The 71,081-nt window shown below is 42.2% G+C and overlaps 6 protein-coding genes across 7 annotated transcripts in view; 3 read left to right on the top strand and 3 right to left on the bottom strand.

Annotated features, from left to right (window-relative positions):
* Positions 1-8,856, top strand: part of gtf3c1 (general transcription factor IIIC subunit 1) — a 38,515-nt gene extending 29,659 nt beyond the window's left edge. The window contains 7 exon segments of the mRNA XM_079812590.1: positions 3,395-3,630; positions 3,839-4,008; positions 4,011-4,121; positions 4,243-5,104; positions 5,178-5,211; positions 5,813-6,008; positions 8,502-8,856. Of these exon segments, the coding sequence (XP_079668716.1) occupies positions 3,395-3,630; positions 3,839-4,008; positions 4,011-4,121; positions 4,243-5,104; positions 5,178-5,211; positions 5,813-6,008; positions 8,502-8,732 (1,840 nt within the window). The 3' untranslated portion in view covers positions 8,733-8,856.
* Positions 8,857-11,926: 3,070 nt separating this feature from the next.
* Positions 11,927-34,067, bottom strand: cyp3a65 (cytochrome P450, family 3, subfamily A, polypeptide 65). Its single transcript, XM_079812614.1, is given in 15 exon segments — positions 11,927-12,324; positions 12,396-12,558; positions 18,303-18,529; positions 18,605-18,745; positions 18,747-18,766; positions 18,840-18,921; positions 18,993-18,995; positions 18,999-19,123; positions 19,283-19,431; positions 22,213-22,301; positions 22,525-22,638; positions 25,096-25,195; positions 32,555-32,607; positions 32,811-32,904; positions 33,134-34,067. Coding segments are annotated over 15 exon segments (1,629 nt in total). The 5' UTR covers positions 33,298-34,067; the 3' UTR covers positions 11,927-12,219.
* An 87-nt stretch (positions 34,068-34,154) lies between these two features.
* Positions 34,155-55,287, bottom strand: LOC307123386 (cytochrome P450 3A27-like). The gene is made up of 23 exons (XM_079811909.1): positions 55,126-55,287; positions 53,365-53,458; positions 53,063-53,115; positions 52,682-52,781; positions 50,404-50,517; positions 50,031-50,119; positions 49,681-49,829; positions 49,431-49,561; positions 49,278-49,359; positions 49,044-49,204; positions 48,742-48,968; positions 48,219-48,381; positions 48,047-48,147; positions 47,010-47,188; positions 37,708-37,952; positions 37,491-37,579; positions 37,144-37,292; positions 36,904-37,034; positions 36,751-36,832; positions 36,517-36,677; positions 36,215-36,441; positions 35,424-35,586; positions 34,155-35,352 (listed from the first exon to the last, which is right to left on the bottom strand). Exons 1-23 carry the CDS (start codon positions 55,194-55,196, stop codon positions 35,248-35,250), a joined length of 3,066 nt encoding a protein of 1,021 aa, XP_079668035.1. The 5' UTR covers positions 55,197-55,287; the 3' UTR covers positions 34,155-35,247.
* On the bottom strand, positions 38,001-42,943 carry LOC307123869 (cytochrome P450 3A27-like). Of its 2 annotated transcripts, none has more exons than XM_079812627.1 (6): positions 42,846-42,943; positions 42,516-42,609; positions 41,631-41,683; positions 41,251-41,350; positions 38,660-38,773; positions 38,001-38,205 (listed from the first exon to the last, which is right to left on the bottom strand). In XM_079812627.1, the coding sequence occupies exons 1-6, from the start codon at positions 42,914-42,916 to the stop codon at positions 38,137-38,139; spliced, it is 501 nt and encodes a 166-aa protein (XP_079668753.1). In that variant the 5' UTR covers positions 42,917-42,943; the 3' UTR covers positions 38,001-38,136. The 2 variants fall into 2 exon arrangements, with proteins under 2 accessions (XP_079668753.1, XP_079668752.1); XM_079812626.1 differs by having other exon boundaries at positions 38,001-38,208.
* An 8,266-nt stretch (positions 55,288-63,553) lies between the features above and the next one.
* LOC307123858 (uncharacterized protein) overlaps positions 63,554-71,081 on the top strand; it is a 13,271-nt gene continuing 5,743 nt past the window's right edge. Inside the window, exon 1 of the mRNA XM_079812613.1 lies at positions 63,554-63,604. The gene's annotated coding sequence lies outside the window, so the exon portion shown is untranslated. The remainder of the gene's footprint in view (positions 63,605-71,081) is intronic.
* Positions 66,629-71,081, top strand: part of LOC307123860 (uncharacterized protein) — a 5,391-nt gene continuing 938 nt past the window's right edge. Inside the window, exons 1-2 of the mRNA XM_079812615.1 lie at positions 66,629-66,708; positions 70,271-71,081. The exon at positions 70,271-71,081 is cut by the window's right edge and continues 938 nt beyond it. Coding sequence (XP_079668741.1) covers positions 70,275-71,081 — 807 coding nt within the window. The 5' untranslated portion in view covers positions 66,629-66,708; positions 70,271-70,274. The remainder of the gene's footprint in view (positions 66,709-70,270) is intronic.

Consider the following 71,081-nt stretch of genomic DNA (forward strand, 5'->3'; position numbering starts at 1 on the left):
AGGAGATCAGACTGAGGCTCTGCTCAGGTGTTATGAGTTTTCTCTGATAGTGGCCTTCAGCTCTTCTGCATATCACATCTTCCTCTTCAGATGTTCTATGGGGTTAAGGTCAGGAGAGTTTGCTGGCCAATCAGGAACAGGGATACCATGGTCCTTAAACCAGGCACTGGTTGCTTTGGCACTGTGTGCTGGTCCCAGTCCTGCTGGAGAATGAAATCTGCATCTCCATAAAGTTGGTCAGCAGCAGGAAGCATGAAGTGCTCTAAAACTTCCTGGTATACGGCTGCATTGACCTCTGACCTCAGAAAACACAGTGGACCAACACCAGCGCATGACATGGCACCCCAAACCATCACTGACTGTGGAAACTTTACACTGGAGCTCCAGCAGTGTGGATTGTGTGTCTCTCCTCTCTTCCTCCAGACTCTGGACCCTGATTGACTTCATCAGAGAACATAACTCTGGCCACTCAGCAGCTCCAGTCCTGTCTGTCTTTAGCCCAGGCGAGACGCTTCTGACGCTGTCTGTTGGTCAAGAGTGCGACAGCTGAAACCCATCTCTAGCATACGTCTGTGCCTAGTGGTTCTTGAAGCACTGACTCCAGCTCCAGTCCACTCTTTGTGAATCTCCTCCACATTTTTGAATGGGTTTTGTTTCACAATCCTCTCCAGGGTGCGGTTATCCCTATTGCTTGTACACTTTTTTCTAGCACATCTTTTCCTTCCCTTCGCCTCTCTATTAATCTGCTTGGACACAGAGCTCTGTGAACAGCCAGCCTCTTTTGCAATGACCTTTTGTGTCTTGCCCTCCTTGTGCAAGGGGTCAAAGGCGGACCAAACTCCTGCTTCAGTCATACAGGGACAGCCCTTAGCAAAGGACCCCGGACCCCATACTCCCCGAGCACCCTCCACAGGACGCCGCAAGGAACACAGTCGAATGCCTTCTCCAAATCCACAAAACACATGTGGACTGGTTGGGCAAACTCCCATGAACCCTCCAGCACCCTGTAGAGGGTATAGAGCTGGTCCAGTGTTCCACGACCGGGACGAAAACCACACTGTTCCTCCTGAATCCGAGGTTCTACTATCGGCCGAATTCTCCTCTCCAGTACCCTGGCATAGACTTTCCCGGGGAGGCTGAGAAGTGTGATCCCCCTGTAGTTGGAACACACTCTCCAGTCCCACTTCTTGAAAAGAGGGACCACCACCCCGGTCTTCCATCCCAGAGGCACTGTCCCCGACCGCCACGCGATGCTGCAGAGGCGTGTCAGCCAAGACAGCCCCACAACATCCAGAGACTTGAGGTATTCAGGGCGGATCTCATCCACCCCCGGTGCCTTGCCACAGAGGAGTTTCTTGACCACCTCAGTGACTTCAGCTCGGGTGATGGACGAGTCCACCTCTGAGTCCTCAGCCACTGCTTCCTCAACGGAAGACATGTCGGTGGGATTGAGGAGATCCTCGAAGTATTCCTTCCACCGTCCGACGATATCCCCAGTTGAGGTCAACAGGTGCCCATCTCCACTGTAAACAGTGTTGGTAGGGCACTGCTTCCCCCTCCTGAGGCGTTGAACGGTTTGCCAGAATCTCTTCGAGGCCGACCGATAGTCTTTCTCCATGGCCTCACCAAACTCCTCCCAGGCCCGAGTTTTTGCCTCCACAACCACCCGGGCTGCAGTCCGCTTAGCCTGCCGGTACCTGTCAGCTGCCTCCGGAGTTCCACAAGCCAGCCAGGCCCGATAGGACTCCTTCTTCAGCTTGACGGCATCCCTTACTTCCGGTGTCCACCACCGGGTTCGGGGATTGCCGCCTCAACAGGCACCGGAAACCTTACAGCCACAGCTCCGAGCAGCTGCTTTGACAATGGAGGTGGAGAACATGGTCCACTCGGACTCAATATCTCCAGCCTCCCTCGGGATCCGGTCGAAGCTCTGCCGGAGGCAGGAGTTGAAGATTTCTCTGACAGGAGACTCGGCCAAACGTTCCCAGCAGACCCTTACAGTACGCTTGGGTCTACCGAGTCTGTCCAGCTTCCTCCCCCGCCATCGGATCCAACTCACCACCAGGTGGTGATCAGTTGACAGCTCCGCCCCTCTCTTCACTCGAGTGTCCAAGACATATGGCCGAAGGTCTGATGACACGACCACAAAGTCGATCAGTGACCTACGACCTAGAGTGTCCTGGTGCCATGTGCACCGATGGACACTCTTATGCCTGAACATGGTGTTCGTTATGGACAAACCGTAACTAGCACAGAAGTCCAATAACTGAACACCACTCGGGTTCAGATCAGGGGGGCCGTTCCTCCCAATCACGCCCCTCCAGGTGTCTCTGTCACTGCCTACGTGGGTGTTGAAGTCCCCCAGTAGAACTACGGAGTCTCCAGTTGGAGCACTTTCCAGCACCCCTCCCAGAGACACCAAGGGGCCGGGTACTCCGCACTGCAGTTCGGCCCGTAGGCACAAACAACAGTGAGAGACCTATCCCTGAGCCGAAGCCGCAGGGAAACGACCCTCTCGTTCACCGGGGTGAACTCCAACACATGGCGGCAGAGCTGGGGGGCTATAAGCAAACCCACACCAGCCCTCTGCCTCTCACCATGGGCAACTCCAGAGTGGTGAAGAGTCCATCCTCTCTCGAGGAGTGTGGTTCCAGAGCCCTGCCGTGCGTAGAGGTGAGCCCGACTATCTCTAGTCGGAAACTCTCAACCTCACGCACAATCTCAGGCTCCTTCCCCACCAGTGAGGTGACATTCCACGTCCCAAGTGCCAGTTTCCGTGTCCAGAGATCGGGTTGTCTAGGCTCCTGCCTTCGACTGCTGCCCGATCTTCTCCGCACCGGCCCCTTACGGTCCCTCCTGTGAGTGGTGGGCCCACGGGAAGGTGTCCCCACGTCGCTCCTTTGGGCTGAGCCCGGCCGGATCCCGTGGGGGAAGGCCCGGCCACCAGGCGCTCGCATACGAGCCCCAACCCCAGGCCTGGCTCCAGGGTGGGGCCCTGGCTGCGCCGTACCGGGCGACGTCACGGTCCTCTTTTTTTTGGTCATCATAAGGGGTTTTTGAACTGTTCTTAGTCTGACCCGTCACCTAGAACCTGTTTTTCTTGGGAGACCCTACCAGGGGCATATAGCCCCGGACAACGTAGCTCCTAGGGTCATTCGGGTACTCAAACCCCTCCACCACGTTAAGGTGGCAGTTCAAGGAGGAGGTGTATTATAACATTCTGTTTATTATAAGCTCTGCAGTTTTGTCGTCTGTCTCTTTAAATGCTGGAGCTCTTTAAAGCAGGATGGGTTCTGATTGGCTGTCAGTGTTTTTATCGCTCATCAGCTGGAAAAATCTTTTTTGAACTGACCGTGTGTGTGTGTGTGTGTGTGTGTGTGTGTGTGTGTTTCAGTCTCACTAAAGCGCTGGAGGAAGAGGAGGAGGAGGACGAGAGGAAGAGGAGGCTGGAGGTCAAACCCACACAGGCGTCTCACACCAATTACCTGCTGATGAGGGGATATTACGCCCCCGGGATCCTGCGCTCGCAGACACACACCTCCAACAGCACCGACAACATCATGGTCAACACCTGCACTGTCCACCTGCAGCTGAGACGCACCGCCCAGCACACACTCTTCAGAGCCGACGGTCCGCTCACACACACACACACTCACACACTCATCGGTCATGTGTTTCTCATTCGTGTCTCTGTGTGTCTCCTGTAGCTGATGGTGTCTCAGTTCTGTCTCCGTCCACTCCTCCATCTCTCCCGCTGTCCTTCACACACACACACACACACTCACTCACACACACACGCACTCATCGGTCATGTGTTTCTCATTCGTGTCTCCTGTAGCTGATGGTGTCTCAGTTCTGTCTCCGTCCACTCCTCCGCCTCTCCCGCTGTCCTTCACGCGTGTGTATCGCTCGCCAGCTGTCGATCCGCAGATCTTCCTGGACCGGTGTGTGAGCGGCGCGGGATACGGAGCGCAGGACTTCCAGGCGGTGGCGGAGATCAGGGACGCCGCGTGGAGAAGGAGGCGGAGTTTGGCATTGACAGACAGGACCTCTTAGAGCGCTTCATACACCTGGAGCAGCCCGAGAAGGGGCGGAGCAGAACGCTCCAGCAGTACATACAGGTGAGTGTGAGTGTGAGTGTGTGTGTGTGTGTGTGTGTGTGTGTGTGTGTGTGTGTGTGTGTGTGTGTGTGTGTGTGTGTGAGAGAGAGTTCACTGCAGCTTCACGTGTGTGTGTGTGTAGGATCTGGTGGATGGAGAGCAGCTGGTGGAGGCGGGCGCTCTCTCTCAGAGGCTGGTGTGTGCGGAGGCTGCGTCTAATTGGCTGTTGAAGAGTGTGTGTGATGGTGGGCAGATGCAGCAGCCGTTCCTGAAGAGAAGCCCCTCCCAAGACTCCGCCCACGACACACCCCCACCTACCAAGAGACGGGCCATGGAATCGGATTTCCAAGAAGCCTCCACGAGCACAGCTGTCAATCAGACCGTCGCCATGGATCCCGTCTCCCCGAGCACAGCTGTCAATCAGACCGTCGCCATGGATCCCGTCTCCCCGAGCACAGCTGTCAATCAGGCCGTCGCCATGGATCCCGTCTCCACGAGCACAGCTGTCAATCAGACCGTCGCCATGGATCCCGTCTCCACGAGCACAGCTGTCAATCAGACCGTCGCCATGGATCCCGTCTCCACGAGCACAGCTGTCAATCAGACCGTCGCCATGGATCCCGTCTCCACGAGCACAGCTGTCAATCAGACCGTCGCCATGGATCCCGTCTCCCCGAGCACAGCTGTCAATCAGGCCGTCACCATGGATCCCGTCTCCACGAGCACAGCTGTCAATCAGACCGTCGCCATGGATCCCGTCCCCACGAGCACAGCTGTCAATCAGACCGTCGCCATGGATCCCGTCTCCACGAGCACAGCTGTCAATCAGACCGTCGCCATGGATCCCGTCTCCGCGAGCACAGCTGTCAATCAGACCGTCGCCATGGAGACGGTTGCTGTGGAGGAGGCATCGGTTGGTAGAGTTGATGCGAACTCAGAACAGCATGTGCCAGATGACAAGGGGGCGGGGCTTAATGAAGTCTCCTCCCCCTCTCAGATCAGAGGTGTGTGTTTGGACAGTGTTGTCTGGTTTGTTGTGGTGTGTGTGTGTGTTGACGTCTCCATCTGTGGTTTCAGATGATGCTGAAGGAGCCGCTGACCCGGAGCAACAGTGAGTGAATCACATGACTTCTGTTGTGAACTTTTCTCTTCTAAAGTGTAGGAAACTCAGAAGATGAAGACCAGGAGACTTCGGGATCAAACAGAAGTTATTCTTTTAATGAGAACTCTCTGTGCTGCAGGTCGTCCGAAAACAGTCTGATTTAACAGTACAAAACAATGCATTTTATCTACATTTCAGGGGGAGGGATTATACAGCAGGGGGAGGGGTTATACAGCAGGGGAGGAGACATTCAAAATAGGGACACACCCCAAACATTCCTGTCTCATCAGCCGTAATTCAATCAGCATAACAGTGTCATTCAAATGCAGAGATGCTAATCCAATCACTCAGGCAGTATTGCTCTAAACTTGTCATGGTAAATAGTCAGGAAGTGCATAAAGACAAAATACTTAATATCTCAACCACTCACACGGCCTGACGTAATCTCCTTAGAATTTCCTCAAGTTTACTTCAAAATGTAAAACACAGATATAGATCATGTTTTCAGTTATATTCTATTACATTGGAACCTAGATATAACAATGTATAAATTTGTAATCTTACACTTCATGACATCTGACATCATCAGTCTGGTGTGTGTGTGTCTCAGTGTGGGCCGTGAGTCGGTGCAGTTCGTCAGCCGGCCGTGGCGTGTGGTGGACGGCTCGTTGAACCGGCCGGTGTGTAAGGGCATGCTGGAGTCTCTACTGCTGCACATCATGACCAGCCCAGCCCTGCTCGAGAGTGTGCTGCTGCAGCACTACAGTCAGGTGCTCCAGCCCGTGGTGATCCTGGACCTGCTGCAGGTGACTCTCACACACACACACACACACACACACTACAGTCAGGTGCTCCAGCCCGTGGTGATCCTGGACCTGCTGCAGGTGACTCTCTCACACACACACACACACACACACACACACACTACAGTCAGGTGCTCCAGCCCGTGGTGATCCTGGACCTGCTGCAGGTGACTCTCACACACACACACACACACACACACTACAGTCAGGTGCTCCAGCCCGTGGTGATCCTGGACCTGCTGCAGGTGACTCTCACACACACACACACACACACACTACAGTCAGGTGCTCCAGCCCGTGGTGATCCTGGACCTGCTGCAGGTGACTCTCACACACACACACACACACACACACACACACACACACACACACACACACACTACAGTCAGGTGCTCCAGCCCGTGGTGATCCTGGACCTGCTGCAGGTGACTCTCACACACACACAACAGCCATTTGTAGTGGTGTCCGAAACTATAGTGGACGTTATTGAGTGCACTCATTCATAGCTCTGAATGAGTGACCTTACCGCTGTCCGATCGCCCCATGTGCCCTCATTCTCCACTACTCCACTACAACAAGCTTAAAGTTAACCCTAGAGCTCTTTACTTGTGTAGCACTGAACTTTAGGCTACTTACGTAACCCCGGTTCTCTTTCAAACATTCGCTCAGTATCTCACTATGGGATATGGACAACTCCCGTATTGCAGATATGCTGTCCGAAGCAGGCATGTCAACCAACTCAGTGATGTAGGCTTTAACATAACACAACACCCATAACTATTACACAAATAGAACAGGAATGTATGTGTACAAAATGAAAACACCTCAAAGAGTGTTATACACTTAGGACGGAATGAGCCAGCGATGTCTATAAAATCATCGGAGGCGATGCCCAACTCGCTGCTGCACAAACGTCCTGAACTGAAACGCCCTTAAACAGTGCCCATGAGGTGGCCAAACCTCTGGTAGAATGAGCCTTCAGCCCCTCCGGAGGACAAAGACCCTTGCTATTATAACTTCTTATAATAGCTTCCACTACCCAGTGGGACAGGCGCTGATGTGAAATAGGTTTACCCTTATGAGAATCAGCCCAAGAAACAAATAACTGATTACTGTTCCTTAGTGCTTTCGTTCTGTCCACGTAGAAGAAGAAGAATAGAGGGCAATGAGTGTTTCATGCGAGGCGAAGAGATCTACGGCAGCTCGGCCGAACCTCTCCCACAACTGGTTCCCTACCTGAGGGTGGAGAGTCCGTTCTCCATACAGCGGATTTCCTCTGGACAGGAGAGGAAACATTTTCACGCTCCCACATTCATTATTCCCGGAACATGTGTTGCCCGTAGTGAATGAAAATGCTTCACGCCCCACACGATCAGTTTCTGTGCCAGACTGATTTATGTGTGCCCTCGCCGTTGTGTTGTCTGATCTGATCAAAACATGGTGGATCTTTAGATACTGCACAAAATGTTGCAATGCTAGAAACACCGTTAACATGTTAATTCTGTGTAGGGCACTGGGGGTACTGGTGCCAACTTCACAACTGAACTGGTCATTATATAACTTTTTTCTGTGAACAATTCCCCTGTCCAACGTCTTCTCTTGATTGGAGGGGGAGAAATTGACCGCTCTCTTTGAGGGAGGACAACAACAGATACTCCGAGTGCTGTTGTTCATCCCTTTGTTCTGAATGTAATGAGTGTTAGGTCGCTCGTTGTTTCTTCCCTCCCTGAGGGTTTGCTGGCCTGTGTCTAGCTGCAGCTGCCGCAGAGGAAGGTTTTCCCCTCGGCTGAGCCGGGTTAGATTGTGGCCTGCTGAGGCTGAGATGGTCTAGGGCCTCTGAAGGCTGACTGACCACTCCTGTGGGAGCTTCAAACCCGGGTCGTGGTGGCTGAGAAGTACGAGCAGTGGGTCTGTGAGGAAGGCAAGTTTGGAACGCCTCACCTTCCTGTTTCCTCAGATCACACCTTTGTCGCATTGCAGTGACCGATGCCCCGAAAAGGGCTTTCCAAGAAGCGTCCAAGAAGTCCACCTTCTCTCTGTCTGAGAGCCCCAGCCAGAGAGCCAGTGTTTACGTTCTGCCAACACCATTCACACACCTTTGCTAACTGGCCAGCAGCATTAGCAGCTCATCTTCCTCTTCGTCGTATCAGTGTGTGCTCGGCAAGAGCGCCACCAAGTGGTGTTTTACTGTCACTTCAGCAGCTCCAGGTGAACTAAAGCGCTGATCTTATTGGTCGGACAGTTTTTAACACGCCGCGTCAAAACAAAAACAAACCTGAGGCGTTTTTTTTAAATGTCGCTTTTACGCCTGCCGTTTTGCGTGTCGGTGTGCATACTCACATTGGCACGCTTTGTTTAGTCATGAGGCGTTAAACGTTGGTGATAAATGTGCGCAAAAATCGTAAACCCTGTTTAAAGTGAACTGGCTCAATGAGGAACGGTGTGTGTGTGTGTGTGTGTTGTGTTGATTCTGATGTGTGTGTGTTGTGTTCTCAGGTCCTGGTGGATATCGGCTGCGTGAGGAAGCGCTACACTGTCCAGCCGCCCAAAGCCACGCTCTTCTCCAAGCCCAAGGTGCCGCAGGTCAAAGGTCAGTCCGAGGTCAGGCTGAGGGACGCAGGGACGGCGTTCTACGAGCCCACGGTGGACTGTGTGCTGAGGCTGGCGCGAGTGTTTCCTCACGAGCTCAACTGGAACAAATGGGTTCAGCTGTGTCTGCGCGCCTGAGGGTGTGTGTGTGTGTGTTTTAATGTCAGCTGGTTCTACTGCACTAAATAAAGACGTTTGGCTGTTTGAATCCTGACCTCAGTTTCTGTGTCCAAACGCTCTTCAGCTGCCCACACACACATGAGCTGTGATGAGACCGAGAAATGCCTCATTATATGGCAGTCAATCTTGACATAGTCACATATTGAGTCATAATTATGAGATTAAAAGTCGTGACCGCAGTACCAAAGCCATATTCAGAACTCCTGAGGAATCCCAGCGCTAGAGAAGGTCCAGGGTCGTGTTCTGATGGCTGACCTGATGAGCTCTCCTGGACTCACTCCAGTAATGCCCCATCAATGCAGAGGAAATCGATTGCAACTTCAACACCATCGACTCACAGAAACATCACTTCAGGAAGTTCACGAAACTGCTTCAACTGCAACGGCAATGCAAGTATCGGCCATTTGAACCAATCAGGGTCAGGATAAGCAGTAAAATAACCCGGCGATGGTTCTTTTCATGGTTCATGACTCTTTTCCATAGCTTCATTCCCGTTTTCTGGTTTCATTCTGTCTCTTTCCATCTTACCCATGTATGTGATTTGTGTGTATGAGTTTCTGTTAGATTAGCTAATAAAATGTATGCACAATACATATCTGGTTCACTTAAATGATCGATTTTGTTACAAAATCAGGGGTCTTCAACTAAAATAGCTTGAGGTCCAGTAAATAAACCCTCCTCACCGGCCGAGGTCCGGACCATTATATACCTAAAAACAATAATTTATGTTTATTGCCAGATTAAAGAAATTAGTGTAGATAATAAAATATATGTTCCCATATGGACAAAACATGTCTGTTCATTTTGTTAAAGCAAACAAAAATTGATCTCATTTTGTTGTTCTGTTATGTCCTTTAAGTTGCTTTGGGACAAAATATCTAAATTCAACCAGTAACCATGTCCGACAAAAATATGATTAACTAAAAATGCCTTCATCTCTAAATCTGCACTGAAAATACATTCATTTCAACATTACTAGCAACTAAAGTGCTTTTCCCTGCTGAACTAAGATAAATCATAACAATCAATGAACGCAAATCCCCCTGGTTAAAAAAATAATCAGAAATCTCATAACACAGTTTATGTTTATTCACATGTATACAGGTGCAGGTCATATAATTAGAATATCATCAAAAAGTTGATTTATTTCACTAATTCCATTCAAAAAGTGAAACTTGTATATTATATTCATTCATTACACACAGACTGATATATTTCAAATGCTTATTTCTTTTAATTTTTATGATTATAACTGACAACTAAGGAAAATCCCAAATTCAATATCTCAGAGAATTAGAATATTGTGAAAAGGTTGAATATTGAAGACACTCTAATCAGCTGATGAACTCAAAACACCTGCAAAGGCCTTTAATGGTCTCTCAGTCTAGTTCTGTAGGCCACACAATCATGGGGAAGAAGCTGACCTGACAGCTGTCCAAAAGACGACCTTTGACCCCTTGCACAAGGAGGGCAAGACACACAAGGTCATTGCAAAAGAGGCTGGCTGTTCACAGAGCTCTGTGTCCAAGCACATTAATAGAGAGGCGAAGGGAAGGAAAAGATGTGCTAGAAAAAAGTGTAGAAGCAATAGGGATAACCGCACCCTGGAGAGGATTGAGAAACAAAACCCATTCAGAAATGTGGGGGAGATTCACAAAGAGTGGACTGGAGCTGGAGTCAGTGCTTCAAGAACCTCTACACACAGACGTATGACAGACATGGGTTTCAGCTGTCGCACTCTTGACCAACAGACAGCGTCAGAAGCGTCTCGCCTGGGCTAAAGACAGACAGGACTGGAGCTGCTGAGGGGCCAGAGTTATGTTCTCTGATGAAGTCAATCAGGGTCCAGAGTCTGGAGGAAGAGAGGAGAGACACACAATCCACACTGCTGGAGCTCCAGTGTAAAGTTTCCACAGTCAGGGATGGTTTGGGGTGCCATGTCATGCGCTGGTGTTGGTCCACTGTGTTTTCTGAGGTCAGAGGTCAACGCAGCCGTACTCCAGGAAGCTTTAGAGCACTTCAAGCTTCCTGCTACTGACCAACTTTATGGAGATGCAGATTTCATTTTCCAGCAGGACTGGGACCAGCACACAGTACCAAAGCAACCAGTGCCTGGTTTAAGGACCATGGTATCCCTGTTCTTAACTGGCCAGCAAACTCGCCTGACCTTAACCCCATACAACATCTGAAGAGGAAGATGTGATATGCAGAAGAGCTGAAGGCCACTATCAGAGAAAACTCATAACACCTGAGCAGAGCCTCAGTCTGATCTCCTCATGCCGCATCGCTGCAGTAATTCAGGCTAAACCAGCCCCAGCTGAGCATTGAGTGCTGGACATGCTCATACTTTTCATGTTCAAACTTAACTAAATGTATCTAATATTGAACACCGCTCTCTTCTGTGTTTCAAATTGCAAATATCAAATATCATTCAGAAACACAAACAGGCAAAAATAAAGTGCCACCAGTGTTGGACAAATTAAAAAGTGCAAGAAACATTTTTATTAAATGTTTCCACTTTTGACAACCGCAACAGAATCAGAGCACATGAGACACACAGGCCTCGCACAGATGCAGGAAGAAGAAATGCCATTTTCCCCACCCATTCATCTGGGAAAACTCGGTTTTCAGCGTCAACTTTCCTAATTTTTTAAAATGCCATTGTTTTTGCGTGCCGCTTTCTGCTCTCAGTCTCTCCTTCACTGCATGCGTGACCGCGCGTCTGAACGTAGCAACAGTGAGCATAGTAACGTTAACCTGTGGCGACATAGGACCCAAACGGTTCTTCTGAGCTGCTTGATATAAATGTGATTTTTTTTTTTATGGCTTTTGGCATTTATATATTTCATTACGTCAAAAGGCTTCGCAGTCCAGATGGACGCATCTCACGGTCCGGATTGAAAAATAACCTTCTCTTAGAATGAATTAATAATCAATACTGAGCATTCACAGGATGAACTGACTAATGTTAATGTAGCTACATCAAGTTAATCTCATTAACTGATTCACATATTCATAATTAATCATAATGAATAATCATAATTATTAATATTTCCCCTTTGAGCTAACTCTCTACAGTAAGTTATGGCTTAAATAAGGTTTTATAAGTTCGTAAAAGTGTTTTTAACAGAAACGAAACACACACGTCAGATACATTTCTGCAGAATTTATTTATTTTATAAACTTGCTCATTTACATATGATTTCTTAACAGGTTAATCTCATTTCTTCTGTTAAACACGAGTCCCAGGCGACAGCTGAATCTGTCCAACATTCACTACTGAAGTAAACTAAGCTCTCAGTCCGAGTCCGAAAGGCCCAGAGAACCTCAGAGTTGAATCTTTCTCTTCACTGAAGACTAGAGACTACGTATATCCTTTTATTTTAAAAGACCCATCAAACCTTCTCCTCGGACTGAAAGAGAAGTGTGCAGCAGATGAGCTGCACTACGATGTGTTGTTGCAGACGTCTGGCACTGTCCGAGGCTTGAGTTTGAGCTTGATGGGGTCTTTGGGAGCCAGTAGACCGCTGAGACCGATCTCCAGAGGAACCTGTGAAGGGCAAGAGAAGGTCAGGGTCGAACGAACAAACACTGATACCAGAGACCAATCCGTCTGCTCACCTGTGTCTCCTCACACACAGAGACGTCGAACCTCTGCAGGATCTCCACAATGGCCAGCTTCATGGTCACCTGGGCAAATCTCATCCCGATGCAGTTCCTGGGCCCGAGGCCGAAGGGCATGTACATGTAGGGGTCAATCGTCTCCTTGTTTCCTTTAGTGAACCTGATAAAAGGGCAGGAAAGAGTCATGTTGGCTTGAAGTATGTATACAGACAGTTACTCTAAAGAACCAGCCTTGTGTTCCTAGTGCAACAGTGCCGCTTACTTTCTCAACAGCCTGGGTTCTGGAAGTATTTTTTCCATAGGGATTTTACAGATATTTTCTATAGAGAGTTATAATCTATGAACCAACCCAATCATCTGACAGAGAACGTTCTCAGAACAAGGTCTCTCAAAGTTATGATCAAATGTTCTTCCAGTAACGTTAGTAGTTCATAGTTTTCTGTGGCCTGTTGCACAAAACTTGTTTCGGTTGCTACTCATGTTAGTTCGAGATTAGTTTGAGCTCAAGAAGGTGGATTGGTTTTTAGCAGGGTTCATCACCATGGTAATTTACACTACAAGGCTAACCTGCTCTGGTACATAAAATGTACACAAATTATAGTACCAGATGAAATTTCAATTGAATTTAGTTAATATGTCACTTAGCGTAGAAATGTCCTTTACTGTAATATGTCTGTATCGCCCACCCTTGGCAAAAGTAGATTTTTATACTGAAGACCCTTTTAACACATTGTGACATAAACAAGGAAGTTATTCTTCTAGGAGATTTCAATGTAAATTGGGACAACAAAAGTGATAGAAAAAAGCTTAAAGAGATGACAGATCCTTTTGGTTTTACACAAATCATTGATGACCCTACTAGAATAACAAGTCATTCTAAAACACGAATAGATTTGGTGTTCTCAAACAAACCAGAAAGAATAACTAAATCACATAATTTTTTTAACTGGCCTGTCTGACCATAATGCAATCTTTATATCCAGGATACTTACCAAGAAACGACTTAATCTCAAGAGCCATAACACCAAACAAAACTTTATACCAAAGAATCTAGAATAATATTTATTTACAGCCTTGAATATCCTTGACTGGTCAGAAATGACTTTGTGTAATGACCTTGATAAATGCTGTGATCTAGGTTAAAGATGTTTGTACACACTTTCAAAAAAGGGGAAATTACAAAAAGCTAGTTTACTCTTTGCCTTGGATTGATAGCGAATGCAAACAACTCATGGTACACAGAGATAAACCACTTAAAAAAAGCTCTAAAATCAGGCCTAACTACTGATAGATTAACATTTGCCTCAGCGAGAAACAAGGTTATTCGAGCTCTACGAACAGCAAAAGCAAACCTTTTTATGGCTGTGATAGAGGGTGCAAAAGGAAACTAAATTAGTTTGGGAAAATATCAATAAATTGATTGGCAAACAAGCAAAACACAGTGGAAAAGGCCTTGAACTCAAATTCAATAATGAACTGGTATCGGAGCCGGTTGTCCTTGCAACTAGATTAAATGAATATTTTCTAAATACTATAAATGAAATTACACAACTTTTTCCTTCTAACACTCAAACTTTACGTAATGATGGACCTCTAACTAATGACTTAGATGGTAACGTCCTACTTCAGTCTGTAGCAAAGCTTGATATTAAAGGAATCGAACAAAAAGAAGTGTTGAATATAATCTCCACACTAAGAAACTCTGAGGCAAGGGATGAATTTGGATTTGATACTAACTTTCTGAAACGTTTTAAAACCTGTTTTTTTATGCCCTGTCACTCATTTAATTAATTTATCAATTTCACAGGCAGTTGTTCCTCTGAAATGGAAGGTGGCAAAAGTAACTCCCATCTATAAATCTGGCGACAAAGTAGATCCCTCTAATTATAGGCCTATTTCAAAAATGCAGAAAAATGGGTGGCCAAATTAATTATAGAACACCTCAATAGTGACGGTCCACCCTTACACCCAATACAATTTGGCTTCTGATCTCGCCATTCAACTGAAACCGTTGTCTGTGTTTTTATTGAAAAGGTTACATTTTATCTGGATAGAAATAGTTGTGTTGCCGCTGTTTTTATAGATTTTAAACGGGCATTTGACACAGTGAACCACCTTAAACTTCCTATCAGACTTTCTGCATTTAACTTTACCGATCACACAGTTAAATGGATACAGTCTTACTTAACAGATAGAAAGCAGTGTGTGCAGGTGTGTAATAGTACGTCGCCATACCTGGATTATTCAGTAGGTGTCCCCCAAGGGTCAATTTTGGGCCCACTACTGTTCTCGCTTTATGTCAATGAATTATCTAATGTATGCAAAAATGTAGACACTAAGTAGACCACGCTGATGATACAGTAATTTTTACATATGCAAAAAATCCATGTGAAGCATCCAAACGACCCTCAAAAGCTCTAGATGATCAACAGAACTGGTTAATTGATTCTTGTCTCTGCTTGACTGTTAAAAAGACTGTATCCATGTTCTTCTCTAAACCAACAACACCATTAGCTGGACAAGAGGACAAGAACTACAAAATGTTGAAGTATTTAAACACCTTGGGGTCTATTTGGATTAAAAACTGTCCTCAAAACATTGTAAAAATAACTAACTTTAATATAATGAATTTTAAACATATTAGAGCATCTTTGACACTTTCCTGCACTCGATGGTTCTGTCTCATATTGAGTACTGCATTACCAGCTGGTCATACGCTGGTTCTTCTGTTATTAGACCTATTGAATCATGCCACAAAAGCCTTTTTCTTACCATCACTGTAACATTCTTGATAAATATAGTTTTTTAAGTCTCTCAAATTTTAAAATATTTAAATCTGCTTGTCTGATTTATAAAGTTATTCACAATTTGGCTCCTCCCCCATTGAATGAGTTTATCAAACAGAAATCTCTTAATGGCTCTGGTTTATGAGTAACGCGAGCCACCGTTAGAGGTGACTGTGAGCCCCCATTTAGACGTACATCCTTTTCTCAAAACGTCCTGTCATTTCAGGGCTCAAGGTTTTGGAACAGCATCCCACTTTCAGTGAGGGAATGTACAACTTTTCTTACTTTTAAAACACAATTGAAACTCTCTTGAGAGAGACCCAAACATGCGATCATATGTGAACTGTATTCTAATTTGTTAAGTTTGTAAGATGGGCCTGTGCAATATCCATATTTTATTATTACTTTTCTTTCTCTCTTAGACTCGGTGCAATACAGATGAACTGTAAATTATTTTCTTTCTTTTCCTCTAACTTTTCGCTGTTCTATTGTGTATTTTAATATTTACTGTTGTATTAGTGTGTCTGTCTTTGCCTTATTGTGTTATATATAGTTTTTCCTTTCTTTCTTTTTATGTGTAACATCTACCTGCCAGGGGGTCTGCAGATCGAAATTAGCCTAAGGCTATAATCTGACATATTTACATTTGTCTTAATGTTCATTAATATGCATTGTTCCCTCTTTCTTAAATAAATAACGTTCAGAGAACACTCAAGAGTAACGCTCAGAGAACACTCAAGAGTAACGCTCAGAGAACACTCAAGAGTAACGCTCAGAGAACACTCAAGAGTAACGCTCAGAGAACATTCAAGAGTAACACTCAGAGAACACTCAAGAGTAACGCTCAGAGAACACTCAAGAGTAACACTCAGAGAACATTCAAGAGTAACGCTCAGAGAACACTCAAGAGTAACACTCAGAGAACATTCAAGAGTAACACTCAGAGAATACTCAAGAGTAACACTCAGAGAACACTCAAGAGTAACACTCAGAGAACATTCAAGAGTAACACTCAGAGAATACTCAAGAGTAACGCTCAGAGAACACTCAAGAGTAACGCTCAGAGAACACTCAAGAGTAACGCTCAGAGAACACTCAAGAGTAACGCTCAGAGAACACTCAAGAGTAACGCTCAGAGAACATTCAAGAGTAACGCTCAGAGAATATTCAAGAGTAACACTCAGAGAACGTTCAAGAGTAACGCTCAGAGAACATTCAAGAGTAACACTCAGAGAACACTCAAGAGTAACACTCAGAGAACACTCAAGAGTAACACTCAGAGAACACTCAAGAGTAACGCTCAGAGAACATTCAAGAGTAACGCTCAGAGAACATTCAAGAGTAACGCTCAGAGAACACTCAAGAGTAACGCTCAGAGAACACTCAAGAGTAACGCTCAGAGAACACTCAAGAGTAACGCTCAGAGAACATTCAAGAGTAACGCTCAGAGAACATTCAAGAGTAACGCTCAGAGAACACTCAAGAGTAACGCTCAGAGAACACTCAAGAGTAACGCTCAGAGAACGTTCAAGAGTAACGCTCAGAGAACATTCAAGAATAACACTCAGAGAACACTCAAGAGTAACACTCAGAGATCACTCAAGAGTAACGCTCAGAGAACACTCAAGAGTAACACTCAGAGAACACTCAAGAGTAACGCTCAGAGAACACTCAAGAGTAACGCTCAGAGAACACTCAAGAGTAACGCTCAGAGAACATTCAAGAGTAACGCTCAGAGAACATTCAAGAGTAACGCTCAGAGAACACTCAAGAGTAACGCTCAGAGAACACTCAAGAGTAACGCTCAGAGAACACTCAAGAGTAACGCTCAGAGAACACTCAAGAGTAACACTCAGAGAACACTCAAGAGTAACACTCAGAGAACACTCAAGAGTAACGCTCAGAGAACATTCAAGAGTAACGCTCAGAGAACACTCAAGAGTAACACTCAAGAGCAACACTCAGAGAACACTCAAGAGCAACGCTCAGAGAACACTCAAGAGTAACGCTTAGAGAACATTCAAGAGTAACACTCAGAGAACACTCAAGAGTAACGCTCAGAGAACACTCAAGAGTAACGCTCAGAGAACATTCAAGAGTAACGCTCAGAGAACACTCAAGAGTAACACTCAGAGAACACTCAAGAGTAACGCTCAGAGAACACTCAAGAGTAACACTCAGAGAACACTCAAGAGTAACCCTCAGAGAACACTCAAGAGTAACACTCAGAGAACACTCAAGAGTAACCCTCAGAGAACACTCAAGAGTAACACTCAGAGAACACTCAAGAGTAACCCTCAGAGAACACTCAAGAGTAACACTCAGAGAACACTCAAGAGTTTTTGTAAAATGGAATGTTCACATAACCACTGAAAAAGTTTTTAACCGTTTTTTTTAAAAACTGGACGTTAAAAGAATTCTTTAAGCGCAATTTGATTCCCTGATTGGTAGTGGCTTCTTTGGGTTTCATGGGTAATGTAGTTTCTCACCAGGATTCCTGCTGATAAACACAATTCTTTAACAAAATAGTTGGGATGAACAGTATATCGGCCACAATATCGGTATCAGTCAATATGAAAAATTTTATGTTATTGTTATCGGCCTGAAAACAAAATTTGGCCGATATATTAAAAATAATTTCCTTCAGCTGAGACACTTCACATGTGCACTGTTCGCCATGATGTTTTTGAATTGTTTTAAATATGATTGGAATCACTTCAAAATGAAAATACTGTTAAAGGCAACATGTGCAGCGCAAGTCTGTCATATAGACTATATCAAATTAAAATTAGAACATTATAATTCTGTGCTTGGGACAACAAACTTTTGTTTTTGTAATCAGGCTTTCAGAAATTATATAAAAATTTGGATTTAGATTTATCGGCCAATATATTGGTTATCGGCTTTCAAATATAAAGAATAATCATAGTAATGTGCGATGATGGCTTCAGCAAAATCAGATACCATTGATGAACCTTGTAGTTATCATTAAAAATCAATTCTCCTATGGAATATAAATGGGATTTTCACGTCCAGAACCGACTGTTGCGCTCTATTGTAGCCGGTGCAGCTTCACCAGACCCGTACGATGAGTGAGACAGGAGAAACCCATCCTGACCTCTCTGGTTTGAAGCTCTCGGGGTCACTCCAGTAATCCGGGTCTCTGTGGAGGGCATAGGTCGGGATCATGACGACCATGTCTTTAGGGATGATGAGGCCGTTGATGTCCACTGTTTTCTTGCAGACCCGTTCGAGTCGAGCAATGATGGGGAACAGCCGGAGGGACTCGTTCAGCGCGGCGTCCAGATAGTCCATGTTCATGACGGCTTCGTAGTCCACTGGGGCCTTCAACACACAATCAATGGTTAAAGCCTCAGACTCGTCACACTGATCCCAGCGAGTGATTCATTGGAGTGCTACCTTATTAGGGAAGGTCTCGTCGATCTCCTCCTGCAGTTTCTCCATGGTCTCTGGGTTGGTTGCAAGATTGTAGAAGAAGAACGCCAGAGTGCTGCTGCTGGTCTCGTAACCAGCGAAGATGAAGATCATGGCCTGCGATCTCGATCTCGTGGTCCCTCAGACCTGCACAGGACACGGTTTAAGGTACGAGTCCTCACGTATGGAAGAACATGATAACCCATCTGAGATGCTTCACCTTTCTCTGTGTGTTCCTCTCCAGGCAGAGTTTTCCCTGCCGTCTGAGAATCGACCATCAGCTGCAGGAAGTCAACTCTCTTCTGCAGGAATTGAGAACCATAGTTTAAAACAGCAGAACTATATAGTTGTTCATCTTTAGTGTTTGTTGTACCTTCTAGTGGTCGCTGGCCACCCTTTCAGACTTGATCTTCTGTAAGGCAGCGTAGAAGAAATCGCCCACAGATGTTGGGAAAAAGGCAAAATCCATTTTCTCCATGAGGGGGATGATGAAAGGAAACACAGCTACAGAAGAAATTGTAAAAGGTGTTAACAGTGAATGTTCTCTGAAAGATATGTACAAACATTCTTCCAGTAACATTAATGGAACATAGATTCAGACTTCAGTTTCCTACGTTAGCTTTTGAAGTGTGTTTAACTGACAGGACTAGTTGAGTCCTTTACCACAGATCAGCAACAGAGGGTTCAGGAAGTCAAACTTCAGCATTTTCTTAATGTTGGTCACGAATGGATCTTTGGGGTTGTTGAGGGAGTCGATGTCCACGCTGAACGCTGTGCTGGTCACCACATCCATACTGTACGCACCGAAGAACCTGAGCACATGCAGGCAAGAGAAAGACATTATTAATCTCATTCAGCCTGTATACTCTATATGTAGTGAATGTTTCCTCTGTCCGGGATGTTATTAAAGGCGATTGGTGAGGAAATTGAACACCTTTGCTCAGGTAATTATAGTGATATTATCTCTTCAGATTACGAGAAGCAGTTTGTGATTTTGGCTGAACAAATAGCTGAAACTGAACAAAGGTACCCAGACTCTCTTTTAATCATTCTTGGGGATTTTAATAAAGCAAATCTCTCCCGTGAACTGCCAAAATACAGACAGCACGTTACATGTCCCACCAGAGACAGTAATATACTGGACCACTGTTACACAACATTAAAGAATGCATATCACTCCGTCCCACGGGCAGCTTTGGGGCTCTCTGATCACTGTGTGGTTCATCTTATACTGACCTACAGGCAGAAACTGAAATCAGCTAAACCTGTAATAAAGACTGTAAAATGATGGACTAATGAAGCAGAGCTGGACTTACAAGCCTGCTTCGATTGCACTGATTGGACTGTTTTTGAAGCTGCTACCACGGATCTGGATGAGCTCACAGATACTGTAACATCTTACATCAGTTTCTGTGAGGATACATGCATTCCTACCAGGACATTCTTATCATTCACTAATGATAAACCATGGTTTACTGGGAAACTCAAACAGCTCCGTCATGCCAAAGAGGATGCTTACAGAAATGGGGATAAAGTCTTGTATAACCAGGCCAGAAACAGACTAACAAAGGAGATCAGAGTTGCTAAAAGAAGCTACTCTGAAAAGCTGAGAAACCAGTTTTCAGCAAACGACCCTGCCTCAGTCTGGACAGGCTTGAGGAACATTACCAACTACAAGTCACCATCCCCCCGATCTGCTGAGAATCAACAACTGGGCGATGAGCTGAATGCTTTTTACTGCAGGTTTGAAAAGCCCAGTCTCACACCACACACCCGCTCTGATCTGCACTCCACATGTCCCCCATCACCTCCTGCTCCCCCTCTCCTCCCCCCTCCTGCCATCCAACCCGAGCTTAAGGTCTGTGTGGAGGATGTGAGCCGAGTCTTCAAAAAACAGAAGACTAGGAAAGCTTCAGGCCCAGACGGCATCTCATCTGCCTGTTTGAAAGCCTGCGCTGACCAACTGGCCCCAGTCTTCACGCAGATCATTGGAGCAGTGTGAAGTTCCCTGCTGCTTTAAACGCTCCACTATCATTCCCGTCCCCAAAAAACCCCAAACCACTGGACTTAATGACTACAGACCTGTCGCTCTCACGTCTGTGGTCATGAAGTCGTTTCAAAGACTGGTTCGGGCCCACCTGAAGGACATCACTGGACCCTTGCTGGATCCTCTTCAGTTTGCCTACAGAGCAAACAGGTCTGTGGATGATGCAGTCAACATGGGACTGCATTATATCCTGCAACATCTCGACAGACCTGGGACTTATGCAAGGATCTTATTTGTGGACTTCAGTTCGGCCTTCAATACCATCATGCCTGATCTTCTCTCAGCTAAACTGACCCAGCTCTCCATGCCATCCTCAATCTGTCAGTGGATCTCCAGCTTCCTGACAGACCGACAACAGCTCGTGAGACTGGGGAAACTCACATCCAGGACTCTCACTACCAGCACTGGTGCCCCCCAGGGGTGTGTTCTCTCCCCACTGCTCTTCTCCCTGTACACCAATGACTGCACTTCTAAAGACCCCTCTGTGAAGTTCCTGAGATCTGCAGACGACACCACTGTCATCGGCCTCATCCAAAACGGGGACGAGTCTGCTTACAGTCTGGAGGTTGAACAGCTGCTGTCTGGTGCAGTTATAACAACCTTGAGCTCAACATGCTCAAAACGGTGGAGATGATAGTGGACTTCAGGAGGAACAGCCCAGCTCTTCCCCCACTCACCATCATGAACAGCACTGTGGCATAGTGGACTTCAGGAGGAACAGTGGAGTCATTCATGTTCCTGGGCACTACCATCTCTCAGGACCTGAAGTGGGACAATCACATTGACTCCATTGTGAAAAAGGCCCAGCAGAGACTGTACTTCCTTCATCAGCTGAGGAAGCTCAACCTCCCACAGGAGCTGCTGATTCAGTTCTACTCAGCTGTCATTGAGTCTGTCTTATGCACTTCCATCACTGTCTGGTTTGGTTCAGCTACCAAATCTGACATCAGGAGACTACAACGCACAATCCGGACTGCGGAGAGGATTATTGGTGCTCCCCTGCCAACCCTCCAGGACCTGAACTCTTCCAGAGTGAGGAAGAGAGCTGGTAAAATCACCACAGACTCCGCTCACCCTGGACAGCTCCTGTTTGAACTGTTACCATCAGGACGGCGACTCCGATCACTGGCCACCAGAACATCTGGGCACAGGAACAGTTTCTTCCCACAGGCCATTTCCCTCTTGAACAGTTAAAATGCCCCCCCCCCCCCCCCCTCAAGGCATATGCCTGTAAGTGCAATACTCTGACTGTTTAGTGCAATCCCTCTAAACTCAGGAGATATTTATATTTATTCATACTACTCACATACTATAAATATGTTTATAATCTGTAAATGTTTATTCTGACTAAACGTAACTGTGACCTAATATTTTTTGATGCTATTTTCATATTTTTATTCTTAGAGTTTGTATTACTTTGTTCTTGTTGTGTTTGTATTGTATATGTACACTGGAAGCTTCAGCACCAAGAAAAATTCCTTGTGTGTGCAAGCACACTTGGCAATAAAGCTCTTTCTGATTCTGATTATTATGCAATATGCCTCACTCTTTAATATCCACGTTTTCTCCTCGAGTTGCTGATTTCCCCAGATTCTGAACTAGAATTTGAGAGTGTGTCTTCATGATGCCAAACATCTAGAGTGAGAAACAGCAGTCCATCATCATCATCATCATCATCATCATCATCATCATCACACACAGGTAATGTTTGATATTTATTACGAAGTGAAGAATCATTCATCTCATTTCTTGTTTGTTTGTACGGTAGTGCAACAGTACTGCCTTCACGTAATGCTTCAGATAAGCGATATAATAGCAATTGTTAGCGTGAGAATGATTCAGATAAAGTCTCACAGACCTCCTTTAACCTCCCGCTGGTGAAGGAGGGCGAGAGAACGCTGCGGATTCTCCTCCAGTCGTCGTCTTCAACGATGGACACGGCGTCGTACAGTGGCCCGTTCAGACGAAAGTTCTGCCAGATCAGAAGACAAATGTGGACACAGTGAAGATACAATTCCCAGAGAAACTTTGCGTTCTCTCTCAAATCTTTTGCATTCCCTGAGAAACTTTGCGTTCTCTCACAAATCTTTTGCGTTCCCAGAGAAACTTTGCGTTCTCTCACGAATCGTTTGAGTTCCCAGAGAAACTTTGCAGTCTCTCACAAATCTTTTGCGTTCCCAGAGAAACTTTGTGTTCTCTCACAAATCTTTTGAGTTCCCAGAGAAACTTTGCGTTCTCTCACAAATCTTTTGCGTTCCCAGAGAAACTTTGCGTTCTCTCACAAATCTTTTGCGTTCCCAGAGAAACTTTGCGTTCTCTCACGAATCGTTTGAGTTCCCAGAGAAACTTTGTGTTCTCTCACAAATCTTTTGCGTTCCCAGAGAAACTTTGCATTCTCTCACAAATCTTTTGCATTCCCTAAGAAACTTTGCGTTCTCTCACAAATCTTTAGCGTTCCCAGATAAACTTTGCGTTCTCTCACAAATTTTTTGAGTTCCCTGAGAAACTTTGCGTTCTCTCTCAAATCTTTTGCGTTCCCAGATAAACTTTGCATTCTCTCTCAAATCTTTTGCGTTCCCAGATAAACTTTTCATTCTCTCACAAATCTTTTGCGTTCCCAGATAAACTTTGCGTTCTCTCTCAAATCTTTTGAGTTCCCTGAGAAACTTTGCGTTCTCTCTCAAATCTTTTGCATTCCCAGAGAAACTTTGCGTTCTCTCTCAAATCTTTTGCATTCCCAGATAAACTTTGCGTTCTCTTTCAAATCTTTTGCGTTCCCAGATAAACTTTGCGTTCTCTCACAAATCTTTTGCGTTCCCAGAGAAACTTTGCGTTCTCTCTCAAAACTTTTGCATTCCCAGAGAAACTTTGCGTTCTCTCTCAAAACTTTTGCGTTCCCAGATAAACTTTCCGTTCTCTTTTAAATCTTTTGCGTTCCCAGATAAACTTTCCGTTCTCTCACAAATCTTTTGCGTTACCAGGGAAACTTTGCATTCTCTCTCAAATCTTTTGCGTTCCCAGAGAAACTTTGCGTTCTCTTGCAAATCTTTAGCGTTCCCAGAGAAACTTTGTGTTCTCTCACAAATCTTTTGCGTTCCCTGAGAAACTTTGCATTCTCTCTCAAATCTTTTGTGTTGCCAGAGAAACTTTGTGTTCTCTCACGAATCGTTTGAGTTCCCAGAGAAACTTTGCAGTCTCTCACAAATCTTTTGCGTTCCCAGAGAAACTTTGTGTTCTCTCACAAATCTTTTGAGTTCCCAGAGAAACTTTGCGTTCTCTCACAAATCTTTTGCGTTCCCAGAGAAACTTTGCGTTCTCTCACAAATCTTTTGCGTTCCCAGAGAAACTTTGCGTTCTCTCACGAATCGTTTGAGTTCCCAGAGAAACTTTGTGTTCTCTCACAAATCTTTTGCGTTCCCAGAGAAACTTTGCATTCTCTCACAAATCTTTTGCATTCCCTAAGAAACTTTGCGTTCTCTCACAAATCTTTAGCGTTCCCAGATAAACTTTGCGTTCTCTCACAAATTTTTTGAGTTCCCTGAGAAACTTTGCGTTCTCTCTCAAATCTTTTGCGTTCCCAGATAAACTTTGCATTCTCTCTCAAATCTTTTGCGTTCCCAGATAAACTTTTCATTCTCTCACAAATCTTTTGCGTTCCCAGATAAACTTTGCGTTCTCTCTCAAATCTTTTGAGTTCCCTGAGAAACTTTGCGTTCTCTCTCAAATCTTTTGCATTCCCAGAGAAACTTTGCGTTCTCTCTCAAATCTTTTGCATTCCCAGATAAACTTTGCGTTCTCTTTCAAATCTTTTGCGTTCCCAGATAAACTTTGCGTTCTCTCACAAATCTTTTGCGTTCCCAGAGAAACTTTGCGTTCTCTCTCAAAACTTTTGCATTCCCAGAGAAACTTTGCGTTCTCTCTCAAAACTTTTGCGTTCCCAGATAAACTTTCCGTTCTCTTTTAAATCTTTTGCGTTCCCAGATAAACTTTCCGTTCTCTCACAAATCTTTTGCGTTACCAGGGAAACTTTGCATTCTCTCTCAAATCTTTTGCGTTCCCAGAGAAACTTTGCGTTCTCTTGCAAATCTTTAGCGTTCCCAGAGAAACTTTGTGTTCTCTCACAAATCTTTTGCGTTCCCTGAGAAACTTTGCATTCTCTCTCAAATCTTTTGTGTTGCCAGAGAAACTTTGTGTTCTCTCACAAATCTTTTGCGTTCCCTGAGAAACTTTGCATTCTCTCTCAAATCTTTTGTGTTCCCAGAGAAACGTTTTCCTCCAACTCACTTTTTTTAATCATCTCCACCTTTGCTCCGTAGTATTTCAAAACTAACGAAATAATCTTCCTTTCAAAGTCCTCAGTAGATAATTTCAGTATTTGACCAAACTGATTTCCTTTCAGAATGATGATAAAGATGAAGGTGATTTTTACCCTTCTGTTGGTGAAAAGAGAGTAACATTCTTTAATCAGGATGGTTTTGATGATGGATTGATCCAAGATGCACAGCACAGGCTGCCTCGCATCGTAGATACTGTGAAAAACAAACAATTCAGAAAAACATTACATTCAGAAGAATCATTCAGTTCATTATAACTAGAGGTGTAAAGTCCAGGGGTCAGAGAGTAGAAGTCCTGCCATATTTTTATTCCACTCATGAACTCAGTCAGCTGATTTCACTAATTAATTCTACCACCTGGCCGAAAACTGTGCTACTTAGCAAATCCAGGTGTTTGGAACAAAGTACCGAGCAGGATATTTTATTTTCTGAACCTGGACTTTCCACCGCTGACATTTAGTCAGTTTGGCTGAGAAAAATTAAATTGTCAGATACATACATTGAGATACATTGAGATACATCCTACTCTGGCCACCGAGCCAGCTCAGTCATGTGGGGCCAGATGGGTTTGACCTGGTCTGTCTAACAGCTAGCTTGGTCCTCAGTTTCCATGGAGGTCCCACATGGGTTAGCCCAGATTAAATGAACACTGCTCAGTGTGCACACTACAAGCTGCTAAATGTAACACTGCATCAGTTTATGTTAATGGAGTTATTGAGATAATTAAGTGATTAATTGAGTGATGACTGAGCATTATTGAAGATACCTGATGATAATGAGCAGAATCACTGAAGGAAAGAGAAACACAAGAACTACAACTGACTTAAGCCACAGCTTTAGATGAAATCAACTGAAGATAAAAGAAGACATTAAATCTCTGAAGATCTCAGCAGAGGAGGATTAAACAACTCCACAAACAGCATTACCAGCTTAACACATTACTAACCAGACTGACTTTATTTCTGTAGATGTTGATGTTTTATTGAAAATAATAAAGTTGCCATTATGGTGATCAGTTGTGTGCTTTAATTGGGCTCTTGACCTTTGACTTTTTAACCCTTAAACCCTTAAAGTCCCTCAAGTAGGGTTTACTTTTGAGTCCCTTGGGGTCAGATAGACCCCAAACTTTTACAGAGCGATTGCATAAGGAAATATAATTTTTTTACATGGAAAACTATATATCATTTTTTTTATTTACTTCTCAACTATACATTTTTGCTGTGTTTTTGTGGGTATTTGGTAGTTTTTTACCTATTTACTGCACAAATACTTAACAATGTCATAAATTGGCTCATTACAAATAATTTTTTTATGAAAAAATCACTTGAATGATGATCTTAAATAAATATAAATAGTTTTTGGACATTGCTCTGTGTTAGGGATAGAATACCGCCATCTGTAGGTTTGTGGAAAAACTTTAGGAATTATAGTTAAAGAGAAAGAGAGTGCAATGACTACATTATCCAATAGAGGTCCATAGGGAAGTTATGCAAAAGTTAAGCTACCTTTCATCTTTCTTTTATTTGCCATTTTCCCTCTCTTTCTCATGATTGTTCCATGTTGCATTTGTGCTCTAGTATTTGTCCTTCATTTATGTATGGAATGTTTTCAGATTTATGCCAGTTTTGTTGATTTTATTTGCCAGTTTCTATAAAAATGCTCTCTGTTGCAGTCACACACATGTGTGTGTTTGTGTGTGTGTGTGTGTGTGTGTGTGTGTGTGTGTGTATGAGACAGAAAGTTCGTTCCACTTTGTGTTTATGCTCTAGGACCAGATCTTGATATAAATGTAGACATTTTCAGATTTATACTTGATTTGGTTGATTTTTTTTTTTACAAAAAAAGAGAATTTTTTTTTATTTTTTTTATTTTTTTTCATTTTCAATGTGGGGTCAATCTGACCCCGAGGGACTTAAACGGTAAAACATTTTTTACACACCTTTAGAACAACCAAATCAAGCCCAGATTTTTTGTGCATGTTTAGATAAATTATTTAGGAAAAGTCACAGAGTCTCATGGCCCTGAGATGAAGGGAACACTTTTTAAAAATGGAGGAAAAGTCTAGTGGGGTCAGCTGCAGCCCAAGGGACGATTAAGGGTTAACATAATTTTTTGTCTGGCTGTTTGTTATGGCGTGAACAGCGAGAGAAAGTGTGATCAGCGAGAGAAAGTGTGATCAGTTGATGTTGGCTCATTGATGATAAGAATATAATCATCATGTTGTGGCTTAATTCACTGATCTTATGTCTGATGTTTATATGGGGGACATTTGTTATTAATTTCTGTTTGACTATTGTAGTGATTCTACAGCAAGAGACTCAGTTTAATCAGAAATTATCAGAATGCTTTGTACACTAAGCACATTGGACTCCTGCGAGATCAACTCCCACTCAGACATCAAGAATCAGCCTATGAATCTCAACAATGGTAACTTGTTTCAATTCCACAATGCGTTCTGGGAGCCATGGATGAGTTTTCTATGATGCACCCAGAATGCATTGCGGCATGAAGAACATTGACGAGATTAATACGGTGATTCCTGATGTATGTGTGTCTAAATCTCACAGGAGTTTGATTGAGATGGCGCCGCCGTGAAGACTTGATTGAGAAGACTTGACCGAGAAGACTTGATTGAGATGGCGCCGCCGTGTTCGGTCGCCGTTCAGGTCGCTCCGCTAAGACTTTACTTTTATTTATTATTCTACTCTCTTTTACTCTCTATTTTTTCCAACGGATCATCTGCTTTGATCTGTTACGACAGCAAAACACTTCTGGAATTTGGTTACCGCTACACTGACCTGTTTCAGGACACTTTCTCCAATCTTCCACCTGAGATTCGCCGGGACGCCGAGTTGAACAATGGCCACTCGAGTCGACGGCGAAGATTCAAAAAACACCGCGGGAAACGCGCTGGGATCCGCAACAGACTGAGAAAAAGAGCATTCAGTCCTCCTCTCCCGAGCATTTTGCTCGCAAATGTCCAATCCTTGGAGAATAAGATGGACGATCTTAGAGCCAGGATAAGTTTTCAACGGGACATGAGAGACTGCAACATCTATTGTCTGTCCGAAACATGGCTCACGCCAGCGGTCCCGGATACAGCCGTGACGCCGTCCGAGAACTTCTCTGTTTTTCGGATGGACAGAACAGCCGAGGCCGGGAAATCTAAAGGCGGTGGAGTGTGTTTCATGATAAACAAGAAATGGTGCGATCCTAGGAACATCTCCATTCTTTCGCGATCCTGCTCGCCTCACTTGGAACATTTAACTATCATGTGCCGGCCTTTCTACCTGCCGAGGGAGTTTTCCTCGGTCATCGCCACTGCCGTTTATATTCCACCACAGGCAGACACGGGGCTGGCTTTATCTGCCCTCCATGATGTGACCAGCGGCTTCATAAACAAACACCCCGACGCTGCTTTCATCGTCGCGGGTGATTTTAACAAAGCAAACCTAAAGAAAGTATTGCCAAACTTTCACCAGCATGTCTCCTGTCCCACACGAGGAGCAAACACACTGGATCATTGCTACTCTCCGTTTAAGAACGCCTACAAAGCTCGGTCACAGCCAGCTTTTGGCAAATCGGACCATGCCGCCATTTTCCTCACACCGGAATATAAACAAAGGCTCGTTCAAGAGCCCCCGGTGAGGAGGGAAGTCAAACGCTGGTCATCCCATTCAGAGATCACGCTACAGGCAGCTCTTGATGACGTCGACTGGGACATGTTCCGCGCGAGTTCTGAAGACGTCAGCGAGTTCACAGAAGTGGCGCTCTGCTTTATTAACACACTGACAGAGCAAGCCACACAAACAATAACTATAACGTCCTTCCCTAATCAGAAACCGTGGGTGGACAGTTCAATTCGCACTGCAGTAAACTCGCGCACTACCGCTTACAATGCCGGTCTCCTAACGGGGGATATGAGGGAGTACAAAGCTTCATGTTACGCCCTCCGGCGCGCCGTTAAAGCCGCAAAACTCCGCTATAAAGACCGAGTGGAATCTCATTTCCAACTCAACGACTCCCGGCGGATGTGGCAGGGACTGAGGACCATCTGTGCTTTTGGAACTAAATCCTCTGCAGAGGTGAGAGCTGATCCGTTGCTGGTGAACGAGTTAAACTCTTTCTACGCTCGCTTTGATGGTAATCGCGGCAGCGCGACTCCGGCGAGTGACGCGTCAGAGAGAGTCCCTCAGAGCAGCAACGGTCACGTGATCTCTGTCTCGGAGGACGAGGTTCGGAGGGCACTCAAACGTGTGGATGTCAGGAAAGCTGCTGGGCCGGATGGTATTTCAGGTCGTGTTCTGCGGTCCTGTGCTGATCAGCTCGCAGGGCTCTTTACATCCATATTTAACGAGTCCCTTGCTACATCTGTTGTCCCCACCTCCTTCAAACGATCCTCCATCATCCCTGTACCTAAGATCAGTAAACCCTCTTGCCTAAATGACTATCGTCCAGTGGCTCTCACATCTTTAGTCATGAAGGTCTTTGAGAGACTCATTAAAAACAACATTTGCTCCTCCATTCCTGACAATTTGGACCCTCTTCAGTTTGCCTATCGTCCCAATAGATCGACTGAAGATGCCATTTCTCACGTCCTTCACTCCTGCCTCACTCACATCGACAGCAAAAGTGGGAACTATGTCAGGCTGCTATTTATTGACTATAGCTCAGCCTTTAACACCATAGTTCCCATTAAGCTAACACACAAACTCCTGGATCTAGGCCTGAATTCTTCTCTCTGCCTCTGGATTGAAGATTTCCTCACTGGCAGACCCCAGGCAGTGAGAGTAGGCCAGTTCACCTCCACCTCCATCACCCTGAGTGTTGGAGCTCCACAGGGCTGTGTGCTGAGCCCCCTGCTCTACTCTCTCTACACCCATGACTGTTTGTCCACACACAGCTCCACCTCGATCATCAAGTTTGCTGATGATACTGTTGTCCTGGGTCTCATCTCCAACAACAATGAGACGGCATACTTGGACGAAGTGGAGCAACTGACATCATGGTGCCAGGACAACTGTCTCTCTCTGAATGTTAACAAGACCAAAGAACTGATTGTGGACTTCAGGAAGAGACAGCACCGGTCATACTCCCCTCTCATGATCAGCGGGACACCGGTAGAGAGAGTGAGCAGCTTCAAATACCTGGGTGTGAACATCTCCGAGGATCTGACCTGGACTATACACATCCAGACACAGGTGAAAAAAGCCAGGCAAAGACTGTACCACCTGCGCCAGCTGAGGAAATTCAGGGTTTCACCAGCCATCCTGAAAACTTTCTATCGAGGGGGCGATAGAAAGTGTCCTGACTCAGTGCATCACAGCGTGGTACGGGAACAGCACCAGTCACGACTGCAAAGCCCTGCAAAGAGTGGTGCGCTTATCCGAGCGCATCTCAGGCTCAGCTCTCCCGTCTCTGCAGGACATCTACACCAAACGCTGCAGAGGTAGAGCTACCAAAATCATCAGAGACATAAATCACCCTGCAAACTCTCACTTCACCCTGCTGCCATCTGGTAAGCGCTTCCGTAGCCTGATGGCAAAGACTGAAAGACTCAGGAGGAGTTTCTTCCCCCAGGCCATCAGACTCCTGAACTCAGTCACGTGACTTCACTTCACCCCGCACACGCATAAACATCCAGTTTATACATTAACATTCACATACTGCCATTGCACTGCACTTTACGTTCCTATTGTTACTGTGTAACAACCTGTAATAAACCTGTTTGCACATCATACTCCTGTTTGCACATTATACTCCGATTTGCAATTATACCTATTGCATGCACATCATACTTCTCTATATATAAATATATATATATATTTTATGTTAACCACTTATTTTTAAGTCTACAGTTTATCTCACTTATCATATCCACTTACTTTATATTTTATATTTTTATTTTATTTTTTTATTTTTATCTTATTTCCTATTTTTATCTTACTTGATTTATTTATAACTCTACTTATGTTAATACTTTTTATTCTAATTTTATTCTATTTCTATTTTAATTTCCCTTGTGTTCTTGTAACTGTTATTTGCACTGTCCATGGAGCGGACCTGTTTACATTTCACTGCCAGTTGTATATTGTGTATATAACTGTGTATGTGACAAATAAAACTCTTGAATCTTGAATCTTGAATCTCTTGAGTTTGAAAGTGTTTATAAACAGGAGTGCAAAACATTTTTACAAAACTTTTTTTTTTTATCATTCAGTTTATCTGATTAAAACACTGCTGGATCTCATGCTGAAAGTCACATGGTTATTATAATCAATGCTTCTCATCACATAAGCAAACACAGAGAATACCACTACATGTTTACATCTGTATCATAAACAAGTAGCCAAAATCATCTGATCATGTTTTCTCTTGCTGTTCTCGCCATAACAAACAGCTACAGCAACCAGAGAAAATCTGTTGTTCAAAAGTCAAGAGCCCAACTAAAGCAAACACTGATCACCATAATGGCAACTTTATTATTTTCATTAAAACATAATCTACAGAAATAAAGTCGATCTGGTTAGTAATGTGTTAAGCTGGTAATGCTGTTTGTGGAGTTGTTTAATCCTCCTCTGCTGAGATCTTCAGAGATTTAATGTCTTCTTTTATCTTTGGTTGATTTCATCTAAGGCTGTGACTGAAGTCAGTTGTAGTTCTTGTGTTTCTCTTTCCTTCAGTGATTCTGCTAATTATCATCAGGTATCTTCAATAATGCTCAATCATCACTCAATTAATCACTTAATTATCTCATTAACTCCATTAACATAAACTGATGCAGTGTTACATTTAGCAGCCTGTAGTGTGCACACTGAGCAGTGGGTCAATCCCAGCGGTCACCACCAGTGTGTCCTTGAGCAAGGCACTTTATTCCATGTTGCTCCAGGGGGATTGTCCCTGTAATAAGGGCACTGCTTTGGATAAAAGCGTCTGCCAAATGCATAAATGTAAATGCAAATGTAAATGCGCTAACCTATGTGGGACCTCCATGGAAACTGAGGACCAAACTGGCTGTTAGAGTCCAGGTCAAACCCATCTGGGCCCACATTACTGAGCTGGCTGGGTGGCCAGAGCAGGAGGGTCTGCTCAATGTATGGATCTGACAATTACATTTTTCTCAGCCAAACTGACTAAATGTCAGCGGTGGAAAGTCCAGGTTCAGAAAATAAAAAGTCCTGCTCTGTATTTTGTTCCAAACACCTGGATTTGCTAAGTAGCACAGTTTTCGGCCAGGTGGTAGAATTAATTAGTGAAATCAGCTGACTGAGTTCATGAGTGAAATATGGCAGGGCTTCTACTCTCTGACCCCTGGACTTTACACCTCTGATTATAACTGTATGATTGATTCACTTTTTTTATCATTATGACCGTCATCCTCAGCTCTTCATTACAGATCTTACTGATCTCATAATGTGGAACCTTCAAACATGTTTGTCATTTTATCTTAAACTGACGCATACACAGAATAATTTCTGTTTATATGTTCTGAAATTATTCTTTCAGATAATTCATTGAGATTGATCAGTGAAGTGTTATCTGTCTCACACTCACCCCCAGATTTGTCCATACTTCCTGAAACAATCGAGATCGAAGTTATGAAACCCCTGAAAGCACACGACAGACGAGTTCACATTTAGACACGTTTAGAAGAGTCATATCAAAAACACTGAGAGAGGACTATAGTATTCACATGGATCTTTAACAAACCTGCGATGGACTGATGGAGAACCAGTAGATCATCAAGATCCGGATGTGACCTAAGATAAGTTATCAGACTCATGCTGTATTTACTTTAAAATAAACTCACCTCTCGATATCTCAGCATCGTTCCGAAGAATGGGATGGGTTTGGGACCCTGTATTCCCAACTTCTTGAAGTGACTGTGAGGCCAGGATCCATATCTGGAAGTGACAGCAAAACCATTTGAACAAAACCATCCCAGAGGACAAAATATTCTGAGAACGTTTCGCTAATGTTCGTATTACGTTATGAAAATGTGGTTTCTGAAAGTTAGCTGTTATTTTAGACAGATCTTAGTACAATATCACCTGACACAGTGACTATAATCGGACCCTTCACATGAGTCAAACGAGTAGAACTAATTATTGAGTTTAGTAGAGTGTCACTTACATAACCAGAAGCGTCACCAACAGCACGAGCAGAGCCCATGTTTCAGCGGAGAAGAACAGACTGTAGCTCATGGTCTCTGATCCTGGGGCGCTCAGACTAGAATCACACACAGCGAGGAGGAAGAGGAGCTTTATGGGAATTTTATTCAGCTCTTGGTTACACATTAACTAACAGAGAACATGCAAATACGAGAGCTGGAGCGTGTTTTCAACCTCTGCACTAAACATTGGGACACTAAATATTCAACTATATTACTGATCCGCCCGCATTGACACTTTACAATAAGGTTCATTAGTTAACATTAGTTAACTACATTAGTAAACATGAACTAAAAACTGTACTTATGAACTGTACTTATGAAGCATTTATTAATCTTTGTTAATATTAATTTCAACATTTACTAATACTTTCTTAAAATCTTGTTAGCATTAGTTAATGCACTGTGAACTAACATGAACAAACAATGAACAGCTGTATTTGTGTTAACTAACAAAGATGAACAAATACAGTAAGAAATGTATTGCTCATGGTTAGTTCATGTTAGTTAATACATTAACTAATATTAACTAATGAAACGTTATTGTAAAGTGTTACCAATACTTGTGATTGCATCTTATTCTATGGCTGGTCTTTCCTGGAAAACCATCATGCTTTCATCTTCTATCAGTCATTGAAGTTATGGCACACATTACATCATGGTGTTGTAATTACTGTATAGGGGGAGTAGCTCGATAAGATGTTTCGTGGGCGGAGTCTATGCTAATAGGGTGGAGTCCGTCAGCAGCCATGGGCGGGTCTATGCTAATAGGGCAGAGTCCGTCAGCAGTTGTGAGCGGGGCCTATGCTAATAGGTAGAATGAAACACAACATGTGCTAACTGAAATAAAACAAGTTGATAAAAAGATTTAATCTAATATTTGATGATTTTACTTTTGGCGAACTATCAATATAAGCTATAAAAGTGTTTTTGCTATAAAAGTGTTTTAATAGACACGACACACAAACACACTCACGTCAGATACATTTCTGCAGACTTTATTTAAAAGAAAAACTCTCATTTCCATATAATTTCTTATCAGGTTAATAAAATTTCTTCAGTTTTCTCAATCATCAAATTAAAACCCTTAAAGGGTAACTTCAGTGATTTAGTATTAAGCTTTGTATTTAAACTGGGTCATTTATGCAGTAGAAATGTGAAATTATTTTTGAATTTGGTGCCTTCTAGACTGAGAAAAGACAGAAAATATTTTTTTGTCTCATGTGGATGAAAGACAACAACTCCCAGAATGCACTTGCTTCGCTGCCCTACGAGGCCACTCGGTACACCGTCATTTTGATCTTCATAGTAATACAATCCTTTCATTCAGTTAGAGAATAAACACTTCAATTAAAAACTGAACATGTGTTTTCAATAAAGTGTGAGTGAGCCGAACGAAGGTCACGTCACAGACGCAGAATTGTCAGATTTCCTCGACAGTGTCAGATTTCCTTCATCACGAAGAGCTGAGGTAACGTTAAGCGCCAGTCTGGCACGTTTTCAGATCGCATATGGAAGCTAAACTATCACAGGAATTTATTGAAGAGTTGAAACACTCACTTTGGTCTGCATCGCACCGTTATGATTGTCCGTTCGGCCGTCTGTGTCTTACATGTGAGATGGCTATCCCCTACGGGCGGGTTGATAACATGCGGAACAGCTCCATCTAGTGGCTGTAGTCTTTGCCTCAGCCCAAAAAATCCTCTGATGACGCAAAATGACGATATTTGCGTCATCCGAGGAATTTTTCCAGAAATAAAATGCATAATTCTCTCGTCTCAGGGGGATATGAGGGGGAAAGTACCATAATTTGACCGGGTTTCTACTGATACAAAGCCTAATGCTAAATCACTGAAGTTACCCTTTAAACACGAGTCCCAGGCGACAGCTGAATCTGTCCAACATTCACTACTGAAGTAAACTAAGCTCTCAGTCCGAGTTTGAAAGGCCCAGAGAACCTCAGAGTTGAATCTTTCTCTTCACTGAAGACTAGAGACTACGTATATCCTTTTATTTTAAAAGACCCATCAAACCTTCTCCTCGGACTGAAAGAGAAGTGTGCAGCAGATGAGCTGCACTACGATGTGTTGTTGCAGACGTCTGGCACTGTCCGAGGCTTGAGTTTGAGCTTGACGGGGTCTTTGGGAGCCAGTAGACCGCTGAGACCGATCTCCAGAGGAACCTGTGAAGAGCAAGAGAAGGTCAGGGTCGAACGAACAAACACTGATACCAGAGACCAATCCGTCTGCTCACCTGTGTCTCCTCACACACAGAGACGTCGAACCTCTGCAGGATCTCCACAATGGCCAGCTTCATGGTCACCTGGGCAAATCTCATCCCGATGCAGTTCCTGGGCCCGAGGCCGAAGGGCATGTACATGTAGGGGTCAATCGTCTCCTTGTTTCCTTTAGTGAACCTGATAAAAGGGCAGGAAAGAGTCATGTTGGCTTGAAGTATGTATACAGACAGTTACTCTAAAGAACCAGCCTTGTGTTCCTAGTGCAACAGTGCCGCTTACTTTCTCAACAGCCTGGGTTCTGGAAGTATTTTGTCCATAGGGATTTTATAGATATTTTCTGTTATAATCCATGAACCAAGCCAAAACAGCTGACAGAGAACGATGAGAACATCATTATAATTCTGTGCATCATCGTAATTCTGTGCTTGGGACAACAGTTTAATGGTGAGGCTTTTGTTTTTATAACCATGCTCTCAAAAATGATACAAATTTGGATTTAGATTTATCGGCCAATATATATTGGTTATTGGCTTTCAAATAAATAATTATCGGTATCGGGCAAATTTTTCATATCGGTGCATCCCTACAAGCTTAAATAATGTGGAATGATGGCTTCAATAAAATCAGATACCATCAATGAACCTTTTAGCTCACAATTTGAAAAACATTATCATTAAAAATCAATTCTCCTATGGAGAAAATGAATGGGATTTTCACGTCCAGAACCGACTGTTGTACTCTGTTGTAGCCGGTGCAGCTTCACCAGACCCGTACGATGAGTGAGACAGGAGAAACCCATCCTGACCTCTCTGGTTTGAAGCTCTCGGGGTCACTCCAGTAATCCGGGTCTCTGTGTAGGGCATAGGTCGGGATCATGACGACCATGTCTTTAGGGATGATGAGGCCGTTGATGTCCACCGTTTTCTTGCAGACCCGTTCGAGTCGAGCAATGATGGGGAACAGCCGGAGGGACTCGTTCAGCGCGGCGTCCAGATAGTCCATGTTCATGACGGCTTCGTAGTCCACTGGGGCCTTCAACACACAATCAATGGTTAAAGCCTCAGACTCGTCACACTGATCCCAGCGAGTGGTTAATTGGAGTGCTACCTTATTAGGGAAGGTCTCGTCGATCTCCTCCTGCAGTTTCTCCATGGTCTCTGGGTTGGTTGCAAGATTGTAGAAGAAGAACGCCAGAGTGCTGCTGCTGGTCTCATAACCGGCGAAGATGAAGACCAAGGCCTGCGATAAGATCTCGTGGTCGCTCAGACCTGCACAGGACACGGTTTAAGGCACGATTCCTCACATATGGAAGAACATGATAACCCATCTGAGATGCTTCACCTTTCTCTGTGTGTTCCTCTCCAGGCAGAGTTTTCCCTGCCGTCTGAGAATCGACCATCAGCTGCAGGAAGTCAACTCTCTTCTGCAGGAATTGAGAACCGTGGTTTAAAACAGCAGAACTATATAGTTGTTCATGTTTAGTGTTTGTTGTACCTTCTTGTGGTCGCTGGCCACTCTTTCAGACTTGATCTTCTGTAAGGCAGCGTAGAAGAAATCGGTCACAGATGTCGGGAAAAAGGCGAAATCCATTTTGTCCAGGACGGGGGTCATAAAAGGAAATATAGCTACAGAAGAAATTGTAAAAGGTGTTAGCAGGGAATGTTCTCTCAAAATTATGTACAAACATTCTTCCAGTAACATTACATTCATTCAGAGTTATCTGTAGTTCTTTACCACAGATCAGCAACAGAGGGTTCAGGAAGTCAAACTTCACCATTTTCTTAATGTTGGTCACGAATGGATCTTTGGGGTTGTTGAGGGAGTCGATGTCCACGCTGAACGCTGTGCTGGTCACCACATCCATACTGTACGCACCGAAGAACCTGAGCACATGCAGGCAAGAGAAAGACATTATTAATCTCATTCAGCCTGTATACTCTATATGTAGTGAATGTTTCCTCTGTCCGGGATGTTATTAAAGGCGATTGGTGAGGAAATTGAACACCTTTGCTCAGGTAATTATAGTGATATTATCTCTTCAGATTACGAAAAGCCATTTGTGATTATGCAATATGTCTCACTCTTTAACATCCACGTTTTCTCCTCGTGTTGCTGATTTCCCCAGATTCTGAACTAGAATTTGAGAGTGTGTCTTCATGATGCCAAACATCTAGAGTGAGAAACAGCAGTCCATCATCATCATCATCATCATCATCACACACAGGTAATGTTTTATGTTTATTATGAAGCGAATAATCATTAATTCTGTGCATTCAAAATGCCTTCAATAAAATGCACCTGTGTTCGCCGGCCCATAGCATACGCCTGCCCATACCATAACCCCACCGCCACCATGGGCCACTCGATCCACAACGTTGACATCAGCAAACCGATCACCCACACAACGCCACACACGCTGTCTGCCATCTGCCCTGTACAGTGAAAACCGGGATTCATCCATGAAGAGAACACCTCTCCAAAGTTCCAGACACCATCGAATGTGAGCCTTTGCGCACTTAAGTTAGTTATGACGACGAACTGCAGTCAGGTCGAGACCCCAATGAGGATGTCGAGCATGAAGATGAGCTTCCCTGAGACGGTTTCTGACAGTTTAAGCAGAAGTTCTTTGGTTATGCAAACTGATTGTTGCAACAGCTGTCCGGGTGGCTGGTCTCAGACGATCTTGGAGGTGAAGACGCTGGATGTGGAGGTCCTGGGCTGGTGTGGTTACACGTGGTCTATGGTTGTGAGGCCGGTTGGATGTACTGCCAAATTCTCTGAATTTGCCTTTGGAGACTGCTTTTGGTAAAGAAATTAACATTCAATTCACAGGCAACAGCTTTGGTGGGCATTCCTTCAGTCAGCATGTCAATTGCACGCTCCCTCAAACCTTGCGCCATCTGTGGCATTGAGCTGTGATAAAACTGCACATTTTAGAGTGGCCTTTTATTGTGGCCAGCCTAAGGCACTCCTGTGCAATAATCATGCTGTCTAATCAGCATCTTGATATGCCACACCTGTGAGGTGGATGGATTATCTCGGCAAAGGAGAAGTGCTCACTAACACAGATTTAGACAGATTTGTGAACAATATTTGAGATAAATAGGCCTATTGTGTATTTAGAAAAAGTCTTAGATTTTTGAGTTCAACTCATGAAAAATGGGGGCAAAAACAAGTGTTGCGTTTATAATTTTGTTCAGTGTAATAACACTTGTTAGCGTGAGAATGATCCAGATAAAGACTCACGGACCTCTTTTACCCTCCCGCTGGTGAAGGAGGGCGAGAGAACGCTGCGGATTCTCCTCCAGTCGTCGTCTTCAGCGATGGACACGCCGTCGTACAGCGACCCGTTCAGACGAAGGTTCTGCCAGATCAGAAGACAAATGTGGACACAGTGAAGATACAATGACAACACAAACACATACTCTGGCCTGAAAACATTCAATAGTTAATAAAAAGGATTCATATTTATCATTATATCAATTTAAAGAATTCCATTTTCTGCTGAAGAACCTTTATATTTTACAGAGTGAAAAAATTTACTTTGCATTCCCTCACAAATATTTAGCATTCCCTGAGAAACTTTCCGTTCTCTCTCAAATATTTTGTGTTCCCTGAGAAACTTTGTATTCCTTCACAAATCTTTTGTGTTCCCTGAGAAACTTTGCATTCCCTCACAAATCTTTTGTGTTCCCTGAGATACTTTGCATTCCTTTACAAATCTTTTGCGTTCCCTGAGAAACTTTGAATTCCCTCACAAATCTTTTGCGTTCCCTGAGAAACTTTGCATTCTCTTGCAAATCTTTTGAGTTCCCAGAGAAACTTTGCGTTCTCTCTCAAATCTTTTGCGTTCAAAGAGAAACTTTGCGTTCTCTTGCAAATCTTTTGCGTTCCCAGATAAACTTTGCGTTCTCTCTCAAATCTTTTGCGTTCCCTGAGAAACTTTGCGTTCTCTCTCAAATCTTTTGCGTTCCCTGAGAAACTTTGCGTTCTCTCTCAAATCTTTTGCGTTCCCTGAGAAACTTTGCGTTCTCTCTCAAATCTTTTGCGTTCCCTGAGAAACTTTGCGTTCTCTTGCAAATCTTTTGGGTTCCCAGAGAAACTTTGCGTTCTCTCTCAAATCTTTTGCGTTCACAGAGAAACTTTGCATTCTCTCACAAATCTTTTGCGTTCCCTGAGAAACTTTGCATTCTCTTGCAAATCTTTTGAGTTCCCAGAGAAACTTTGCGTTCTCTTGCAAATCTTTTGGGTTCCCAGAGAAACTTTGCGTTCTCTCTCAAATCTTTTGCGTTCACAGAGAAACTTTGCGTTCTCTTGCAAATCTTTTGCTTTCCCAGAGAAACTTTGCATTCTCTCTCAAATATTTTGTGTTCCCTGAGAAAATTTGCATTACCTCACAAATCTTTTGCGTTCCCTGAGAAACTTTGCATTCTCTCTCAAATCTTTTGCGTTCCCAGAGAAACTTTGCGTTCTCTCTCAAATCTTTTGCGTTCCCTGAGAAACTTTGCATTCTCTCTCAAATCTTTTGCGTTCACAGAGAAACTTTGCGTTCTCTTGCAAATCTTTTGCATTCCCTGAGAAACTTTGCATTCTCTCTCAAATCTTTTGTGTTCCCTGAGAAAATTTGCATTACCTCACAAATCTTTTGCGTTCCCTGAGAAACTTTGCATTCCCTCCCAAATCTTTTGCGTTCCCTGAGAAACTTTGCGTTCTCTCTCAAATCTTTTGCGTTCCCAGAGAAACTTTGCGTTCTCTCTCAAATCTTTTGCGTTCACAGAGAAACTTTGCGTTCTCTCTCAAATCTTTTGCGTTCCCTGAGAAACTTTGCGTTCTCTTGCAAATCTTTTGCGTTCCCAGAGAAACTTTGCATTCCCTCACAAATCTTTTGCATTCCCTGACAAACTTTGCATTCTCTCTCAAATCTTTTGTGTTCCCTGAGAAACTTTGCGTTCCCTTACAAATCTTTTGCGTTCCCTGAGAAACTTTGCATTCCCTCATAAATCTTTAGCGTTCCCTGAGAAAGTTTGTGTTCTCTCTCAACTCTTTTGCGTTCCCAGAGAAACTTTGCGTTCTCTCTCAAATCTTTTGCGTTCCCAGAGAAACTTTGCGTTCTCTGGCAAATCTTTTGCGTTCCCTGAGAAACTTTGCATTCCCTCATAAATCTTTAGCGTTCCCAGAGAAAGTTTGTGTTCTCCCTCAAATCTTTTGCATTCCCAGAGAAACTTTGCGTTCTCTCTCAAATCTTTTGCGTTCCCTGAGAAACTTTGCGTTCTCTGGCAAATATTTTCCGTTCCCTGAGAAACTTTGCATTCCCTCTCAAATCTTTTGCGTTCCCTGAGAAACGTTGCGTTCTCTCTCAAATCTTTTGCATTCCCAGAGAAACTTTGCGTTCCCTGAGAAACTTTGCGTTCTCTGGCAAATATTTTCCGTTCCCTGAGAAACTTTGCATTCCCTCTCAAATCTTTTGCGTTCCCTGAGAAACGTTGCATTCTCTCGCCTATCTTTTTTGTTCCCAGAGAAACTTTGCGTTCTCAGAGAAACTTTGGGTCCGCTCACAAACCTTTTGCGTTCCCAGACAAACTTTGCGTTTTCTCTCAAATCTTTTGCGTTTCCAGAGAAACTTTGCATTCTCTCTCAAATCTTTTGCATTCCCAGAGAAACTTTGCGTTCTCTCTCAAATCTTTTGCAAAAGTTTTGTTAAAGAATGCAAATGCATTTTAAATATAATAATATTTTCCCTCCCATCTCTCGTTTTTATAATCACCATGTCTATTTAAGGGCTCTGAAGAATTTCAAAACTATTTCAATTCAGAATGATGATGAAGATAAAGGTGATTTTACCCTTCTGTTGGTGAAGAGAGAGTAACATTCTTTAATCAGAATGGTTTTGATGATGGATTGATCCATGATGCACAGAACAGGCTGCCTCGCATCGTAGATACTGTGAAAAACAAACAATTCAGAAAAACATTACATTTAGAAGAATCATTCAGTTCATTATAATTATATGATTGATTCACTTTTTTTATCATTATGACCGTCATCCTCAGCTCTTCATTACAGAATTTACTGATCTCATAATGTTGAACCTTCAAACATGTTTGTCATGTTATCTTAAACTGACGCACCCAGCAGAATCATTTGTTTCAAATGTTCTGAAATGATTCTTTCAGATAATTAATTGAGATTGATCAGTGAAGTGTCATCCATCTCACACTCACCCCCAGATTCGTCCATACTTCCTGAAACACTCGAGATCGAAGTTATGAATCCCCTGAAAGCACAAAACAGACGAGTTCATATTTAGACAAGCTTAGAAGAGTCATATCAAAAACACTGAGAGAGGACTATTGTATGATCCAAGTGTTTGACGCCGATTTGGCCATTTGGAAGACAAAAGAAAGGCCTGTATGCCAAATGGGTGCCACACCTTTACAATGGGGGAAGTTTGGTCAGATTGGTCATTTTAAATGAATACATTTGGTTTCAGTCACATGGTCAAGGAATAGATAAAAGAAGATTGGAACTGTTGCTCTTTCTCTCTTATTCTCTGGCTCTTGAGGTCATCGGGGCTTCTCTTCTTGACTCTCTTCTTCTCTCTCTCCCCCACTCTCTCTCTCTCCCTCCCTCCCTCCCTCTCTTGCTCTCTCTCTCTCTATCCCTCAGGTAACATTTATTCATGTTGTGTACGATTAATGGTATAAGTTTATCATCTCATACGTCCATTTTGAAGCTATTTTAAGTGTAACCATAACCAGATTTTGTCATTAAATCCTTTCTATTACAAATACTGTGCTAACTAGTTTTGATTTGGTATTGACTTTCAAGGGCTCCCTATTTCAATACAATTGAGTCACATTATAGCAACGCTCTCCCACATATTTTGCTATTGTAACTGCACTTATTTCCATCATTGGTATAAGTTGCAGTGGCTGGAAATAGACGAGAAATGTACAGTTTTCTTTCATCTTTCTGATAACGTTTCTTTAGTCGTTCGGTAACTCTCCAGCCTGAAAACCTGGAGGAGTCCGCTCTTACAGATGTGACCAAAGATGAGTTAAACACGATATCAGACTCATGCTGTATTTACTTTAAAATAAACTCACCACTCGATATCTCAGCATCGTTCCAAAGAACGGGATGGGTTTGGGACCCTGTATTCCCAACTTCTTGAAGTGACTGTGAGGCCAGGATCCATATCTGGAAGTGACAGCAAAACCATTTGAACAAAACCATCCCAGATGACAAAATATTCTGAAAACCTTTCGCTAATGTTCGTATTACGTTATGAAAATGTTGTTTCTGAAAGTTTCCTGTTAGCTGTGATTTTAGACAGATCTTAGTACAATATCACCTGACACAGTGACTATAATCGGACCCTTCACATGAGTCAAACGAGTAGAACTAATTATTGAGTTTAGTAGAGTGTCACTTACATAACCAGAAGCGTCACCAACAGCACGAGCAGAGCCCATGTTTCAGCGGAGAAGAACAGACTGTAGCTCATGGTCTCTGATCCTGGGGCGCTCAGACTAGAATCACACACAGAGAGGTGGAGCAGGAGCTATATTCAGCTCTCAGATTGCACAATACCTACTCGAGAACACACAAACACGGAGAGCTGGAACGTGTCCAACCTCTGCACATGCTGACAAACACACCCACACCCCCGGACTCTTCATCAAACAACTGCCACAACAGCGCACTAGTCACAGTTCCACACGTTTGTGTTTGTTTTCTATTTCTCTAATTGTTTGATTTCTCTTTCCCTCAGATATATCACAGGCTCTGTCGGTTTTACATTTCTCAGAGCTAAAGTCATGAATCCCGGAGGAAAGAGAAATCACATGATCTTGAATGATGGAAAGTGTTGCCTGTACTGAGTCTGATATCACAACTTTTTATCTTTTGGTTTAAGTCAAGTCAGATAATTAATGTGGTTCAGATAACATAATATTTTGAGTTTCTATGTATTAAACCAATCTACCAATATCATTGTATTAACTTACATTATTCGTTTCAATGAACTCAACATTTTAAGGCAACCAGGTAACTTACTTTTTTAACATTCTTTTATTTACAGTGTGATGATCCAGATGTTCTCGAGTCTGTTCTGTCAGTGTGAATCTGTGTTTATTTAATCTTTTTAACCTGAAGTTTGCCATGTGCATGAACCAGAATGTGGTGTTTTCAGGCTGCTTGAGGCTCATTAGGTCAAAGTAGTGTGTGTTTTTACTAATACTGGTGATCGCCTCTTATTCTATGGCTGGTCTTTTCTGGAAAACCATCATGCTTTAAAGGGGTGGTAAACCACGATTTCACTATTCTAACTTAAGCTAGCGTGTAATGTTGCTGCTTTAGCATAAACAACATCTGCAAAGTTACAACGTTCAAAGCTTAAAGCAAAGGGAGATATTTGCTTTTAAAGAAATCCATTTCTAAGAACTACAGCAAACGGCCAGTAGGCGACTACACACATTCCTCCAGGGTTGGTGACATCACCAGGCTCAATATTTACATAAACCCCTCATCCGAGAATATTAAATAGGGGGGGGGGGGGGGGGGGGGGGATGAGGCCATTTTGTATCGCGGCGCTGTTGTGGTATAGTTAGGCTGGAGTGTTGTTGCTGCGATGCCGAGGAAACGCTGTTATATTCATCCGGATTGCAGGTCTGGGGTACTTGCTTTGTTCAGCCTTCATAGGGACAGGGGTGCGTTGCAGAGCGTTTAACATACAACATGTTATATGTACGTGTGTATGAGACAGAAGGGAACAGGCACGTGCGGGGCTCCCGCAGCACATCTCACGGAGGGAAACTTTCACAATGTTCGCGAGTTCAACACCGGATTTGCACAACGTCAGCTGCATAAGACAAACACTGCCAGTGTGTGAATGCACGACGCGCGCGGGGCTTCCTCCCGCAGCACATTTCACGGAGGAAAACTTTCACAATGTTCGCGAGTTCAATGCAGGATATGCACAACGGCTTGACCTGAAAGCTGGATTTACAAACAGAAGCTGTTTACGGGCCACAACCTGTAAGTCTGATTTATTTTTCATCGATGTGTTTTCCTGTAATAGGTTGTAGCAAGGAAGTAAACAGATGACAGCGCTGTTCTGCAAACCAGTCTGTTAAATGCTCATTCATACTTAACGTTATCCGACGAACACCTATCGTTACAAACACTAACGTTAAAATCTCAACAGCGAACTTGGCATTAGTGTAAATGATTCTTTGATTAGAGCTTTTATGTATTATTTATCTACAGGCATGCTAAACATGGTTCTGTGTGTGATTTGGCTACTATAGTAAAGCCAGTGTTTAGTGTTTTGGGTTAATAGTTCTTGCGACAGATATTTGGCTATAATCGTTCTAAAAATACAAAAGTAACAGTGCCATTCAGTAGCGATCACTATAGATCCGCAGTCTTTACTCATTAGGACTGAACAGGTTCTGCTCGATCATCTTCACTACAATGTTCTGGGTCTGATTCGGGCTCAGATTGGTGTGGTTTTATTGACGCATCGTTTCTAATACTGACCTACCGGTAAGGTAAGGGGCGTGACGTTTCCGATAAACGTGCACTGCGGTTAGCGAATCACAACACACTGGGCCAGCTAACCAATCTGAGCCCATTGCGTATTTTTGAGGGACTGGCTTCATACAACCCGGAAAGCATCAGACCGTTTTACAAGGAGGGACAGAGCAGTGTAGAATAAATGTCAAATATATGAAAAATAATTATTTTTTTTTAAAAACGAAGCATTAACACATGTTACAGTGCACCCCACAAACACAATCAAGCCTTCAAAACAATGTGTTTTACCACCCCTTTAATCTTCTTTCAGTCACTGAAGTTATGGCACACATTATATCATTGTGTTGTAATCAAAGTAACAAAGGAGGGGGAGAAAGACTGATCCTGTTCTACAGCTCTCTCCGGCTGCACTGCTGTCACACTATATGTGTTTATGAGGACACGGGTCTGTCTGGGCATGTTCTCTAGGGATTTTGGGAAGCAGGTTACAGCTTTGAAACCAGTCAGATGCTAGAGAAGTGTGTCATTCCTGCACCAGACGAGCTCAATAATGATTGTTTCAGACAGGTTTCACAGACATTTTCCCCGTATGCCGTTCCTCGGCTACATGATTTTGAATGGATCCGAGGAGGATTTTGTGGTTGAAATTAAAAAAGTAACAGATCAGTCCCTCATGGGTCTATTTGATATTTTATAATGTCATAACGAACAGATAAACTGGAGGAACAGCTGATTTGCTCCATATAGATCTATAAGGCCATCAAGTCCTGCCATCCATTATGTTATTTTAATGTTTCTGGCAGGTAGTTTTATTTTTGTGCCCAGAATGTTCTCTTGAACGATGGGATAACATTTTCTAAAAACATTTAAAAAATGTTTAGTGAAAACAATGTTGGACGATTATACCATTAACATTCTTATAACATTTACACTTATAACATTGGTAGCTAGTTTTTGCCCCCTAAAATTTTTGTTTTAACTTCCCAGAATGTTCTCCTGAAAGAGGATAACAATCTCTAAAAAAATTTAAAAGTATTTAATGATAACATCACTAAAACATTATCTCCTAACGTTAAGTTTTATGCGGCATGTTTTATTTTTGTTCCCATAATGTTCCCCCAAAAGACACAATCTTTCAGATCTTTATGTAACCTTGCTCCCCTATAGAGGAGGCAAACTCAAGCTCGGAGGAAGGCATTCGTTGAGAGGGGCGGCACTGGGAAAAGCCCCAGTGTGTAGCTGAGCGGAGGGAGGAGGAGAGTAGGGCCTGGGGAACTGATGCTCGTCTTCTAGCATGTGAATTAAATACTCAAGGGAGAGCAAATGTGAGATGAAAGGGTGGCGTTTGCAGGATTATGTGCATCAGGAAAGTTTAAGTGGCCGAGCAAAGATAGCAATTTGCGTTTATAACCGTTTGGATGGTCTAGGAAAGTGGACACGACCAGAAATATCCTATCGATTTGTGCCGTGAGGCCTGGAAATTAACTGTTCCTGGGAGAAAAAAGTTCTTGGGACCAATTGTTGTGGGTAATTTCGATGGAAACGGGTTTTAGTGAAGTTCAAAAGAGACTCACTTATGGTAAGAGACAAAGAGATTTGCATAAAAACACGCTCTTTGTGTCCGACAATCACTAAAGAATCACTAAACTTTCGCCATGAAAATACACTGCTTGCATGATAAAAATAAAAATAATAATTTTATTTCCCTTAATATACATTTTTCCTTTTCCATACTTTATCCCAACCTGGAAATTACTCAATCAAAAAAAAATACTTCAACACTGCCTAGGAACCCTTAACAGTTTATCTTCAGCAGTTATTTGTCTATGGGTCGTTGTTCTAAATTAGATACAGGTGAAGTGGAATTGTAAGATTAATTTGAATGCATTAGTGAGAACGATTGAATGTATGAATTTGTCCTATCAGTCAGTGTGGTGTCCCTTTACCAACAGTGAAGCTGTATGTTTAAATTAATTCCCCCGCTCCTGATTTAGCGACAGAAAGCGATGCTAAATTCTACCAGAGAAAGAAAATGAGAAGGATTTGACCTGTGCTCTAACGTGGTTGAGCCAACGGGGGTGGAGAGTGTGAGCTGGCCAGGACTGAATCTGCGGTGTGGCTTGCCATCGAGGGCCTGCTGCGGAGGCCTGGCATTGAAGGAGGGCCCATTCCTTCGCGGGAAGAGGGCGGCATTGCCCGAGACGGAGCTTGGTGCTCAACGGGCCTTATTGTCCATTCTCTATGGCAGGAATGATTGAATGGGCCAGAGTAGAAAATGACATGGAAGGAGATAGTGGATGTTTCGCCTGCACTGGCCTCGGCATGCTAGGACCATTTTGCTTGGCGTGATGCTCTGCGCCAAAGATACCCCAAAGAAAAAAGATTGCTCATCAAATGGGAAGAGCTCAATTTTGGACATGTTGAGGGCGGAGTCAGTCAGCAGTCATGGGCGGGGTCTGCTAATAGGGCAGAGTCCATCAGCAGTTGGGGTTGGGGTCTATGCTAATAGGGCAGAGATAAGGTCTCAGGAAGGCACAGTTCTGGATTTACGCCAAATAATTTAATTCAATTTGAGGTTTGTTTTTCACGCATACCCTTGACCATTGGACAATACAGTACGAATCATATACGGCATTAGAACAGCAGGGTGAGTAAATACTTACTGGATTTTTACTTTTGGTGAACTATCAAGACAATATAGGTTATTACTTAAATAAGGTTTCACGGTTAAATGCTATAAAAGTGTTTTTAACAGACACAAAACCACATCAGATCAATTTCTGCAGACTTTATTTCAAAGATAAACGTTCTTAGTTCCATATGATTTCTTAACAGGTTAATCTCATTTCTTCAGTTTTCTCAATCATCAAAGTAAAACCCTTAAACACGAGTCCCAGGCGACAGCTAAATCTGTCCAACATTCACTACTGAAGTAAACTAAGCTCTCAGTCCGAGTCCGAAAGGCCCAGAGAACCTCAGAGTTGAATCTTTCTCTTCACTGAAGACTAGAGACTACGTATATCCTTTTATTTTAAAAGACCCATCAAACCTTCTCCTCGGACTGAAAGAGAAGTGTGCAGCAGATGAGCTGCACTACGATGTGTTGTTGCAGACGTCTGGCACTGTCCGAGGCTTGAGTTTGAGCTTGATGGGGTCTTTGGGAGCCAGTAGACCGCTGAGACCGATCTCCAGAGGAACCTGTGAAGGGCAAGAGAAGGTCAGGGTCGAACGAACAAACACTGATACCAGAGACCAATCCGTCTGCTCACCTGTGTCTCCTCACACACAGAGACGTCGAATCTCTGCAGGATCTCCACAATGGCCAGCTTCATGGTCACCTGGGCAAATCTCATCCCGATGCAGTTCCTGGGCCCGAGGCCGAAGGGCATGTACATGTAGGGGTCAATCGTCTCCTTGTTTCCTTTAGTGAACCTGATAAAAGGGCAGGAAAGAGTCATGTTGGCTTGAAGTATGTATACAGACAGTTACTCTAAAGAACCAGCCTTGTGTTCCTAGTGCAACAGTGCCGCTTACTTTCTCAACAGCCTGGGTTCTGGAAGTATTTTTTCCATAGAGATTTTACAGATATTTTCTATAGAGAGTTATAATCTATGAATCAAGCCAACCAGCTGACAGAGAACTTTCTCAGAACATCCAAAAGTAAAACTCAGAGAACATTCGAAAGTAACAATTAGAGAACATTCAAAAGTAACAGACTGTTGCACTATATTGTAGCTGGTGCAGCTTCACCAGACCCGTACGATGAGTGAGACAGGAGAAACCAATCCTGACCTCTCCGGTTTGAAGCTCTCGGGGTCACTCCAGTAATCCGGGTCTCTGTGGAGGGCATAGGTCGGGATCATGACGACCATGTCTTTAGGGATAATGAGGCCGTTGATGTCCACCGTTTTCTTGCAGACCCGTTCGAGTCGAGCAGCGACTGGGAACAGCCGGAGGGACTCGTTCAGCGCGGCGTCCAGATAGTCCATGTTCATGACGGCTTCGTAGTCCACTGGGGCCTTCAACACACAATCAATGGTTAAAGCCTCAGACTCGTCACACTGATCCCAGCGAGTGATTCATTGGAGTGCTACCTTATTAGGGAAGGTCTCGTCGATCTCCTCCTGCAGTTTCTCCATGGTCTCTGGGTTAGTTGCGAGATTGTAGAAGAAGAACGCCAGAGTGCTGCTGCTGGTCTCGTAACCGGCGAAGATGAAGATCATGGCCTGCGATAAGATCTCGTGGTCGCTCAGACCTGCACAGGACACGGTTTAAGGTACGAGTCTTCACATATGGAAGAACATGATAACCCATCTGAGATGCTTCACCTTTCTCTGTGTGTTCCTCGCCAGGCAGAGTTTTCCCTGCCGTCTGAGAATCGACCATCAGCTGCAGGAAGTCAACTCTCTTCTGCAGGAATTGAGAAACGTGGTTTAAAACAGCAGAACTATATAGTTGTTCATGTTTAGTGTTTGTTGTACCTTCTTGTGGTCGCTGGCCACTCTTTCAGACTTGATCTTCTGTAAGGCAGCGTAGAAGAAATCGGTCACAGATGTCGGGAAAAAGGCGAAATCCATTTTGTCCATGAGGGGGGTGATGAAAGGAAACATGGCTACAAAAGAAATTGTAAAAGGTCTTAACAGGGAATGTTCTCTCAAACTCTTCAGACTTCAGTTTCCTACGTTAGCTTTTGAAGTGTGTTTAACTGACAGGACTAGTTGAGTCCTTTACCACAGATCAGGAACACAGGGTTCAGGAAGTCAAACTTCAGCATTTTCTTAATGTTGGTCACAAATGGATCTTTGGGGTTGTTGAGGGAGTCGATGTCCACGCTGAACGCTGTGCTGGTCACTACATCCATACTGTACGCACCGAAGAACCTGAGCACATGCAGGCAAGAGAAAGACATTATTAATCTCATTCAGCCTGTATACTCTATATGTAGTGAATGTTTCCTCTGTCTGGGAGGTTATTAACGGCGATTGGTGATGAAATTGAACACCCTTGCTCAGGAAATTATAGTGATATTATCTCTTCAGATTACGAGAAGCAGTTTGTGATTATTATGCAATATGTCTCACTCTTTAATATCCACGTTTTCTCCTCGTGTTGCTGATTTCCCCAGATTCTGAACTAGAATTTGAGAGTGTGTCTTCATGATGCCAAACATCTAGAGTGAGAAACAGCGGTCCATCATCATCATCATCATCATCATCATCATCATTATCATCATCATCATCATCATCATCATCATCATCATCATCATCATCATCATCATCATCATCATCATCACACAGGTAATGTTTGATATTTATTACGAAGTGAAGAATCATTCATTTCATTTCTTGTTTGTTTGTACGGTAGTGCAACAGTACTGCCTTCACGTAATGGTTCAGATGAGCGATATAATAGCACTTGTTAACATGAGAATTATCCAGATAAAGTCTCACAGACCTCCTTTAACCTCCCGCTGGTGAAGGAGGGGGAGAGGACGCTGCGGATTCTCCTCCAGTCGTCATCTTCAGCGATGGACACGGCGTCGTACAGTGGCCCGTTCAGACGAAAGTTCTGCCAGATCAGAAGACAAATGTGGACACAGTGAAGATGACAACACAAGCACAAACTCTAACACCTATTGTTCCATTGGCCTGAAAACATTCAAATGATTAATAAAAAGCAACACTTTGTTCTTTCAAAAATCTTTTGTGTTCTCAGAAAAACTTTGCACTCTCTCAAATCTTTTGAGTTCCCAGAGAAACTTTGCATTCTCTCACAAATCTTTTGCATTCCCAGAGAAAATTTGAGTTCTCAATCAATCAATCAATCAATCAATCAATCAATCAATCAATCAATCAATCAATCAATCAATCAATCAATCAATCAATCAATCAATCAATCAATCAATCAATCAATCAATCAATCAATCTTTATTTAAAGAGCACATTTAAACACAACCAAGGTTGACCAAAGTGCTTTACAAGGTATAAAAGAAAACAACAGAGTTCTCTCACAAATCTTTTCCGTTCCCAGAGAAACTTTGCATTCTCTCTCAAATATTTTGCGTTCCCAGAGAAACTTTGCGTTCTCTCTCAAATATTTTGCGTTCCCAGAGAAACTTTGCGTTCTCTCGCAAATCTTTTGTGTTCCCAGAGAAACTTTGCGTTCTCTCGCAAATCTTTTGTGTTCCCAGAGAAACTTTGCGTTTACTTGCAAATCTTTTGCGTTCCCAGAGAAATGTTGCGTTGTCTCGCAAATCTTTTGCATTCCCAAAGAAACTTTGCGTTCTCTCTCAAATATTTTGCGTTCCCAGAGAAACTTTGCGTTCTCTCGCAAATCTTTTGTGTTCCCAAAGAAACTTTGCATTCTCTCACAAATCTTTTGTGTTCCCAGAGAAACTTTGCGTTTACTTGCAAATCTTTTGCGTTCCCAGAGAAATGTTGCGTTGTCTCGCAAATCTTTTGCATTCCCAAAGAAACTTTGCGTTCTCTCGCAAATCTTTTGCGTTCCCAGAGAAACTTTGCGTTCTCTCGCAAATCTTTTGCGTTCCCAGAGAAACTTTGCGTTCTCTCACAAATATTTTGCGTTCCCAGATAAACTTTGCGTTCTCTCACAAATCTTTTGTGTTGCCAGATAAACTTTGCGTTCTCTCACAAATCTTTTGTGTTCCCAGAGAAACTTTGCGTTCTCTCGCAAATCTTTTGCGTTCCCAGAGAAACTTTGCGTTCTCTCGCAAATCTTTTGCGTTCCCAGAGAAACTTTGCATTCTCTCACAAATCTTTTGCATTCCCAGATAAACTTTGCGTTCTCTCACAAATCTTTTGTGTTGCCAGAGAAACTTTGCGTTCTCTCACAAATCTTTTGCGTTCCCAGATAAACTTTGCGTTCTCTCACAAATCTTTTGTGTTGCCAGAGAAACTTTGTGTTCTCTCGCAAATCTTTTGCGTTCCCAGAGAAACTTTGCGTTCTCTCGCAAATATTTTGCGTTCCCAGAGAAACTTTGCGTTCTCTCACAAATATTTTGCGTTCCCATAGAAACTTTGCGTTCTCTCACAAATCTTTTGTGTTGCCAGAGAAACTTTGCGTTCTCTCACAAATCTTTAGCGTTCCCTGAGAAACTTTGCATTCTCTCTCAAATATTTTGCGTTTCCTGAGAAACTTTGCGTTCTCTCACAAATCTTTTGCATTCCCAGAGAAACTTTGCGCTCTCTCTCAAATCTTTTGCGTTTCCTGAGAAACTTTGCGTTCTCTCACAAATCTTTTGAGTTCCCTGAGAAACTTTGCGTTCTCTCTCAAATCTTTTGTGTTCCCTGAGAATCTTTGCGTTCTCTCTCAAATCTTTTACGTTCCCAGAGAATCTTTGCGTTCTCTCTCAAATCGTTTACGTTACCTGAGAATCTTTGCCTTCTCTCACAAATCTTTTGCGTTCCAAGAGAAACTTTGCATTCTCTCACAAATATTTTTCTTTCCCTAAGAAATTTTGCATTCCCTGAGAAACTTTGCGTTCTCTCACAAATCTTTTGTGTTCCAAGAGAAACTTTGCATTCTCTCGCAAATATTTTGCGCTACCCGGGAAACTTTTTCCTCCCATCTCGCTTTTTTTAATCATCTCCACCTTTGCTCCGTAGTATTTAAAAGCTAACGAAATAATCTACAAGTTTTCAGTAGATAATTTCAGTATTTGACCAAACTGATTTCCTTTCAGAATGATGATAAAGATGAAGGTGATTTTTACCCTTCTGTTGGTGAAGAGAGAGTAACATTCTTTAATCAGGATGGTTTTGATGATGGATTGATCCATGATGCACAGCACAGGCTGCCTCGCATCGTAGATACTGAGAGACACAAACAATTCAGAAAAACATTACATTCAGAAGAATCATTCAGTTCATTATAACTAAATGATTGATTCACTTTTATTCTCATTATGACCGTCATCCTCGGCTCTTCATTACACAATTTACTGACCTCATAATGTGGAACCTTCAAACATGTTTGTCATGTTATCTTAAACTGACGCACGCACAGAATAATTTCTGTTTCATATGTTCTGAAATGATTCTTTCAGATAATTTATTGAGATTGATCAATGAAGTGTTATCCGTCTCACACTCACCCCCAGATTCGTCCATACTTCTTGAAACACCCGAGATCGAAGTTATGAAACCCCTGAAAGCACACGACAGACGAGTTCACATTTAGACACGTTCAGAAGAGTCATATCAAAAACACTGAGAGAGGACTATAGTATGATCCGAGTGTTTGACGCCGACAGGTTCATGTTAGATTCACATGGATCTTTAACAAACCTGCGATGGACTGACGGAGAACCAGTAGATCATCAAGATCCGGGTGTGACCAAAGATGAGTTAAACACGATATCAGACTCATGCTCTATTTACTTTAAAATAAACTCACCTCTCGATATCTCAGCATCGTTCCGAAGAACGGGATGGGTTTGGGACCCTGTATTCCCAACTTCTTGAAGTGACTGTGAGGCCAGGATCCATATCTGGAAGTGACAGCAAAACTATTTGAACAAAACCATCCCAGATGACAAAATATGTTCGCTAATGTTTGTTTTACATTATGAAAATGTGGTTTCTGAACGTTCTGAAACAAGTAGAAACGTATTAATTAAAAATTTCTAACATTAAAAATGTTAGATTAACGTACAAAAGAAAAAGTTTTCTATGAATGATGTATAAATAATGTTTTTGTGCTAATATTTTGAATATTTATATTATTAAAGACCAGATAACTCTGAATGAACGTTTTATTAACATTACTGGAGGAATGATCATAACTTTGAGAGAACCTTGAGTGAACGTTCTGAGAGTCTCATTAACGTTTAACTGTTAGCTGTGATTTTAACAAGATCTTAATAGAAAATCACCTGATACAGTGACTATAATCGGCCCTTCACATGAGTCAAACAAATTACTAATTGATTACTTTTTATTAAGGTTCTAGAGCTAGAACTAATTATTGAGTTTAGTAGAGTGTCACACGGTGTTAATTTTGACAGCAAATTTTGATTTAGTTTTAGTCATAGTCTTTTGACTAAAATGCCATTTAGTTTTAGTCATATTTCAGTCACATGAATTGTTTTTAGTTTTAGTCTAGTTTTAGTCAACTAAATATCATAAGATTTTAGTCGACTAAATCTACAGTAGATGTAGTGTCCTAAAATCTAATGAGTTTAGTTAAATTCTAATACATTAAGCATTTAAGCATTACATAACCGGCTGTCACTTGAACTGACATTGACATCATTTTGTTTTTGACATTAAAAATACACGAAAGAGAGCTCACTTCACTTTTTTGTTTGTTTTTTTAAAAACATCTATATAGTTTTTATAACTTTGTATTTCTGTTTTAGTTAGTAGGCCATATCAGGTTAAGCTAAAGCTTCAAATAAGTTTATTTTATTTTTTATTTCAGTTAACATTTATTTAATTTCAAGTAATGAAGATTTTTTTTATGGTTTTAGTGAACTATTATAACCCTGATACTTTATTGAATATGTGTCAAATACTGGTCTTTCCTCCTGACTATGAATTAAATGGGAATGAAATTAAATACAGTTTATTGTGTAAGCAAAAACGAATATATAATGCGTGACTTTTTATTATAAACATGCTCGAAATACACATTGACTCTTATTTTGAAATGTCTGTGCCTCTGTTGCAGTTGCAGGAGCTCATTCAAGTTCAGGAAATAAAATATTCATTGTTACAACCGTCTAAAACATATTACTATATAAACATTGTTAAGTAAACATTGTAATTATTCATCAGCTTTAGTTCATCAACAATTGCCTGGCATAAATGTGCACTATTCATTGATTGTGAGCCGCTCTGGAGCGCTGGATTGGGGATGTGCGCACAACAGCTCCGTGTTTTCCAGCGGTTCAAATCAAATGAGCTCATCTGTTACACAGGACATCAGTTCTGACTGGATCTCTTCCCTAATTGTCCCTACCTAACATTTTCGTCTCGTTTTTGCTCGTTGACGAAAATGACAGTAAGTTTTCGTCATAGTTTTTGTCATCCAACACTAGTTTTTATTTAGTTAGTTATCGTCTGGTTTTCGTCAGTGAAAAAAAGTTGTTGACGAAAATTATGCTGAAAAATATTCGTCAACGAAATTAACACTGGTGTCACGAGTGTCACTTACATAACCAGAAGCGTCACCAACAGCACGAGCAGAGCCCATGTTTCAGCGGAGAAGAACAGACTGTAGCTCATGGTCTCTGGTCCTGGGGCGCTCAGACTAGAATCACACACGGAGAGGCGGAGCAGGAGCTTTATTCAGGTCTCGGTTTACACATTAACTAACAGAGAACACGCAAACACGGAGAGCCAGAGCGTGTTCAACCTCTGCACACACTGGCCAACACCCCCACGGCGTCACGGCTCACCTCTGATCGGACTCTTCATCAAACAACTGCCACAACAGCACACTACTCACAGTTCCATACGTTTGTGTTTGTGTGTTTTTTATTTCTCCTATTGCTTTGTTTCTCTTACCTCTGATATCACAGGCTCTGTCTGTTTTGGATTCTCAGAGCTGAAGTCATGAATCCCAGAAGAAAGAGAAATCACATGATCTTGAATGATGGTTTTCTCTGGGCGGCATTGAGATCGACAGGAGAGCAAATGCTTCTCAGATGTCTCATCTGTACTCTTACTGTACTCGCTCTTTTCTCTTGAATCTTAGATAGTCAGTGTGAAATGTTTATTTCATCTCTTTAATATGAAGTTTATCATGTGCATGAACCAGACGTTGGTGTTTTTTAATGCTGCTTGAGGTTCATTAGGTCAAAGTACTGTGTGTTTTTAATAATACTGTTGATTGCCTCTTATTCTATGGCTGGTCTTTCCTGGAAAACCATCATGCTTTCATCTTCTATCAGTCATTGAGTTTTGGCACACATGACATCATCGTGTTGTAATTACTGTATATGGGGAGTAGCTCGATAAGATCAGCAGGTGTACATTAATTACAGTCGCTTCATGGCTCATTTGATCTCTTGTTGGGGCTCACATAATTTCCATGCAACCAGAGCCAGTAGGGACTGGGAATGAGTGATTTCACCAACATAGAGTTGGTTTTCACACTAAGATTGTGCAAACAGGCACATCTCAAGCTACTCTCAAGTTTCCCATTCAGTCCGGGAACAAAGGAGGAGGAGGACTGATCATGTTTACAGCTCTCAGGTTGCGCTGCTGTCATACTGTACTTGTTTATGAGCGCACAGGTCTGGGCATGTTCTCCTGGGATTGTGGGAAGCAGGTCACAGCTGTGAAGCCAGTCATTCCTGCACAATAAGCACTGTTTTTCAGACAGGTTTCCTGCTGTTGCTCGGCAAACAAAAAGTCGCTAATTAAGGCACAGTGTTCTTTTACTGATATACTGGATTTTTGTGTACTTAAATGACTAAATAGACTATATTGTGCCACTGGACTCTAGAGCAGTGGAGACGTGTTCTCTGAGTGACCAATCACGCTTCTCTGTCTGACAATCCCATGGACGAGTCTGGGTTTCTGAAAAGGAGAGGTCCAAGCACTGAGCCCTGAGGAACCCCCGTGGTCAGTTGATGCGCTTGGGATTCCTCTCCTCTCCAGGCAACCTTGAAGGACCTACCTGTGAGATAAGATTCAAACCAATGGAGCGGAGTCCCTGTGATGCCCAGTGATGAGAGGGTGGACAGAAGAATTTGATGATTTATCGTGTCAAAGGCCGCAGATAGATCAAGGAGGACAAGGACTGATGATTTGGACTCAGCTTTAGCTATCCGCAGGGCTTCGGTGACCGACAGTAATGCAGTCTCTGTGGAGTGGCCCCTTTTGAAACCGGATTGTTTCGAGTCCAGCTGGTTATTCTGTGAGAGGAAGGATGAAACCTGGTTGAAAACAACTCGTTCAAGAGTTTTTGCTATGAATGGCAGGAGAGAGACAGGTCTGTAGTTATCTATGAGTGATGCGTTTAAAGTGGGTTTCTTAAGCAGTGGAGTTACCCGAGCCTGCTTGAAAGTGGTAGGGAAAGTGCCAGTGCAGAGCGATGTGTTGATGATGTGTGTGAGTGCAGGAAGGAGAGTAGGAGAGATGGCTTGAAGGAGGTGTGAGGGAATGGGATCGAGAGGACAGGTGGTAGGATGGCTGGAGAGGAGAAGTTTAGATACTTCGGCCTCAGTGAGTGTGGAAAATGAGGAGAGAGTATGTTCGGTCGTGGAAGTGGCTGATCTAAAATCCACAGTGTGTGGGGGTGAGAACTGATTGGCGGTTGCCAGGAGAACAGGACTTGCCTGACTGCATTGTGCCAAGTGTAAAGTTTGGTGGGTGGGGTTGTTTTTCAGGGTTTAGTTCCAGTGAAAGGAACTCTTAATGCTTCACCAAGACATTTTGGACAATTTCATGCTCCCAACTTTGTGGGACCAGTTTGTGGACGGCCCCTTCCTGTCCCAGCATGACTGCTCCAGTGCACAAAGCGTCTCCATAAAGACACGGATGAGGAGTTTGGTGGAGGAACTGGAGTCCTGACCTCAACCCCATAGAACAGCTTTGGGATGAATTAGAGCGGAGACTGAGAGCCAGGCCTTCTCGTCCAACATCACAAATGAAGAATCCCCATAAACACACTCCTAAACCTTGAGGAAAGAAGAGCTGAAGAGCTGAAGCTGTTAGAGCTGCGACTCCATATTAAACCCTACGGATTGAGATCGGGATGGCATTAAAGCTCATGAGCATGTGAAGGCAGGCATCACAACACTTCTGGTGATATAGTGTGTATATACATTACATACACTGTTAAATGTTTCTGTTAATTTACACCCAAATTTCAACATGATTAACCTGTTATTTTTAATAACTGCGCCTTACTGTTAATTTAAGGAAATATATGTTAAATAACACCTCATTTTTGTTATTTAACCGCAAAATTGAAAATTCATATGCAATGTTAGCTATGCTTATTGTAATAAAAAATAAGTTATTATTTATCAGTGGACAAAGTTAGCAATTGAATTTATTTATTTATTTTTTTAGGTTGCTAAACAACGACTGATTCAATCAATAGTCGACGGTGCAATCCATTAACAAACTAAATATTGTATGAATGAAGATTAGACAAATTAAACACCTGATTTCTCTACTGCAAATGTTATCAAAAATAAACTTGCATAGCCTAGGCTATTCCACAGACAGAAATAATAAAGTTTGCGGTGTTTCTGTGCATGCGCAAATGTGTTTGTTATCGTGGGTGAAATTTCCTTTTATCCTTAACTCCGGATTTTACGCGAGACGGCCTATACATTTAGTTGTGTGTGTGTGTGTGTGTGTGTGTGTGTGTGTGTGTGTGTGTGTGTTGTTCTTCTTCTTTCTGAACACGGTGTAAATATCGGTATAACACGCTGGCAGGCGCCTTATATCTATTGGCGCCACTATCTGAAATAACATGTTCATACAGTATTTTTTTGCATTCTGAGCTGGAGCGTAGAAGAAGGCGGCATTTGAACCTGCAACGAACACAGAGATCCATGTCAGAAGATCGCGGTGGTTACATCGACCAAAATCACAATAATCCGGTGAGATTAAAGAGTTTCTTGAAAGTCATGCATAGTTTCAACATCTATCAGTGATGTTGATGTATACTAAACGCCACGGATTTAAACCACATGAAATGAGTAATTTAGCCAATGAGCCATGGTTTCAAGCTAGCAACATTTCGATAGTTTGCCCATTAATTTTAGAAACAATGCGCTTATTTTAATGTCCATTTATGTATACGATCTAAATCTATAAACAATAGGCTAACGTTAGGCATATAACTTTTAAGTTGTAATTCCGTGGTCAAGTCTGTGTGGCATTCGTTGCCATGTGCACGTCTGGTTAAAGCAGACTCATCCTGAAAATCAAACGGCCAACATAAATCTATTTACTGATAGCTGTTTATGATGCTAGATAGTTGGTCTAAGACTATTTGATGAATTAATGTCAGCTGCTTGTCTTTGATGTATTATAGCTGTTTGGGCTACCAGATATGTTGGTTTGACATTTTATGTGCAGGTTTTAGCCTATCGATGTAAGTTAAATCCAGCAAAAACAGCTAACGTTACTAACGTTACCCGGCTAGTGCAGTATCTAGCTATGTGAACAGCTATTCTCTTTTAATTGCATTGGTATAGTGCTTTTTTTTTTTTTTTTTTGCTGTTTTGATTATCATTGAGTTGTAGATAAATGTTTACATTTGTTTTTTTTGTTGTTTTTTTTGTATAAACCCAGAAAAAGGGACAAAGGCTGCAAAGGGGGAAAAAAAGAAGAACTGTCAATTCACATGTCACCAGCCTCTTGCGCAAATGGACTTTCAGTGGGATTTCATTTAAAAATGGTGAGTAAAATGTATACATTACACATATGTTCAAACAGCAATGACTCTTTCTATGATTCTAATGTTCATTCTCAACTGCCTTTCAAAGTTAGAATGCTGATCTCCTCTTCCATGCTCTTTTGCCATTCTTTTTTTGTTCTTTCAATGAATTTTACTCATCACACTTTCTATTATGTTATGTTTTTCTGTCTGTTTTGTGCTCTGTTTCTAAAATTAGCTTTTGTTAGGTCAAGCCTTGTGATATAATTTTGGATTAAAAATGTGAAATTATGGAACTCATGTGATGATTTCTCTCTCTCTCTCTCTCTCTCTCTCTCTCTCTCTCTCTCTCTCTCTCTCTCTCTCTCTCTCTCATACAGACCCAAGACTTTGCAAAGGATCCTCATTGTGTGCTTTGAGAAAATGGTTTGTGGTCCAAGCAGTGACAGTGTTTTTATTGTTTATTGCTCTTTATTGATGAAGAGTTCCATTAAGTGTTAACGATTGGTTTGAACGTATTCATACATGTTGAATTTTAGTGGTTAGCTGGTTAGTGGGTTAGCTAGACTCTTTTGAAGCATCGACAATACATTTTGGTCCAAAAATAACAAAAACTACGACTTTATTAAGCATTGTCTTCTCTTCCGCGTTTGTTTGAATCCGTGTTCACGAGTTCACAGTGACGCTGCTGATGTGTTATCTGGTGCGTCAGAGCTTCCATGTAGTCTGAGGGAGACGCACGCTTTGCGTCTTACGTCAGCAGCGTCACTGTGGACTTGCGAACACGGATTCAAACAAACGCGGAAGAGAAGACGATGCAGAATAAAGTCGTAGTTTTTGTTATTTTTGGACCGAAATGTATTGTCGATGCTTCAAAAGAGTCTAACTAACCCACTGATGTCACATGGACTACTTTGATGATGTTTTTCATACCTTTCTTCCTACCTTTCTGGACACGGAATGTAGAGTGTGCATACACTTTCAATGGAGGAACAGAAAACTCTCGGACTAAATCTAAAATATCTTAAACTGTGTTCTGGAGATGAACCGAGGTCTTACGGGTTTGGAACGACATTAGGGTGAGCCATTAATGACAGAATTAGCATTTTTGGGTGAACTAACCCTTTAAGTAACTAAGTGTTGTGGTTCAGTATTTTGTTATAATGAACAATGCATTTGAGTTTAAAAATATATTTTGCTACTTTTTAAGCCATGAACATGAGAAAATGAGATTTGTTTGTGATTAATGTGTAAAATTTGTATATGACCACACTCTAAAAAAAAAAAAGGTTCTATATTGCACCAAAAATGGTTCTTGGCTCGTAATCATAGGGGAACCTTTTTTAGTGCCATATAGCACCATTTTTGGTGCTTCAGTGGTTCTTCAGCGGTTCTTCAGAGGTTCTTCACCGGTTCTTTGACTAAGGTGCTATATAGCACCTCTGAAGAACCGCTGAAAAACCACTGAAGCACCAAAATTGGTGCTATATAGCACTAAAAAAGGTTCCGCTATGATTACGAGCCTTTTTTTTTAGAGTGCAGTAGTCTCAGTCTATATCCTTGGTTTGAGTCTTTAGCTAAATTTTAGCAGTTCAGGGACCATTTAAATGTTGAGGTTTAGGGCCCTATCTTGCACCGACGCAGCGCAAAGCCAAACGCAAGTGTCTTTGCTAGTTTAAGACAGACGCAGTTGCTATTTTCCGTCCAGCGACCACAGATGTCAGCAATGAACATGAGATATTTCTGTGATTGGTCTGATCCATGTGTGCCTACATTTGTAAGAATTTACCTTTCAGTGTTTGCATTACAATAAAAAAGTTAATTTCAACACAGAACAATTCGTTTTCTTTCACTTAAGTGTTATCTGATGGATTATGCCTATTCTTGTATTGACTCAAGCTAGAATATGTCTATAACAATCAGTACGTGTTATATGCTAACCCTAATTAACAAAATTTAATGGAAACAAAATAAATGGTGATTTAACAGGAAAATAATGGTAACACTGCTGCCAGTTGTTCCCTGTTTTTTCTATGATTTACAGTAAATTCCTGTTGAAAAACATTACGGGGAGTGCACTGTTAAAAAACATTAACAGGAATTAACCGTTTAAATAACAGCAAAATAATGGTAACCCTGCTGCCAGTAATTTCCTGTTATTTAACAGGGAAATAATTAACAGTGTAGTTTTGCACATGATGATCATTGAATCTGTGAACAATAACAAACATGTTCATCGTGTTCATCGGAGTGGTCCAAGAACTCAGGATTTTTGTCGCACTTGAACCATGAATATACACAAGAAAATGTGTACATGTTTATATGGTTGAAATTAAAAAAGTAACAAATTAGTCGCTTGTGGGTAAATTTGACCCACTTGCATGAATGGAAGGGTTCAGTACACATAGAAAACTATTCCATTAATGGTAATGTTCATCTTGAGATATTGAGGGCGGGACACTAATCTCTGATAAGAGGCCGATTGCTTAACTTTTACACAGCAGTGAAATGCAGATGAATGAGATACGACCGGTGTGTTAAAATACCTTTCACAAGACAACACTTCAGCTTTTGACTTCATTATATATATATAAGATACTTATATTTTGCCCAGTTGAATTGATATCACTGGTGGGAGATAAACAATAAGAAGGAGGTGGGCGGATCGGGATTCGAACCCAGGTCACGTCAAAGCATCACATGACCCACAACAAACACTGAGTTCACTGCAGTTTAGCTCCACAGCAAGAGCAACAAGATCAGTTATCTGCATCATGTGTGATGTTTATGATCGCTCATAATCTTGGTTCATAGGGCAGCTACCTCAGTGATTCTTCATCATGTGTGATGTTTATGTGGGCCAGAGAGTGCGGTTCTCGTCCAGCGCATAACTGGCATAAAGTTGGGTTTACTTTGGATTCGCAAATTTAGGACCGTCTCCAAAATTACAAACGACATACGTGTTTCTAACTTCAATTGCATTTGAAGAGGATGACTTATAGTCACAAAACCAGCTGCAACGTGTTCATCTAGGTGTCAGATATGGTGCACTTTTTGATATTCAACCCTAGAATGCATGAACCTACAGCAGGGTCTTTAGCAATTCATAATCTAAACACTGCACATAATGCAATAATTTCCTCAAAATGAAGAAAAACTTGAGCTCATAAATGTAATAACAATTTTTACATTATGAGAAATGTATTATATTATGAACTCACCAAAAACATGTAATTTTTTTCATTATTGTAATATTAGTATTACCTTACAGTACATTTAAAAAAAATATAAATCCAGATAACTAAATAAAATCTGAACTTTTGCACTTTTAAATTACGATCAGTACTATCAGTAATCTGGTGGATTTTGGATTAATGGATTTGGTGGATTAATAATAATAATAGCATGAATATTTTAATCTGTTGCATTTGGTAGTTTAAGACTAATTTTTTTTAAAAGTACTATGAGGTAACACTAATATTTTTTATGTTTTAAAAGCTATTACAACAATGAAAAAAGTTTATAACGTAATACATTTCTCATAATGTAAACATTATTACATTTTGACATTACATTGTGAGAAAATGATTACATTTTATTATAATAATAATAATAATGTAATAGTTATTATATAATGTGCAGTTATTACATTATGACCCGTATTAGAATTAATGGTTTTCTTCACAAAAAACAGATGTCCTATTAATAAAATAATTAAAAGGATGCACAAATGTTTTAATATATCAAACATGCTTATTTGTTTTTGTAATGTCTGTCAGCTGGCCACCAGAGAAACGTGTTTCCGCCACCGAATAAAACAATTAAAACATAATTGCGACATTTTATCTCACAACTGTGTATAGTCAGAGTTGCGAGTTCAAAATTCTGACTTTATAAAACGCAATTCTGAGAAAATATGTTTTTATTATTATTATTTTTATTCCATTGTGGAAACAAACTTCCATTTGGAAAAGTTCCTTGTTGGCTTAACTGGTGTTTTTGGTAATTGGGTGCATATTTTTCTTTGCCTAGGTTGCTGTCAATGTTTACATATGATTTGACAGTTTATTTGAATAAATATCAAAAAGGTGTGCATCCTACATGAACACTTTACAGCTGGTTTTGTGACTGTAAGTCATTCTCTTCCAATGTCGTGTGTAACTTTAGAGACGCTCCCTAAGCGCTCTCCTTCCACAAGGGGTGAATAAACGGTGCGGATCGATTCCTCCGCGGCAGCAGAGGCGCTGTGACCGCATCACCCCCGCGGAAGAGCGAGTCCTCGCGGCTGGTGCGTGTTTTCTCTGTTTTCTCTCTTTATTATGTTCTTATATATGATTGATTGATTGATGTTCTTATCACTTTAATGCTTTAACGACAGCAAACGAAGCGCTTCATGCAGCATCTCAATGTTTTGTTCCGGGCGGTTTCATTGAGAATCAAGCAGAAGTCTTGAGGCTATCATGTTTAATTTCTCACTCATATTAACTCATTAAATCCAGCGACTGAACGTTAATGTGTTAAATGAAGGAGACACAGCACTGTAAGCGAGACCGGGGCTAGTTGTCACAGACAGAAACTATGAGGATTGAGTCAAAACTGAAGCATTTGTGTGAATTAGTCTGTTAATGTGCGTACAGTTTCATGTAACAAGTAAACATCTGACACACTGACACACATCTAGACAGGAGGCATTTATGTAACGAAGGTACATTTTAACAGAAAGGTTGAACTTTGTTTCTTTAGGGTATTTCCCCCCTAAAAGTCACGTGACAAGCCCAGCTAACAGGAGTTCTCTGTAAATGTTATGATCCAATAACGTTTCTTGCATTGATATGTGTTCTCATGATGTTTAGAGAAAACTACGTTTGATGTTGTTTTATACATGAAATTTTTCTTTATTGATGACTGTTAACATTCCTAGAATATGACACATAAATCTTCAGATGTGAGTGAAAATAAGGTTATGAGAATTAACATTTAATGTAACCTTTTACACTGAGTTACTTCACCCAAAAATTTAAATTATCCCGTAATTTACTCAAGTCATCCTAGGTGTATATGACATTCTTCTTTTAGACGAATACAATCAGAGTTAATAATATCCTGGCTCTTCCCAGCTTTATAATGACAGTGAATGGAGGACGAGATTTTGGAGCCCAAAAAAGTGCATCTATCAATCATAACAGTGCTCCATACGGCTCCGGGGGTTAATAAATAACAATAATAAAATAAAATATTGTTCAAATAAAACAATAACTTTATACACTATAATAACAAAACAAAACACACAAATCAGAATCTAAAGGAGAATTTTTAAAGAGAAAAACGGCGGCCACTCGTTACCGGAAGCCAGTGATTATAGTGTATAAAGTTATATATTTTTCTTCTCTTCAGAAGGCCTTTATCAATGCCTGGAGCCGCATGGATCACTTTTATAATGGATGGATGCACTTTTTTGGCCTGCAAAATCTCAGTTACCATTGGGGTTGCAAAGGGACGGAAAGTTTCCGGTAAATTCCCATGGAAATGTACCTTTAATCAAGAGGAATTTTGGAAATATTCCAATTTGGTAACTTAACAGGAATTTATGGGTATTAATTGAAAATGTAGGGAAATTTATATAAACTGTATCCATATACAAGCAAAAAAAAGTTTTGTTGTTGGATTTTGTTGCATATTGACATGTTTTCCAATTAAATACTTCTATTTTAGTAAAAAAGTAAAATAAATGTATATTTTATTGCAGCAATTGTTATGCGTTATTTGTTTTTAGTGTCACATGCTCCTTCAGAAATCATTCAAGTGTGTTCAGCTGGGTTCAGCTACACTGCAAAAAATGCTTTTCTTACTTAGTATTTTTGTCTTGTTTTCAGTCCAAATATCTAAAAAATCTTACATTAAGAAGCATTTACTAGACAAGCAAAAGTTTTTGTCTTGTTTTGGGGGAAAATAACTCAAAAAATAATAAAATAAGCAAAATAATATGCCAATGGGGTAAGCAAAATAATCTTAATTCAAACAGAAAACTTATTTTAAGCAAAAGCTCCCTTAATTTTGAGTTATTTTCCTCCAAAACAAGACGACAACTTTTGCTTGTCTAGTAAATGCTTCTTAAAGGGTTAGTTCACCCAAAAATGAAAATTCTGTCATTAATTCCTCACCCTCATGTCGTTGGACACCCGTAAGACCTCCGTTCATATTCGGAACACAAATGAAGATATTTTAGTTGAAAGCTGATGCTGAGAAAGGCTTCACACAGGCCTCCATTGGCATTCAGTACATTGACACTTCCAAGATCCATGAAAGGCACTTAAAACGTCGTTACAAAGTCTATCTCACCACAGTGGCTCTACAATAATCATACAATGCGACGACAATAGTTTTTGTGCGCAAAAAAAAATCAAAATAACACCTTTATCCAACTTGTTCTTGTCTTCCGTGTGCGCCTCCACGACGCATGCGCGAGAATATGACGTAGCGCCGGTGTTCGGGAATCGATGAAATACACACTCAAGCTCCATTTTGAGAACTACGCCGAGACCTAAAGCACGATCAATGTAGAATCCAACAGCTGAGACACGCGCGTCTTCCTCTGCTCGTAAACAAATCGCTTCTGGGTCATATGTCCGAACGCCGGATCTGCGTCATATTCTCGCGCATGCGTCGTGGAGGCATACACGGAAGTCGAGAACAAGTTGGATAAAGGTGTTATTTTGATTTTTTTTTGCGCACAAAAACTATTGTCGTCGCATTGTATGATTATTGTAGAGCCACTGTGGTGAGATGGACTTTGTAACGACGTTTTAAGTGCCTTTCATGGATCTTGGAAGTGTCAATGTACTGAATGCCAATGGAGGCCTGTGTGAAGCCTTTCTCAGCATCAGCTTTCAACTAAAATATCTTCATTTGTGTTCCGAATATGAACGGAGGTCTTACGGGTGTCCAACGACATGAGGGTGAGTAATTAATGACAGAATTTTCATTTTTGGGTGAACTAACCCTTTAATGTAAGATTTTTTAGATATTTGGACTGAAAACAAGATAAAAATACTAAGTAAGAAAAGCATTTTTTGCAGTGTAGGATGGTTTGAGGGGGATATTATTATGGGATAATCAACATTTTTGGGTGAACTATCCCTTTAAATAAAAGGGACTTTTAACATTTTATAAACATTGCAAATCACTTCCGTCACGTTTTCCGTGTGTTTACCGCACTTCTGCGGTGGACTGGCAGGCTAGGGTTAGCACTGGTTAGGTGGCAGGTTAAGTCCTCTGCGGACTGGGTTGAACTGGTTTTCGTTGTGTGTGTTAAGTGGCGCAGGACCGGGGTCACGTGACCACTCTGAAGACCAGCTGAAGACGGACGGACACAGAGAAGCTGCTCACACAAAGGTCAGACATCTGTGTCCATTATCATTATTATTGCCAAGAAACAGCACTGCTTGACTTGTTGGATGTGTCAGTATAGTAGTAAATAGTTCATTAAAAGATTGAACAGTTGGGGGTTTGACCATATGGGAGTGTAAGTTAGTCCAACATTAAAGGGATAGTTCACCCAAAAATGAAAATTAGCCCATGATTTACTCTCCCTCAAGTCATCCGAGGTGTGTATGACATTCTTCTTTCAGACGAACACAATCTGTAATATAAAAGTTATATTACAAAAGTCCAGGCTAATCCAAGCATTAGAATTGGATGTATAGTTGCTCTGTTTTTGAAGTCCATAAAAAGTGCATCTATCCATCATATAACTGCTCCAGCGGCTCTGGGGTGTTAATAAAGGCCTTCTGAAGCGAATCGATGCGTTTGTGTAAGAAAAATATCCATATTTAAAACTTTATAAAGTAACTTTCGGCCTCCGCCTTCCCTGTTCACTTTATGGAGAAAGTGTGTAAAGTTCCCCTGCGGATGGAAAGACTAACGCTCAGCTCCGCTCGTCATGACGTGACACACACATCTGGAGTTTCACTTTCAACATTCAACACTTTTCCACAGAAGGCGGAGGCCGAAAGTTTACTTTATAAAGTTTTAAATATGGATATTTTTCTTACACAAACGCGTCGTTTCGCTTCAGAAGGCCTTTATTAACACCCAGAGCCGCTGGAGCAGTTATATGACGGACAGATGCACTTTTTATGGACTTCAAAAACAGAGCAACTATACATCCAATTCTAATGCTTTGATTAAGCCCTATTCGCACGGGATTAGTTTTATCTGGGGACCTCGTGTGATTTAGAAATTACCCACATCTGAGTTTTGCGCATTCGCACGGGATAAGCAAGCCTGTGATTTTACTCGAATTTACTGACTATCTCCCGGATATGATGTCAAGACTTGTAAATGTTTTTTCGTTATAGATATAGCTGTATGAAATTATAAACAGTCGTATCAATATAATTTTGATTGTTTTAGAGTAATAAAAATAATTAGTTCAGTTAGAGAACAGACGCTACAATTAAAAACTGAACTGAGCAATAATAACAATATACGGCGGAAGATTCAGTTTCAAAGCTAATGTAAAAGTGCCCATTTAAGCGAGTTTGTCATTGTACTGTTCTGTTTTTGTGTTTTTCATTAAGAATAATATTAAACGCATTCAAGCAATTTACTCCCAAATTGGTGCTCATTCTAAAGTGAAAGTATAATCCGCGTGGCCGCACGGGAATTCATAACGGTGCGCATTATATGCAGCCGAACGCCATTCTTCGTTAAAGATAAAGAAAGAAATGCGCACAGGAAACAAAAACCTTGCAAAAATGATATACAATCCGCCTAATCCCGGCCAAATCACAGAGATGCCGATTCGCACGGGACTAATATTATCACAGGACCTCTGTGTTTGGCGAAATATGGAAGGTAATTTGCGGGGGAATTTTTACTTTACATATCACAGACATGGCCGATTCGCACGGGATTAAGATCACAGACATTCTCTGCAATTATTACAAATCACCAGAGGTGCCCAGATCATACTAATCCTGTGCGAATAGGGCTTTAGCCTGGACTTTTGTAATATACCTCAGATTTTATTCGTCTGAAAGAAGAATGTCATACACACCTCGGATGACTTGAGGGTGAGTAAATCATGGGCTAATTTTCATTTTTGGGTGAACTATCTACTGTGGCCGAGACAGCTCAACGCGCTGCAAATGAAGAAAACACATGCAAATAGAAAAAACATCTTCTTCAGTTTGACAACACATGTGCTGCAAAAGTCCACAACACATGCAAATAGAGAAACGCGCAGCAAGAAGTCCACAACACGTGCAAATACGCGCTGCAACACATTCCAGGTCCGGCGAACTGGCCCTTTCTGCAATGATCTGAATGATGATGATGATGATGATGATGATGATGATGATTAGGCTACTTTTAGAGTTAAATTAATATTTTAATTTGCACTACAATAATTTATAGTGCATCACATAACTGACGTGCTGTAATAAGATTAGCTAACTCCTCATTAAAAAAAAACTTGTATAACACCTATCTGTTCTCATTTCTTTTAACTACGGGCCACAAGGGAAATATTAATACATTTAGGTTAAATAGTGTTATCAGAACATGTTGAAGAAGAGCTTGCATCGCTGACTTAGTTTCACTTTCTGCAGTGAATAATTAATTGGGATTTGAGTCATAAAATCAAGTAAATTATAAAAAATATATATTATTAATAAATAATAATTTATTAATAATATTTTTTAACATAAAATAATACCCCAAATCGTTTGTCCTGGCGCCGGGACTGGCATACCAAAACGAAAGTGTTAAGGGAACACCAACAATTGACGAACATCTTCGGTGGGGTATGCACCTGAAAGGTGTTTGTTTGTTTATTTTAACATTCTGATCGTATGTGCATTATATGAGCAGGCCTATTTGCAGCTGCGTTTTTGTATTTGCATGTTGTGAACTTTTGCAGCGCGTTTCTCTATTTGCATGTGTTGTGAACTTTTGCAGCGCATGTGTTGTAAAACTGATGAATATGTTTTCTTTATTTGCTGGTGTTTTTTCTATTTGCATGTGTTTTCTTCATTTGCAGCGCGTTGAGCTCTCTCGGCCACCGTAACTATCCCTTTAAAGGGTTAGTTCACCCAAAAATGTAAATTCTGTCATTACTGACTGAGCCTCATGTGGTTGGACACCCGTCAGACCTCCGTTCATCTTCAGACACAGATGAAGATATTTTAGTGTAAATCTGATGCTCTGAAAGGCCTCCATTGGCTCAACTTTACACTCTCAAGACCCTTAAAAGACACTAAAGACTAAAGTTACAAAGTCCATCTCACTACAGCGGCTCTACAATAACTTTATGAAGACGAGAATAGTTTTTGTGCGCAAAAAAACCCTAAATAACGACTTATATAGTGATGACGATTTCAAAACACGGCCTCATGAAGCTTCGAAGCGTTTTGAATCAGTGAGTCGAATCAGCGGTTTGGATCACCAAAATTTCAGCAGTTTGGCGGTTTGACACGCGATGCGAATCATGATTCGACTCACTGATTCATAACGCTTCGAAGCTTCATGATGCAGTGTTTTGAAATCGTCATCACTATATAAGTCGTTATTTAGGATTTTTTTGCGCACAAAAACTATTCTCGTCTTCATAAAGTTATTGTAGAGCCGCTGTAGTGAGATTGACTTTGTAACTTTAGTCTTTAGTGTCTTTTAAGGGTCTTGAGAGTGTAAAGTTGAGCCAATGGAGGCCTTTCAGAGCATCAGATTTACACTAAAATATCTTCATTTGTGTTCTGAAGATGAACGGAGGTCTGACGGGTGTCCAACCACATGAAGGTAAGTAATTAATGACAGAATTTTCATTTTTGGGTGAACTAACCCTTTAACAGCGCTGTGTTGTCTTCAATCAGATCAGAGTGCTAGGGAATTACTTCATACTTTATTGAGGTCTGAACTTCACATGAAAAATGAGGCGTTTGTTCTTTTTCAGCAGCATCATGGTGAGAACGTATAAAAGGAAGACGAACCGAGCGAGTACGCCCCCGGAGACGATGCTGAAGGCTGTTCGGCAGGTGCTGGTGTTCAAGAAGACCATCCGAGGAGCCGCGGAGGAGTTCGGGATCAACTATCGCACGCTGGCACGCTACTGCACCAAAATCCCCCGGGAGGAGGTGGAGGGGAGCGCGGAGCATCCCAGCTGCACGGTGGGCTTCATCGGGGCGAGACAGGTCTTCAGTGCGGAGCTGGAGGCGGAGCTGGTCTCCTACGTGCTAATGGCCTCCGATGTTTATCACACACTCCCGCCGAAAGCCATCCGCAAACTCTCCTACCAACTGGCCAAGGGGCAATCCCTGCCAATGCCTCCGTCCTGGAGGGAGAACAAACAGGCCAGCGCAGACTGGTTCGCTGCGTTTTTAAAGCGCCACCCGCTGTTGTCCGTCAGGACGCCTGAGCCGGCGAGCCTAGCGAGCGTCTTTAACAAAGACATGTTTTATGTGAAGCTGAAGGCGCTGATGGAGCAGCACAGTTTCAAGCCGGAGGACATCTGGATCATGGACGAAACGGGAGTCACGACGGCCCAGAGGCCGGATCGAGTGGTGGGCAGGAAGCAGATGGGATCACTGGCGTCTCCTGACCGCGGGCCCCTGGTGAGCGTCTCCTGCGCCGTCTCGGCCAGCGGCGCCGTGATCCCGCCCTATTTTGTCTTCCCGCGGGTGCAGTTCAGGGAGCACTTCCTCACGGGCGCGCCCACTGGAAGCTCCGGCGGAGCACACATCGGCGGATGGATGCGCGAGGAGCAGTTC

This window comes from Gobio gobio (assembly GCF_949357685.1).
Source record: "Gobio gobio genome assembly, chromosome: 3".
Taxonomy (NCBI): Eukaryota; Metazoa; Chordata; class Actinopteri; order Cypriniformes; family Gobionidae; genus Gobio; species Gobio gobio.

Coding starts and splice junctions, on each gene's coding strand:
- LOC307123386 (XM_079811909.1), bottom strand. CDS start 55,196: ATGAGCTACAGTCTGTTCTTCTCCGCTGAAACATGGGCTCTGCTCGTG. Junction 52,782..53,062: donor AAGTATGGACGAATCTGGGG/GTGAGTGTGAGA, acceptor TGTGTCTCTCAG/TATCTACGATGCGAGGCAGC. Junction 36,833..36,903: donor TGGCCAGCGACCACAAGAAG/GTACAACAAACA, acceptor CAATTCCTGCAG/AAGAGAGTTGACTTCCTGCA.
- LOC307123869 (XM_079812626.1), bottom strand. CDS start 42,916: ATGAGCTACAGTCTGTTCTTCTCCGCTGAAACATGGGCTCTGCTCGTG. Junction 38,774..41,250: donor CTCTCTTCACCAACAGAAGG/GTAAAATCACCT, acceptor CTGATCTGGCAG/AACCTTCGTCTGAACGGGTC. Junction 38,209..38,659: donor CCAGCGGGAGGGTAAAAGAG/GTCCGTGAGTCT, acceptor CTTTACCAAAAG/CAGTCTCCAAAGGCAAATTC.